The following is a 72089-nucleotide window of genomic DNA, read 5'->3' as shown; positions in this document are numbered from 1 at the left end:
GATTTTATATTGATATACATTTATTTTTAAAATCAGTTTGAATGTGAGTCGAAATTTCGTGATTAAAAACTGTTCGGACCGCACCGAAATATGCAAAATTTCGTATAATTTTTTAACCGTGGCCACAATATGGGTTGTAATGCTAACAAAAAGAATATGGGCTCCAAAAAAGACCTTAAGAATTAGCAAATGGGCTGTAAATTTTTAGAAATAATGGCAGATGGGTTGTATGCTGTTTTCCACAGATTTGAGGCTTTCCTAAAAAAAGGTTGACGCACAAGCACTAACTGTTGGATGTCCATCCAGCGGCCGTCGTGCTTCTTCAATCTCTGCTCTTCCTGCTCCAGCCGCTCAAACAAGCGCCGGCGGGACTGCCTGCTCCCTCCTCCCCGCGGCCGGCTGTGCTGCCGCGCAGGCCTCACCGCCCCACCGTACTCCCATCGCTGGCCTAGCCATCCCTCTACTCACCCACACCTGTTGTTATTCTCCGACGACGGCAGACGAACCAGTAAACCCTCGTAGAGTCGTACTCCACTCCGCGTGGGAAACAACTACCGAGTCTTCCCTGCCTCCGTGTCGTCCCCTTCCTAGGCCTCGCCGTCGTCCACAGCCGTGGTGCTCTCGGCACGGCGTGGTCAATGTGGTCAACGACCGACTTCCATCGGAAGAGTACTGTGCGTGGAGACGCTGACAGCTGGGTCCATGGCCGCAGCAAGGAAGTGCCTCCTTATTACGCGCAAAATAATTATTCCTCCACCTGACAGCGGGGACCCACCGGACAGGCCACCGTATTTCATGAAAAAAACGTTTCCCCCTGACTGCTGGGACCCACCAGCTACACCTTCGCACGCAAGGAAGTGCGTTCGGGCAAAAAAAACAAAACGATTCGCCCCCCTGACTGCTGGGACCCACCAGCTACATCTTCGCATGCAAGGAAGTGCCTAACAGTCGGGACCCACCTGGTCGAAGCGTACATAGCGTTGTCATTCTGGTCACGAACGTGTACGTACATATATACTGGTGGATGTAGAGGCGCGCACGTGTCGTAGTAGAGGCGCGCACGTAGCATGTACACGTACGTACAGCGGCCAGGGCGCAAGAAAGAAAATATGGCCACATATGTGTACATACGGGCGGGGTCTCGAACGCCTACTTGCGCATACGTACGGCGAGGGCTCGTTGACATGGCTGGGTCGGAACGGAGAAACAGCGTCGTCGTCGTGTTCATGGAGAGGCAACGGAATGCGTCATGTTCATGGGGAGGCAACGGAATGCGTCGTGTTCATCGGGAGGCAACGAAACGCGTGGGAGCCAACCGGCTGGATCGGAACGGAATGCGTAGTCGTGTTCATCGGGAGGGCTTGGACGGAACAGGTGATGGAAACGAGGCCTGGCGTACCGCAGAACGGAAGAAACGGCCTTGTGTTCGACCGGCCACGTTCGAAACGGGATCCTGTTCATCGGGAGGGGTCTGGCGTACCGCAAAACGGACGAAGCGGGCCTCCTACGATCGAAACGGGGGTCCTGTTGATCGGGAGGGGTGTGGCGTACCACAAAACGGATGAAACAGACCTCATACGGTCGAAACGGGGGTCCTGTTGATCGGGAGGGGTGTGGCGTACCGCAAAACGGACGAAACGGACCTCCTACGGTCGAAACGGGGGTCCTGTTCATCGGGAGGGGTGTGGCGTACCGCAAAACGGGACTCCACGGGATACGGTTCATCTCCACCGCCGACCTCCTCCAGCCTCCACGGGCTCCTGTTCATCCAGCCTCCACCGCGCGCTACTCCACCGGCTACTGTTCAACCACCCCTCCACGGGCACCCCTCCACCGTCTACTGTTCATCCAGCCCTCCACACCACGGGGTCCTGTTCAACCACCCCTCCATCGTCTAATGTTCATCCAGCCCTCCACACCACGGGGTCCTGTTCATCCAGAGGCAACGCCACCGCTCACTGTTCATCCAACCCCCCCCCCCCCGCAACGCTCACTGTTCATCCCAGAGGCAGCATCGATCGGCTTCAGTTAGCAGCAGTAGCGAAGGAATCGCTCGATCGGGTTCAGTTAACAGCCATCGATCGATCGCTCGGGTTCAGTAACGCGTAGCCTGCAGTGCAATCGCTCCGGTTCAGTTAGAGCCCAACGCCTCGCTCGGGTTCAGTTAGAGCCAACGCCACGCACACACGCGCGTACGTGTACGAGAGAAACGCGCATCGCTCAGCCCCCGACCTCCCATCGTAACCAGGAACTCCCCGAAATTTTCCTCGCCATCGCTTCTACCACGGTTTTTTCCGTCATGGACGGCCCAAAGAATGTCATGCAGCTGCGTCTCCAGCCCGCCCAGGACGAAAAGCCCATTTTCTGTCATGATTTTTTGTCATAGAAGTAGGAGCCCACCACATCTATGATGATACCGGGTTTTGTCACAATTATCGTCATAGAAGTGTCATATGTATGACAGAAAAAAAATCGTTCGGCCCAAAATGTCACGGATGTGTCTTTTTTTTGTAGTGCCTACGCTCGCCTCCCCGCCTCGCCCACCAGATCCCGCCATGGAGGATACCGCCATGGATAATCCCTTAGATCCCAAGATCCTACGGGCTGCGCTCTCGCTGCAGCCCGTAGGATCTTGGGATCTAAGGGATTATCCATGGTGCTCTCGCTGCAGCCCGCGGCACTACCGCCTTTGAGAGAAACCCACATGTGTTTCAGAGGGGATCCATTGCTCTGGAATCACAGATCGGTGGCGCCGGAGGACATGCCAGGGCTGCGTTTCAGGTGGTTAGCAGCAAAGGCAAATTGGATCAAGGAACCGTCGCATCAATTGGAGAAAAGTTCGAAGGAGCTGCGCCTGGTGAAGCACAAGGCGGAGGCGCAAGTCGATCTCAGGGGAGAGATGCTGAGGGATGTCAACATCTGGTAGCGTCGCGTTAATTTCGAGCTAGGGCTAATGGCAGAGATCATATTCACGGAGTCGACTACGGAGGAAAGAATGCGCATGCCTGCGGAATGGCATGAGCAGCCGGTGCAACTGTTCAAATGGGCGGTAGAAGAAGCCAAATCGCGGGACCAGCTGCGGCGACGCCGCTGGGCTTGCATCGTAGGCGAGGTGAGCTGCTGATATTTGCTTGAACTACGTCAGTATTTCCCCAAAGAGGAAGGGATGATGCAGCACAGCAACGGTAGGTATTTCCCTCAGTGATGAGACCAAGGTTATCAAACCAGTAGGAGAACCATGCAACACTACGTGAACGGCACCTGCACACAAATAACGAATACTCGCAACCCGACGTATTAAAGGGGTTGTCAATCCCTTTCAGGCAACGGCGCCAGAAATTGGCAAGTGGACGTGAGAAAGTTTTTTTTGAACAATGAAGTGGACGTGAGAAAGTTGTAATAAATTGATAGATAGATCGCCAAATAAAATAAAGTGCAGCAATGTTTTTTTGTATTTTTGGTTAAATAGATCTGAAAATAAAAGCAAATAAAAATAGATCACGAAGGCAAATAAAATAAAGAAGAGACCCGGGGGTCGTAGATCTCACTAGTTTATCGAACCAGTAGGAGAACCAAGCAACACTACGTAAACAACACTTACACAAATAACAAATACTCGCAACCCAACATGTTAAAGGGGTTGTCAATCCCTTTCGGGTAATGGCGCCATAAATTGGCAAATAGACGTGAGAAAGTTGTAATAATTTGATAGATAGATATCGCGGGAACGCGAGATAAAATAAATTGCAGCAAGGTATTTTTGTATTTTTGGTTTAATAGATCTGAAAATAAAAGCAAATAAAATAGATCGCAAAGGCAAATATAATGAGAAAGAGACCCGGGGGCCGTAGATTTCACTAGTGGCTTCTCTCGAGAAAAATAGCAAACGGTGGGTAAACGAATTACTGTTGGGCAATTGATCGAACTTCAAATAATCATGACGATATCCAGGCAATGATCATTATATACGCATCATATCCAAGATTAGTAGACCGACTCCTGCCTGCATCTACTACTATTACTCCACACATCGACCGCTATCCAGCATGCATCTAGTGTATTAAGTTCATGGAGAAACGGAGTAATGCAATAAGAACGATGACATGATGTAGACAAGATCTATTTATGTAGAAATAGACCCCATCTTGTTATAATTAATGGCAACGATACATATGTGTCGGTTCCCCTTCCGTCACTGGGATCAAGCACCATAAGATCGAACCCATCACCCCTTCCCATTGCAAGATAAATAGATCAAGTTGTCCAAACAAAACCCAAATATCAGAGAAGAAATACGAGGCTATAAGCAATCATGCATATAAGAGATCAAAGAAGACTCAAATAACTTTAATGGATGAAAAGATAGATCTGATCATAAACTCAAAGTTCATCGGATCCCGACAAACACACCGCAAAAAGAGTTACATAATATGGATCTCCAAGAGACCATTGTATTGATAATCAAAAGAGAGAGAGGAAGCCATCTAGCTACTAACTACTGACCCGTAGGTCTACAAAGAACTACTCACGCATCATCAGAGAGGCACCAATGGACATGATGAACCCCTCTGTGATGGTGTCTAGATTGGATCTGGTGGTTCTGGAACTTGTGGCGGCTGGAATTGATCTTCGTCGACTCCTAGGGTTTCTGGAATATTGGGGTATTTATAGAGCAAAGAGGCGGTTCGAGAGGCCACCGAGGTGAGCACAACCCACCAGGGAGCGCCTGGGCCTCCAGGCGCGCCCTGGTGTCTTCTGCTCACCTCGGGCTCCCTCTTCGGTACTTCTTTGGCCCACTGGATGTCTTCTGGTCCAAAAAAATCCACAAAAAGTTCACTGCGTTTGGACTCCGTTTGATATTGATTTCCTGCGATGTAAAAAACATGCAGAAAACAACAACTGGCACTAGGCACTATGTTAATAGGTTAGTACCAAAAACTGATATAAAATGACTACAAAATGATTGTAAAACATCCAAAAATGATAATATAACAGCATGGAACAATCAAAAATTATAGATACGTTGGAGACGTATCAGCATCCCCAAGCTTAATTCATGCTCGTCCTCAAGTAGGTAAATGACAAAAACAGAATTTTTGATGTGGAATGCTGCTTACCATGCTCATCACATATTATTTTCTTTGTAGCATGGACATTTGGACTTTTATATGGTTCAAAGCAATAGTCTAGTTTTGACATGAGACTTAAATACTCAAGCGTATCAACAAGCAACCATGTCTTTCAAAATATCAACACTAAAATAAGTTATCCATAGCCCATTATGCTCAATCATTGATCCATTCATGAAAAGACTCGCATATTAGCTACACCCAATGCTCAAGTACGATCATAGTGCCCCTTAGTTGGTGCTTTATAAGAGAAGATGGAGACTCAAATTAAAAATAAAAATTGCATAAAGTAAAAGAAAGGCCCTTCGCAGAGGGAAATAGGGATTTGTAGAGGTGCCAGAGCTCAAAGCGAAAAACATATTGGGAGGCATGCTTTTCCTGTCAACGAGAACGATCAAGTAGTTCCCAATACTTTCCATGCTAGATATATCATAGGCAGTTCCCAAACAGAAATTAAAGTTTATTCCTTTTTCAACCATACTTTCACTTTCCATGGCTAGCCGTATCCACAGGTGCCTTTCATACCAACACTTTCCAAGGAATTTATTATTTGACAACATAAAGTAAATTCATTTTTCAATTCGGGACTGGGCATCCCTAATACCTTTGCCTTACTCTCGTGCAATCACTACTGCAGAATGGTCCAAACGCGACACTACGATCAGAGACCCTTCGATGAAACTGTGTGCGATGCCATAATCGCAAACGATGGTGTAAAAAACCGTCAAAAAAGATGCAAAACGTTTGCGATGACAAATGCATCAAACACGGTTCGGAATTTAGTTGCGTGTGCGATGCAGGGCATACGGTTCAGCTCAATTAACTGTTTGGGATGAGGAGGCACAAAAGAAACGGGCAGCCAGATGAAGGCGTGTGCGATATACAGCATACGGTTCACTGAGATGAACTGTGTGTGATTAGGCAACACAATGGAAACGGTTCAACTGAACAAGATGTGTGTGATACGCGGCAAACAGGTCCGTAATCTGAAATGTGTGCGAAGACCAATAATAACACAGACGATTGCTGCTAATAAACCGTGTGAATTGCTCTGTCTACAGTAGAATAACATGTATGTATGTGTGTGTGTGTAACTGAAATAAACATCAAATTACATAAGTGACTATACAGATCATTCGCACACACCTCAATAAACAATTGCATGCATTCTAAAGTAGGAGGAACGATCATCTAGTCATCTACTTCTTGTGACGCTCCCGCCACTACTATGTGGCTCGATCCCTTGTCTGGGTCAGGAAGAAGACAGTTCCTCATGTCAATGATCCGCCTGTACATCTCATAGCTTGTGTACGCGTCCATGGCCGTGTACTTGACATGTTCTTCATCCAGTCTCTCATGCCACACACTATGCCAGGTTTTCCTGTCCTTATTGCTCTCTTCCTTCATCTTTGCGTAGTAGGGGTCGATGATGGCCGAGGCGAGGTCAACCAGGGAGTTCAGTTTCTTTTTGTCGCTGCCCCAGACCTTGTAGTGGTGCTGGATGTTGACAAGATTCGGGCATTTCAAGTCCGAAACCTTGAGCGCTTTTACATCATTGACGGTGTCCACCGCAGCGAAACTGTAGCCGGAGGTGCTGATAAACTTGGAGAAACGCTCGCAAGGCCTTGTGGCAAGGTGGTAGTGGTAGACGAGGATGTCATGTCGCACGCACAACTGGGCGACGACAACCTTCTGATCGTGCCCGGCACGACCCATGGTGTACTCGAGGTCAAAGCCGACCACTCGGTACTCGTCCTCGGCAAGGAACTGCTCCATAGTTTGGATGGAGCTCTCCACCGAGACCGGATCGTTCGTGTACACCACCAAGAGGGCCTTCCCCCTCACGTGGGTGTCCACTACGTGATGCATGGTGAACTGCCCACCGTTGTCGTCGGCGGCCGCTGGGAGCGCCATTGGACCCACGGGGAGCGCCATTGGAACCGCTGGATGTCCTCTCTGTATGTGTCCTCGTGGGTGTGCTTATTGTGTCGTGTGAGACGAGAGATGAAGGTAAACGGCCGCAGGAATAAAAGGGGGTCGGGCAGCGTGGATTGTCGGCGCGTGATGACCCACAAGTATAGGGGATCTATCGTAGTCCTTTTGATAAGTAAGAGTGTCGAACCCAACGAGGAGCAGAAGGAAATGATAAACGGTTTTCAGCAAGGTATTCTCCGCAAGCACTGAAATTATTGGTAACAGATAGTTTTGTGATAAGGTAATTTGTTATGGGTAACAAGTAACAAGTGTAAATAAGGTGCAGCAAGATGGCCCAATCCTTTTTGTAGCAAAGGACAAGCCTGGACAAACTCTTATATAGAGAAAAGCGCTCCCGAGGACACATGGGAATTACCGTCAAGCTAGTTTTCATCACGCTCATATGATTCGCGTTCGTTACTTTGATAATTTGGTATGTGGGTGGACCGGTGTTTGGGTGCTGCCCTTACTTGGACAAGCATCCCATTTATGATTAACCCTTATTGCAAGCATCCGCAACTACAAAAGAAGTATTAAGGTAAACCTAACCATAGCATGAAACATATGGATCCAAATCAGCCCCTTACGAAGCAACTCATAAACTAGGGTTTAAGCTTCTGTCACTCTAGCAACCCATCATCTACTTATTACTTCCCAATGCCTTCCTCTAGGCCCAAATAATGGTGAAGTGTCATGTAGTCGACGTTCACATAACACCACTAGAGGAGAGACAACATACATCTCATCAAAATATCGAACGAATACCAAATTCACATGACTACTTATAGCAAGACTTCTCCCATGTCCTCAGGAACAAACGTAACTACTCACAAAACATATTCATGTTCATAATCAGAGGGGTATTAATATGCATAATGGATCTGAACATATGATCTTCCACCAAATAAACCAACTAGCATCAACTACAAGGAGTAATCAACACTACTAGTAACCCACAGGTACCAATCTGAGGCTTTGGGACAAAGATTGGATACAAGAGATGAACTAGGGTTTGAGAGGAGATGGTGCTGGTGAAGATGTTGATGGAGATTGATCCTCCTCCGATGAGAGGATCGTTGGTGATGACGACGGCGATGATTTCCCCCTCCCAGAGGGAAGTTTCCCCGGCAGAACAGCTCTGCCGGAGCCCTAGATTGGTTCCGCCAAGGTTTCGCCTCGTGGCGGCGGAGTTTCTTCCCGAAAGCTTGCTTATGATTTTTTCTCTGACGAAAGACTTCATATAGCAGAAGATGGGCACCGAAGGCCTGCCAGGGGGCCCACGAGGCAGGGGCGCGTCCAGGGGGACAGGGCTCAGAATTCCAGCTGCCGGCATTCTCCCTCTTCATGTAAACCTTGTAAAATAAGAGAGAATAGGCATAAGTATTGTGACATAACGTGTAATAACAGCCCATAATGCAATAAATATCGATATAAAAGCATGATACAAAATGGACGTATCAGCGCGTCTGCATGGCAGTTTTTGCAGCGGGTAACTGCATCGTCGCGCCGCGCCACTCGCAACCGCTTGCACACGAACATGCGTGATCGTGCACCAGCCCCAAACACTGGCAGCGCGCATGGGACACGAGAGCAGAGCGCGCACGGCGGGACGCGAGCAGAGCGCGCTGCGGCCGCCTGAACCGCAAGCAACCACACGCATAGAGCAGTTGAACACGCAGGAAATGGTCGCCTACAAGCCGGCCGACAGTTCCGTCGCTGCGTAGAGAGCGGCCGTGTGGTACCACCTCCGTCTAGTCTATAGTCTCCTTTATATTCCGTGCCATACTTTGCCCTCAAATTTAACCAACAAATGTTAATGCATGTTTTAAAAATTATATAATTGGAAACTATGTTCAAATACAAATCCAACTATATAATCTTTGGCGACATGCATTCGCATTTTATTAGTTAAATCATACTTATAAACCAGGACGGTGGTATAGTAGGTAATTAAATCGCAAACGTTTTTTTATTTAACCGTATGTGTACGTGGACTTTCGTCCTCCTCTCGCACGTCTTGTCACCCCGCTGTCGTAGACGGCTTACAGCGCAAGCTTGCGCAGCGCGCAGGGGCGTTCTTTTTGCCAAACGGTGGCGCCAATGAATCATCGGTGAGCCCGTTCCCGTGCAACCAAGCAGGTTCCCGCGCAAGCTTCCCGCCCGACTCGGTGAAATCCCCCAAAATCCCAATGCTTACCGGCCTGCTATAAAAACCCTCACGGCCGGCGAGTCCTGCGTCGCATTTTCCCCTCCATCCCTGTAGCTTATCTCGTCTGCTTCTCCCACAATCGCCAATAGCACCGGTCCGTCGTCGTCGCTCAACCACTCCGCCGTCATCAGAGGATAGCTCTAGCTGCTACACTGCGGCGGCGGTGTAGTCCCCGGCGTAGTATAGTGCGCGTGGCATCCCTGTTGGGTGTGCGTGGAACACCCACCACACGCTCTGCCGCTGGTGCCCATAGGCAGCTGTTGCCGGCCGCCGTTGCCGCCACACCACCGTCGAAAGCCAGGGCCATCTCCCGTTCCGCCACCGCGGCCCGAAGGCGGGAGGTGGCCGTCGTGGCCGCCACCCCACTGTCGGCCACTGTGGCCATCACCCGCTCCGCCACCGCGGCCCGAAGGCGGGAGGTGGTGGTCGTGGCCGCCAGCTCACCGTCGACCGCCGGGGTCATCACCCGCTCCGCCATCGCCGCCCGAAGGCGGGAGGCGGAGGTGGATGCCCGCATGTGCGTCAGCGATCTTGCGCGCTACACCGAGTTCCTGCGGGAGGAGGAGGAGCGCCTCGTCGAGCATGCAAAGAGCCTTACCGCCGCCGTGGCCGCGGCACACGCCGCCTCAGAGGCGAGGAATCAGGAGATCTACGAGGAGAACCACCGCTTCGAGAGGGGTCGTCTGGAGCGGCAGTGGGCATTCGAGGCGAGCGTCGCTGAAGCTGCATTAGCGGCAGGCACCACATTGCGGGTGCCCAGCTCGTCGGTAGGCTCCTCCTCCTCCGCCTCTTACTGAGCGCGCTCGACAGAAGAGAGGCAGCCGGAAGTAGTACAAAGCTCCTCCGCAGTAGTAGTTGTATTTAGGGGCTATTTTGTTCAGTTCATCTGACTTTAGATGTGGTGGAACAGTACAACGTACTTAAAATTAGCTAGTATATATATAGTTGAACTAGCTATTTCAGTACGTGGTTGGCAACAATTGGGGAAAAGTTTGGTCGGTTCAGCTGTTGAGTTGAACTGTTTGTATAAATTAAGAACGACTACTTAATCTATGAATGAAATCTATGCTTAATTACTGAATTTTAGTTGCAAAAATTAGATACTGCTAGTGATTTTTAGCTTCATATTTTGACAAATCGCAGTGTCACAAGGATTGACAAATCTTACCAAATTGTTTGTACATGGTTGCACACGGGTCATCCAAAACAACCGTTTGCGTTGAAGGGATGCACAAATCCTGCGCTGCTCTCACTTTGCATACGGGTGTTCTATCTAAAACGTTTGCGATCAAGAGCGGCAGAAATCCTGCTCGGCACATTTTCTCTTGGCTTCCTGGGGAAGCTGTCGGTTTGCATACGGGTGTTCTAACTAAAACGTTTGCGATGAGTGTTTTATATTTAAAAGGCGAATTAAACTGCGGCTTGGGCGCCATTAATGGAGAGGATGCGAGCAAGGCGGGCGGCCATGGAAGTCAAAGGGCTCGCTTCCCAGTGAGCCTGCGCAGCGTATAGCTCGCACGCTTCCCGGTGAGCCTGCGCACTCGAGGACAGCTTGCACGCCTCTTGCTAAGCCTGCGCACTTGAGGACAGCTTGCACGCCTCTTGGTCAGCCTACGCACCGGACGGCGCTCGCACGCCTCCCGTTCAGTCAAGGTCAAGCAGCTGTCTGCACGGCACCACCTACAGCCATCAAAACCAAGACACGTGGTGTCACGTGAATGGTTAACAGAATTTTGGATTTACTAGAATTTAAAAACCAGGCATCTCAATGTTTTGCCGGCAATCAATGGTGCCCTGGTGTTTGAAATTCAGTCTCACTTCTTGCATGGGACCTAAGCATGCACCAAAGGACACAGATTTGATTTTCAACCAATTTATATGCACTGGAGCATGTGCATGTAGTTCAAATTTGAATTATGCACATAAATCCATTAAAAACTCAGTTAATGCATAAAAATGTACAAACGAACCCCAAAAAATCACAAAAAATCACACAACACTCCTGCTGTTCTATGTTGACACGAGAAAAAAAATTGAAAGCAATAACAGGCAATGGATATCGTTTCGTCCCCAAAGGTGGGACGTTCCCTACCGAAAACCATCATGCTTGTTGTGAGAACCTCCGGTTTGTGAGAAGCATATACCCAAACCTGCCCCAAATGGGACAAAATTTGCACCATGGCATGTTGATGCCGCTCCATTATAGCATGCCAAGTTTCATCAATTTCAAACGAGTTTTGGATTTACTAGAATTTAAAAACCAGGCATGTCAATGTTTTGCCGGCAATCAACGGTGCCCTGGTGTTTGAAATTCATTCCCATTTCTTGCATGGGACCTAAGCATGCACCAAGGACACATATTTGATTTTTCGACCAATTTATATGCAATGGAGCATGTGCATGTAGTTCAAAATTGAATTATGCACATAAATGCATTAAAAACTCAGTTAATGCATAAAAATGTCCAAACGAACCCCGAAAAATCACAAAAATTCACACAACACTCCTGTTGTTCTAAGTTGACATGAGAAAGAAAATTGAAAGCAATAAGAGGCAATGGATATTGCTTCGTCCCTAAAGGTGGGACGTTCCCTACCGAAAACCATCATGCTTGTTGTGATAAGCTCCGGTTTGTGATAAGCATATACCCAAACCTGCCCCAAATGGGATAAAAAATTTACCATGGCATGTTGATGCCACTCCATGATAGCATGCCAAGTTTTATGAATTTCAGACGAGTTTTTGATTTACTAGAATTTAAAAACCAGGCATCTCAATGTTTTGTCGGCAATCAACAGTGCCCTGGTGTTTGAAATTCATTCCCATTTCTTGCATGGGACCTAAGCATGCACCCAAGGACACATATTTGATTTTTCGACCAATTTATATGCAATGGAGTATGTGCATGTAGTTCAAAATTGAATTATGCACATAAATGCATTGGAAACTCAGTTAATGCATAAAAATGTCCAAACGACCCCGAAAAATCACAAAAAATCACACAACACTCCTATTGTTCTATGTTGGCACAAGAAAAAAATTAAAAGCAATAAGAGGCAATGGATATCGTTTCGTCCCTAAAGGTTGGACGTTGCCTACCGAAAACCATCATGCTTGTTGTGAGAAGCTCTGGTTTGTGAGAAGGATATACCCAAACCTGCCCCAAATGGGACAAAATTAGTGCCACGGCATGTTGATGCCGCTCCATGATAGCATGCCAAGTTTCATGAATTTCAGACGAGTTTTTGATTTACTAGAATTTAAAAACTAGGCATGTCAATGTTTTGCCGGCAATCAACGGTGCCCTGGTGTTTGAAATTCATTCCCATTTCTTGCATGGGACCTAAGCGTGCACGAAGGACACATATTTGATTTTTTGACCAATTGATATGCACTCGAGCATGTGCATGTAGTTCAAATTTGAATTATGCACATAAATGCATTGAAAACTCAGTTAATGCATAAAAATGTCCAAACGAACCCCGAAAAATCACAAAAATTCACACAACACTCCTGTTGTTCTATGTTGACACAAGAAAAAATTTGAAAGCAATAAGAGGCAATGGATATCGTTTCGTCCCCAAAGGTGGGACGTTCCCTGCCGAAACCAATCATGCTTGTTGTGAGAAGCTCCGGTTTGTGAGAAGCATATACCCAAACCTGCCCCAAATGGGCCAAAAAATTTACCACGGCATGTTGATGCCGCTCCATGATAGCATGCCAAGTTTCATGAATTTCGGACGAGTTTTTGATTTACTGGAATTTAAAAACCAGGCATCTCAATGTTTTGCCGGCAATCAACGGTGCCATGGTGTTTGAAATTCATTCCCATTTCTTGCATGGGACCTAAGCATGCACCCAAGGACACAGATTTGATTTTTCGACCAAATTATATGCACTGGAGCATGTGCATGTAGTTCAAATTTGAATTGTTCACCTGAAATGGCTAGAAATCCAATTTAATGTATTAAATGTTCAAACGAACCCTGAATAATTCCAATTCTTTTATGACACACATATAGTTGCATGTTCACTCCAGATAAAAGGTCTAGCAATTCAAACACCGTCCATTGCCGCTGTGACCCCATTATGTAATTCAAATCAAGATGAAAAATCAAGTAGATCGCACACAATTTATTGTCAGCAACCATGTGAGATGCAACACTAAATATCCTGAAGCACCGTCGGTGTATAGTACGCCTATGGCTTACGCGAGAAGGTGCGTCGGCTACAGTCCACAGCCGGCGTCTCAAGCACACTAACTCGCTCCCCAAATATCATTTCACTGTTCAATCGTCATGGGTGAAAGATGGGCACGTGGACCCGCGTCGTGAGGGCAACTTCGGTGGCCCACTCCGGCGAGAGCGCGGCCGCAGCCGCCATGCGCGTGCTAACAAGGTGCATGAGCACGACCGCAATCTGCGACCGGGCGGCAAAGGCAGCCCAAACGGCCGCTGTTGCTTCTCAGGTGGCGGCAGCAACATATGCCTCGGGGATAGCAACTGGCGAGAGTGGTACATCAGCTGTCTGTTCTGCAGCGGCGGCCTTAGCCCTAATGGAGGCCACCCACGACCATGTCGAGGCCGCCCACGCCCAGCTCTTGGCGGTCACCGCACAAATCGAACGAAGCTTCTCCGACAACGGTCGGCGGCCCACGGCCGAAGAGTTGGCAATCGCCGAGAGCGTTCGAGCAGCCGTCCATTCCTCCACCGCGTACCTTGCGATGACGGAGCCCGTCCAAGCCCAGATCACGTCCGCCCACGCCCAGATCGTGGCGGCCTTTTCCAAAGTGATGGCGGACGCGGATGGCGAGATGCTTGCCGAGTATGGTGCGATGGATGCCATGGAGCCCCATCCCAAGGAGACCGTCGGGCGTGAGCTGGACATGGAGGCGGCGGCGGAGATCGACGAGCACCAGCCATAGTAGTACTCTTTGTTTTGTTTAATTAAGAGCGCCGGTCTTTAATTTGTTAGAGTAATGTTTAGGTCAGCTAGCTCTGTTTAATTGCTGAACTTGCTTGATTAAGAAGTGTGGGTGTGTTGTAGTCTCCTTTGTGTACCCAAATTATGCAATGACGTGGATGGCCACTGTAACCATGGAAATTCGAACCAAAACTTTTGACGTTCAAACTCATCACACACGGGTTAAGCTATCTGAATCGTTTGTGATGTCCACATATCGTACACAGTTCCGAATAAGGGACCATGTCTTATGACACTTTGCACGCCAGTTTTTTCGCTGAAGCGATTCCAAATTTTCGGCTTCCGTGGAAATATCTAACTCCCCGCCCCCTCCCCCCTACCAAAAGCCACATTTCTCCTCTTCCCGCCTTCCTTTCCAAGTTGAAACCTTCACTCCTTGCTTGCGGCGCCGCCTCCTAGTCGGCGACCCTCCTTCACGCTGCTCGGCCTCCTCTATCTAGGCAAGTAATCCACACCCGACCCCCATCCTCCTCCTCCTTCAACATCCCACAAGCCCAGACCGCCGGCGCGAGCGCGACACCTTCCACCCAAATCACCGACCCCTCCACCAAATAAGAGCCAGCCTAAGCCATGGTGCACGCAGTATAGCCAGGACCTCAAGGAGCATTTGGTAGCGGAGAAGCAAATCGCAACCGCACGCGCGGATGAGGTCGCGATGGCTGCCATTCGTGCCGACCCCTAGATCTTGAAGGAGCACCTTGCCATTTGCTAGCTACGCTGGTTAAGCATGCTCAGTTTATCCGTTCGTGTGCTGCTCCTGCCTTTCCTTCACAAATTCTAGTGAATTGTGCTATCTAATTTTACCATGCAATCTGTTGCTCTAGTGTATATGTTCTATATGTCGTACGGTGTGGTGCTCACTTATTAACTGTTTTATTAATTAGTTGTCGTCTTCAGTTAACTGTTTGGTTCAATTCTGCAAATGTGATTTTCAATTTTTCAGGCTGGAATTTTGTATTGTCTTCCGTGTGAGAAATAAATTGAATTTATCTTTACAAAATTGTGGGTGCATTCTGTTATTGTATACCATGTGAGGAATAAATTGAATTTGGCTGTAGGAAATACATGAGAAACAAATACAATTGCTACAATTGGCTGTAGTTAACTGTTTGGTTAACTGTCTGGTCTTCCATTAGGAGTATGTTATATTATGCAATGTGGTGCTCAGTTAATGTTTGGTTCATTTATTGTGGTGTTTAGTTAACTGCTTGGTTCAATTCTACAATGCAATGTCCAATTGTCGTGGATAGAATTTTGTATTGTTGTGCATGTGAGGAATAAATCAAATTTGGCTGCACTTAATACACGAGAAACATATACAAGTGCTATATTTCCTAGTTCTTAATCATGCTTGGTTTGGGTAAATGGGTTTTCCGTGTGGCTTGAATTAATCTGATGAATTTGCAATGTGCTTATTTTTCATCAACATATTTTACTGATAGCATGCGAACCTTTACCTAACCTAATGGCTAACTACCTTATATGTGTTGCAGGGAAACAATGAGAAGCACTGAGGTTTACAATCGAGGTTAGCACGTGCATGGTCCGTTGTCTAATAGCACATTATTGTGCAATTGCAGGAACCATTCTAATATTTTGGTTTTTAACAATTTGGTCTTGCACATGTAGGTCCTGCTGTAAGAGGTTTTGACCCACTGTTTGACCCTTTTTGCATATGGGGAAATGAGTTGTCCATGAATATCAATCAAATCAAGAAACTCAGAAAGATTGTTAGGATAAAGAAATTAGCGACAAAAAACAACAAGATCTTTGTCCGCACAATGAAGAATACATCAGTTCACTACAAGATGGTACTAACTATTATACCTTGCCTTTTTTATTCCTTTGCCCCATTTTCAATATAGAGAAGATATTTATGCACATCCTTGTTTTTGGGCCTTTCCAAAGCAGTTCACTGATGATTACCTCTCAAACCACCTCTATGGCCAGGAGGCGAGGAAGGTTTTCATACAACACCCATGGTTCAATATTGAAGTGTTCCTGAAGAGGACGAAGGACGGACGGTCAATCATCCACAGGCACTGGCCTAAAGTTGCAAAGACCTTCAACATAAATGAAGGCTCAATATTCGCCTTCCGCTTCAACAGTTTTCCAGATGAGATGCATCTGATATACCATCTATGATGCTAATTTCGAAAGGTTCTACATGTTGCATGTGGAACTTGTTGCTGGTGCAGTTGTGTAATGGGGTAGCTGAGTGCTGAAGCTATATCATGTTGTACTCTGATGTATTTCAATTATGAAATTTTGCTTCCTTAATATGAAAATGAAATATATTGTGTGCTTAATATGAAATGTCAATTAGATTAATAAATGGATTATGAATAATCAGATAATTAGCCTGCTAATGGCAAATCAGCCTGCTAATTGGGTTTTGCTATTGCAAACGGTTGTTGAAATAATACCGTGGGCGATGACCTCAGGCAACACACACAGTTTCTAGGAATAAACCGTGTTGGATCAATGAACAATCACACACGACTTTCTCTTGAAAACTGTTTGTGTTAGGCCACCTTGCGGAAACGTTTACCACATAAAAACTGTGTGTGATGACAGCCTTTGCCACACAGTTTCTTCTATGGACTATGTGTGATACATTCAATAACGCAAACGATTTAACGGAAAAATTTGTGTGTGATATACCTGTGAACGGAAACGTTTTCCTGACTGTGTGGGATATGCATACGAACGGAAACGTTTAGCGGGGACTGACTATGTGGGATGTACTTGCGACCGGAAACAATTTCGCCGTATAATTATATTTTATCTCTATTGTACGTATTTCCGTATTTGAGCGCTCGCCGGTCGCACACGAACTCATTTTGCCGAACGTGTGTGCCAGGAGGGCATATCCCCAACGGTTTCTGGGTCGTGTGGGAAGGACCCCCCTATCGCCCACACTCACTTGGAGACGGTTCCAAATGTTGTCGCGTAAAGGGATTTTAAACGGTTTGTTTAGGACCGACGCACACCAGTGAATGACAAGTGAATAAACACTCATCTTGAGAATAACATATCTAGCATGGAAATATATTAGCCACCCCCTACCATTTCATGAGCGGTACGAGCACACAAAAAAAAATTATTTTGAAAATTAGAGATGGCACATACAAATTTGCTTAGAACGGTAAAAGAATACCACATATAGGTAGGTATGGTTGACTCATGTGGCAAAACTGGTTTAAAGGATTTTGGATGCCTAAGTAGTGATCATACTTGGTGCAAAATGAAGGCTAGCAAAAGATTGAGAAGCGACCAACCAAGAAACGAAAAACCTCATAAGTGAGTATTAAGCATAATTAACACCGAATATTGCACCACAAGTAGGATGTAATTTCATTGCATAACTATTGACTTTCGTGCTTGCATAGGGAATCACAAACCTTAACACCAGTATTCTTACTAGAGCATAATTACTCATCAACATGACTCACATATCACATCATCATATCTCAAAACTATTACAATGAATCAAGTTTATTTTGTCCAATGATCTTCATGAAAGTTTTTATTATATCCTCCTTGTTCGCCCATCCTTGCCATGGCCGGTGTGCAGAGCTCTAGGTCGAGAACTACTCGTAGCAAGGGAGCGGCGACCAAGGCCACGAAAAAAAGAGGGCTCACCGCCTCACAGAGACCTCGAAAGATCACTCACGGGCAGGCGAGGGCTCGCAGGAGCGCCCTAGCCGCGGAGGCGAACATGCTGAGCTGGCGATGCTGGAGTCGTTATCCCTTGACGACATGCCCGATCAGTTCAATAAGCAGAAGGAGTTCATCGATGGCTTGGTGGAGCTGCTGAAGGAGAGCCTCGAGGACATGCCTGCTGAGCTCAATAAGCGGGAGGAGTTGACCGCCGGCTTGGTGATGCAGCTGAAGGAGAGCATTGCCTCGGGTAAGAAGGTGAACGACGAAATCCTACAACTTCAGGAGGACAAGGCGAAGCTCCGCCACGAGCTCGACCTGCTGAAGGAGGAGAACGCCGGCTGGAAGAAGCTGCATTAGAAGAGTAGTTCCTCGGTGAAGATGCTGCACGCCCTCGTCATGGAACAGAAGGAGGAGTTGGCGAAGCTCCGCATCGAGCACCTGGCTGCTGTCAAGGTACGTAATGCGGCCGTGGAAGAGATGATGAAGGCTCGCGTTGAGAAATCCCGCGTCATAGACAAAATGAAGAAGATGGCGGAGGAGACAAGCAAGGAGATAAAGGTCGTGGAGGCGATGAAGAAGCAGTTAGGACTCCGCGGTCAACTCTTCATGAAGGAGAGAGCAGTGCCCCAAACTTGTGTCTACGTCTTCCTTCTTTCTTTGGGCGGGGGCAATCTTCCTTCTTCTTTTACTCTTGTGTTTCTTCTTTTGCTTCGGGTGTTTCGCCGCATGTGTCGCGTTCTCTGCGAGGCACAAATAAAACAATGCTAACGATGAGCGGCGCTGTGGGATCGCCATATCGCACTGGGCTGCCGTGTTTCGCGCTCCTTCGTCGTACTAGTCCTACTCCAGTGGAAAACTTGAGTATACAACACGTTTCTTTGCTCCTCCTGAGGTCGTCGGCAACATTTATACGAGCAGTCAAATCACAAGGCCCACCTTCCAGTAGTAATGAGCCGTCAAATCACAAAGGCCCTCTCCTCTCGTGAAACCGACCAAGCGAGACTGCCCCGCCCTCTAGCCTTTTAAATGTACTTTTGTACAGTACTTCCTCTTTCTCGGTTTACAGGGCATGCACGTCGTTCTAGTTTGAGAATTTAACTAGCTATATATGTATTGTATGTGATGAAAAATATATGTCTAGAAACTACATGCGCTTAATAATCCAATAATATATTTTTTGTGACATATAACTCATATTTAGTTAGTCAAAGGATGACCTACAACTACGTGCACACCCTATAAACTGAGACGGAGGGAGTAGTACTAGTATCGATGGATTGCGCCATGGAGCAAAACCAGCAAGATGAAATTAATGAAAAATATGGTACATATAGAGAGCCCTGGTCGCCAAATTATGCATATAGTACTATTAAAAAAGCTAGTACGTGCTTAGATGGGGTGCTAAAGTCTATTAAAGAAATTAGCATGCGTATTTAATTCTTTGACAACTAAACTCCTTCATGCTTTGGGTAAACTTCTCTCATTTAAGTTTTTTTAATTAATTATATCATTTTAAGTGTTTTGCGTATGTGCCATGCTTAGAGCGTGGTTATAGTATAGCCAATATGATGTTGGCCATATCATATATAGTATGTATATAATGTGAAGAAACGAGTGATAGTACTACCAACTACAAGATGAATTGTAAGAAATACTAGTAATGTACGTACTGAAAGAGTTAAAGTAACGAGAAGGAGTATAGCATAGTTCCGTTGGAGGCTTAGCACAACACACCCCTCAAGTAAAACTAAGCACCCTGAAATTAAACTAAGCAACTAATCCGGTAGACACTACATTAGAACCACCATGAGCAACGACACTGCCACCTTACTCGGACTCCTCGTCCACGTGCTTGACTTCGTCCTTGTCCCTCTTCCTCTTGGCCGATACTTCTTTGCTTCAACCGTACACTTGGCTCTCGCTCTTCATCCAACCCTTATAGATATTGAAACAAAGGTAGGCATCCACTGCAGCGTACTGGATGTGGTCTCTATCTAGTACATTCCTCATGCAAGATAAAACTTGGGCGGATATTTCGTCAGTTTACCGTATGAAGGATCAACCATGGCTGCTGCCAGAGTTAGCATTGAAGGCTGACGGAAGGACACCAGCCCATTCCTCGGGAGGTCGAAGGCCTGGCCTACAGCGAGGCCTATCCGATCCAGGACTCTTCTGTCGTTTGTAAAGTCTACAGTAACAAATTTGACTTTGCTGCCCGCGAAGAAGTTCTTAAAATCCTCGCACTCAATGTCGGCATGGATATGTGGTAGACCAAGCACAAGTTATGCACGCAAACCTGGATCACGGCGGGCTTCTTCCTCTATTCCTCCTTTAGATTCTTCTCTTTTCCTAGGACTGTGGTGTACTCAACATCTAGCCCTGCAACCCACTCATCACCATTTAACTTTTCAAACATGCGTATGAAGCAAGCAAGACATCCTTTCACCGTCGCGGAAGAACGGGTGTAGATGACGTTTAACTCATCGCCGGTAATGGTTCTAACCTTGTACTCACCGCCGATCATGGAGATTTGGGACACCATGGATTTGCGAGGAGGGTCAGGATTAGTGGAACTGCTGTAATGTGAAAGGACGGAACGACTAGGAGCGAACTGCCGTAACCTGTAATGTTAAATGACGGCCGGGGACGAGTAGGAGTGAACTGCTAGTGGTTTTCTGATTGTAAAAATGCTGAGTGGGGCGTGCGAACGACATGGTAGTGGCTTGCCCGGTGGATAAGTGGATTCATGCACAATACTATGGGGGCCCAATTAGATGTCATGTCTACTAGACGCCTAATTAATGGCTTCATGCATCTGCGTGGTCGCACATCAAGTGTCGGGAAAATTACAGGTGATACGAAGCTTTCCAAACTTTGTGCGTGGGTTTTTCTGGATTTTTTGTCCACCGGTTTGATGTTGGACAGAAAAAAATCGGTGGGGAGGGAAGGAGACGTAGGTGGGGAAGAGGCTTCGATCGATGGGAAACGAAACGAAACGAAACGACTACGTACTCCCCCGGGATAGAGATCTCGGGCTCTTCTAGAAAAAGTAAAAATAATCTGTAGCCCGCCTTTCTAATTCAAAGGCAGACATCCTAGGCCCAGGGTCACCGCTATCCATCCAAGGAAGTGCAACTTTCTATCTCGCCTGGTCCTTGTCGCGCGGCGGCTCCCCTCCGAGCTGCCACAGTTGGGGCAAAATCAAAATACGAAGGCCAGGGTTTGCTCTGAGTCGTTTATCACATCCCACCAGCGTTGGAGTGATTTCAATGAGCGGCCGAATGGGATCGACATGAGCTTATGCTACTTGTCCTTGATGTATTGTCAATATTCTTTGTTGGCCACCGCATCAAGTGACACACTCTCCCAAGCTCTCACCAAATAAAGATCCTCCATCCCCGTGTAATTCCGGGTTCATTTTCCAAATTTTGCTTGGCTAGCATGGAACTCCTCCTCCTCAAACTCTTCTACATCATCATTGCCGTCACTCCCCTTTTCCACCTCGGCTTCGACCTCAGCTCCCATGCCCGAATTGAATGCGTCAAGTGGAGCACTCATATGTTCACATTGTTCTCCTCCAGCAAATCCACATATGATGTATGAACATAACTACAAAATCCAAAGGCCAAAACACTAAGCAAACGAACCGAATTCTGCACGCACTGGTTGAAAGGGAATTTTTTCTTACCTCTCCGGCATTTCCTCGAACATGTTGTGGATGCCGGTGGAGTGGCCGGGATCGCGTGGTACATGGGCCACTGGTTTGGGGGGAGGAGGCGCCCGTCCTCGAGCTGCCACCACCTTCTTCCTCGGGCCATCGGCCTATGATTTTGTCCGTCCACCGGAGGAGGTGGAGGAGGCGCCCGTCCACGAGGGAGTATGGCGGAAGAAGTTGGCGCGACGGCTGAGACGACTCCATGGACGATGTGGTTGCCCTACCGCTTCTGCTTCATGCCGGCGGCGAGAGAAGTTGGCACGACGATGAGGAAGCCGGCCGTGGGAGGCACAGAAGGTCGAGGCAGCAACGATAGGGTACGCGAGGCATGAAAACCGACGGGCGATTACCGTGGGTTCTCCATGCCATCAATTCGGGGCGTGATGATGCGAGAAGGCGCGGGGTCGAGGAGATCGGCGGCGGCGGCGAGGGGAGGGAAGGTGGGAAGCAAGTAGCAGAAATGTCCCTCCCGCTAACTTGCGCGAGAGATGGGGGAATCGGTAAATCCGGGGAAGGACTGAGCATATGCGGTAGGAGGGCTGAAATATACCGCTCTCCTAATTTTTTTCCAAGACCTATGCAGGGCGATTTTTCTCTCCGATCCCGTAAAACGGTGGTTATTATAGCGGTCGGACATTTTGCGGGATCTGCTAGAGATGCTCTTATGGGATTTCCGTTGAAGTTTAATCTCAAGCTCTTTTAGAAAAGGTCAAAATAATATGTACCCCGTCTCTCCAATTCGAAGGCGTCCTATGCCCAGGGTCACCGCTATCTGTCCAAGGAAGCGTAAAACTTTCTATTTCGCCTGGTCCTTGTCGCGCCGCGGCTCCCCTTCCGAGCTGCCACAGTTGGGGCGAAACCGAAATTCGCAGGCTAGGGTTTGCTCCGCGTCGTGTCCACAGTTCGCCACTGACGCCGGGATGCAGAGGTACGGGCTGCAGCTCCGCAAAAAGCCGGCGGCCTCCTCGTCGTCTCGACCGCCACCTCCGGCGCGCCCCCTGGCGGCCTTCGCCGACGACAGCGATGACGATGTGGAGGCCGACATCCTCCGACAGTCATCGAAGAAACGCGCCCTCGAGAAGGTAAGCAGCCATCCGGATCCCATGCCCTCGGTTGCACGAGCCCTTATACTGCTCCCTGCCCCGCCTCACTGCCCCACGCAGCCCCCGCCGGTCGCCGCCGCTGCGCTTTCGCTCCGTCCTCTCTCTCTCTCTGCCGCACCGCCTCGCGGTTGTCTCCCTCTGCTATCCTGCCGTGTTGTGCCATTGCTCCCCGCCTCTGTTGGCTGCCGCGCCGATCCCTCGTCTTCCGGCCAGTCCCTGATTCTAGAGGAACCGAGCCGAGTCTGTTGGTCGAGCTCGCTGCTCCCTGACTCGCGCGGATGCACAGGTGCTGCTCCTGGATTTGCCGCTTGCGTTGGTAGTGCCCGAGCAGGGCATAAGCAAATTTGTATTTTGCTATGCTGCTACGCATCACTTTTTGTTTTTTATGTCTTGAATTAAACAATTAAGTAATTCCCTAAAAAAACAATTAATTAATTGGTGCATTTTGTATCGATGTCAAGTTATATAAGTAGACGATGAAGAGATTTTATCCACCGGTGCCTGTAACCAACCAATCAAGCTTATGCTCAACTCAGTCCGAATAATATTGTCGATGGCGTCGGCTTTAGGAACTCATTGTTTTGGTAGTACCATCTTTTGTATTCTTGTATCACTATTTGTATTTTTGGTCATGTTTTATCTATTTTGTTGGATCTTTAAACTTCGATTTCAATTCTACCGTAGCTGTGCAATTGAGCTATAGTTTTTCATGACATGACAAGGGGTACTTTATGGGTTAGTTATAAGCGCTTAAACTTTGAGCCCGGTATCTGCTCCAACCCTGGCTCCACCACTGGAAATCATGCTGTGCATTCTCCTTTCTCTGTTGTCGGGCCATTAGATGGTTGATTTCTTCTTTGCGTTGTGGTGTGACCGTGCAGGTGGAGGAACTGCAGAAGAAGGCGATGGAGGAGGATCCCTCGGTGTTTGCCTATGATGAGGTGTACGATGATATGAAGGAGAAGGCCGCTCGGCCCAAGATGCAGGCCAAGGTTGTTCGCGAGGTAAATTATCCGTCCTGCACCAATGCAATTTTTTAGGGGCGCCTCGTCTGGTTCATTTACGCTTAATTGGATACACTGGAGATTATATACCACGGCGAGGTGTAACGTTGTTGCTGGTTCGTGTCCAGTTTCTTAGTGTTTGTGGTAGAACCAGGGATCCTACCGGACCTGCTCCGTAGGTTGTAGGGGAAGGATGGAGGAGGGCGAGGCGATGAGCGGGCGCGCCGGCGGCTGGGCGCCGTCGCGTAGGAGGAGGATGGCGGCGGCTAGGGTTAGAGGCGGCTAGGGTTCCGGCTCCTCTGGGAGCCGGGCAATAGGGATAATAATATTCTTATTGCTTAATTCCAAAAAGAGTCTTACAGCCTATATTTATAACCTAGATAACTTGCATAAGAATTAACCTAAGATAACTTGCATAAGAATTAACCTAAGATAACTTGTGGGCTAAGATTGCCCGGTGGGCCTAGCTAAACCGGCCATAACACTTCTCCCCGCCTGCACAAACAGCTCGTCCTCGAGCTGTAAGGTGGGGAAGCGCTTGCGAAACTCCTCGAGGCGATCAACCAGCGTCAAACACCTTCTCGACAGCTGGGGCGGCCAGGTCGGCGGCGACGGCGTCCTCCGGAATGTAGTCTGCAATCTCCAGGTAGAAGAGTTGCGGGCAGGCATGGCCGGGCGTGTAGGGCTCGTCGCAGTTGAAGCACAACCCTTGGCGGCGACGCTCGAGTAGCTCGGCTGAGGTGAGCCGGCGGAACGGGCGCGCCGCGGTCGCGGCGAGGGGTGCCGCAGAAGCCTGCGCAGGCCGACCCTGCGCGGAATCCGGCCCGGGTAGCGACCCAGCGGTCCGGGACGGTGATTCCTGCTGGATGGCCACCGCGCGGCGCTCGAACGCATGGGCGTAGTACATGGCCGACTGGAGATCCTGGGGTCCCCGAAGCTCCACGTCCATGCGGATGTGATCCGGAAGTCCACCGACAAAGAGGTCGGCCCGCTGCTGCGCCGTCACTCCCGACGCATGGCATGCCACGGCCTGGAAACGGTCGGCGAAGTCCTGCACCGTGGAGGTGAAGGGAAGGCGGCCGAGCTCCGCCAGGCAGCTCCCGCGAACCGGAGGCCCAAAGCGAAGGAGGCAGAGCTCGCGGAAGCGCTCCCAAGGGGGCATGCTGCCCTCGTCCTGCTCGAGGGCGTAGTACCAGGTCTGGGCTGCACCGCGGAGGTGGTAGGATGCCAGCCAAGTGCGCTCCGACGCGAGCGTGCGCTGGCCACGGAAAAACTGCTCACACTGGTTGAGCCAGTTAAGCGGGTCCTCCGTGCCGTCATAAGTGGCGAAATCGATCTTGGCGAACCGTGGCGGCGTCTGGGTCGGCGCGCCATGGCCGACCGGCTCGGCGGTGCGGAGCAGTGATGATGACGGCGTCCGGTCAACGGTGGGGAGGCCGTCGTAGGCCCCCGCGGAGCCGGACGAGGCCCCAGACTGCAGCGTGGGTACCGGTGGGTCCCGGGCCTCTTGTGTAAACTGGCGGTGGCGACGTCCCGGTTAGCCAGGCCGGGATCGGGGACGGTGACGGCGGAAACCGGACCTGCTGGATCGGAAGTCCTCCCGGTGTGGACTGGCCCGGTCCGGAGCTGGGCGGCGGCGGTGGGAGCTGGACCGGCGCGGGCGGCACGGTTGGCGCGGCTGGGGCCGGCGCGGGCCAGTGCAGCCACTGCGGCGCTGGGGCGGGCGCGGGAGGCGCGGGTGGCGCCGCGAGAACTGGCGCGGGCCACTGCGGCCAGGACGGCGCTGGGGCGGGCGGCGGCTGGAGCGACGGATGGGCCCCGGCGATCGCCGCGGGTACCGAGTACCAGGGCAGGTGCAGCAGCGGCGGGGGCCCGCCGGTGTAGCCCGCCTGGAACGGCAGCAGGGGCGTCCCGCTCGGGCCCGATGCGTTCTGGATCGGCCAGTGCGTCGCCGGGTGGCTGTAGGCGGGGGGCGCAGCCGGCGGGGTGGTGTGCGGGCCGGCCAAGTACAGGGAGATGCCCTGGACGGCCATCACGAGGTCCCGCAGGGTGCTGGTCATCTCCTCCGGCGTGAAGACGGAGGTTGTCGGCGGCGCGGAAGTGACGGGGGCCGGCGGCGTTGGGGACCCGGCAGTGGTCATCGGGGCGGTGGTGATGATGGGCAACGGCGGTGTGGGTGTTGATGACGACATGATCGAACCCGAGTCTCTGGATACCAAATTGGTAGAACCAGGGATCCTACAGGACCTGCTCCGTAGGTTGTAGGGGAAGGATGGAGGAGGGCGCGGCGATGAGCGGGCGCGCCGGCGGCTGGGCGCCGTCGCGTAGGAGGAGGATGGCGGCGGCGGCTAGGGTTCCGGCTCCTCTGGGAGCCAGGCAATAGGGATAATAATATTCTTATTGCTTAATTCCAAAAAGAGTCTTACAGCCTATATTTATAACCTAGATAACTTGCATAAGAATTAACCTAAGATAACTTGCATAAGAATTAACCTAAGATAACTTGTGGGCTTAGATTGCCCGGTGGGCCTAGCTAAACCGGCCATAACAGTTTGATCCGGGGCACTCAAGTTTTAATTTTGTAAGGAGCAATTTCCAGATAATTGTTTGTCTGTTTGCTGGAAAGAAACATCAGCCTGAGATAGTTATTTGAGAAATGGCGTCTATCTTGGTGATTGGTTCCTGCTAGTTTTGCCAGATAAATGTTTGGAACATGACATTTTTTTAACGTAAAAGGTAGAGATCATCTGCCTTATAATTTTTGAGACATAATTGAAGGCCAAACATGTAGCTTAGGACTAACTGAAATTGTCCTTCATGGTTGGTTTGTATAATGGCCTCGGGTATGTTTATGGTTCTTCGTTGGTGTAGTGAGGTTGTTGGTTTTGTTAAATGTGTAATAGACATCTATGCAGAGACAAGCACAGAATGTAGAATGTGAAATGCAACAAATCTCACTACTAATCTGAATCACATAACGCAAGCTAAAATGGACACATATATTTGGATCTCTTACTGGGGCATCTAACTGTTTAGGTTCCTGGTTCCATGCTTTTGTTTTTGCAGTCAAAGTACATTGAAGCACTTAAGGAGAAAGCAGAACAACGTAAACGAGAACAGGACATAGTGTATGAGAGGAAGCTTCATAAAGAGAGGAGCAAGGAAGATCACCTGTTTGCTGACAAGGACAAGTTTGTAACATCTGCCTACAGGAAGAAACTTGAAGAGGAGAAAAAATGGCTAGAGGAAGAAAGACGACGGCAGCTTCAAGAAGAAAGGGATGATGTAAGTTTTGCTCACTTGTTTATCATTATATACATTGTTCTTAATTTCTTATACATATGCCACTTATCTTCATGCTTAGTTTATATGCTTTTTTAAGTTGCACATTTTGTGCTACTTTGCTCGTATATGATAATGATATGGTACGGCATACCATTCTTAGTTCTGTCAGAAGTATGACCATGTAGCTACTAGTGTTGGTCTGTATATTCAAAGTATGCATGGAAATTTGAAAGAGTCGGATAATCGTGTGTGATGATGATTAAACTCTTAGTCTGAATGTGCCGTTTTGTCTGATCAAGCAAGTGTGCTGTGTGGCTGTGCCATTTGTATAGCCAGAAGAGTTGGAGAACGAAGGGCGTTGGTACAATGGTACCTTTGAATTCTGCGCTGTACCACTTTATAATTTCATTTCCCCTTACGTTCTACCCCCTCCATCTCCCACAATATAAGACGTTTTTGCAAACTATGTTAGCTTCTAAAAATGTCTTATATTATGGGTCAGAGGTAGTATTTTATTCCCCCCTCATTCTTAAGGATTGTCCTCACTTTCTACCTTTTCCCGATCATGCAAAAGTGTGACACGCTGGCTTGTGCTTACACAAACATCCTCCGAGTAATCTGTATTAACTTTGTTCACAAGATTAATAATGCAACAGAAGCTGGTTTGTACATAAGTTTATCTTCCTTGCAAAGGAAACATATTATATCTAATGTTTCACAGTTATCTTGTCTTTTGGCTACCTGATTTGATTTATTTTATCTGTTTTTATGTAGGTAACTAAAAAGAAAGACTTGAGTGATTTTTACTTTGGGCTTGCTAAGAATGTTGCTTTCGGTGCACGTACACATGAGGGTACAGAAACTACAGAACCTGAAAAGTTGGAAAATAAAGTAGAAGATATTCAAGGTAGCAAGTCTGATGCCGAAGGATCCAGTCGTTCTCCTAAGCGCAGGAGGGAATCCAGTGTAGGATCAGAGAAGGCTCATGGAAGTAGCAGCGTGGCAGAACCTGCAACTACTGGATCAAAAGATTCAACAGCTGTTAGATCTACTGAGAAAGAGGCAGATATTTCCACATCTGCTTCACAGGCTCTCCAGAATACTCAACCAGCACCAATCACCGACGAGCACTACAAGAGGAGTAACGATGCACTTGCCGCTGCTAGAGAACGAGCACTGGCTCGTAAGAGAGCGAAGGAGCAGCAAATATGAAGATGCGTATATTATAATCTCAACAAGCAAAAGCTTAGGGCTGTGTAATATTTGACATTTGTTTTCAACTTGCATCATTTTCAGTGGATGATGCACGCACCTCTCTTGCATAAATATATTCCCTAGGTTCCTGTATGATGGTTCCGCTTCTATGGTGAAAATATCTGTATATCCGCATATGACAAGCAAGCATACTTAGACATCAGAATGGCCATTCTGCTATGCATAATCACGAGAGGAGAGGCTAATGTAGCCCATTATATTTACTGAATTTTTGTCCTGCCAAAAAAGGAGAAATACCTTGGTTCAGGCAGGCTGATGGCAATCTGTGCCCTTTTGTGTGTTCCACTGTAATCTGTAACTATGTAATGACTCAAGCTGGTAGTTATTTACTGGTCGGTGTTGAATCAGGGATATTGAGATGGTGTATGCCTCTCTCAAATAAAAAAGATGTATGCAGATTTTTGATTTTCCAAGTTTTCATGATCCCTATTCCATGTCCAGATCTCGTCACTCGTCTATGTCAGCAAACTCTGCTAACCCGGTGCGCGAAAAATGAACTTTTGGTGTATCAATATCATTTTTGCAAGGTGCTTGTGAGAATTAGATCAAAGGTCCAACTTCTCTTTTGAATGCATACGATCAAAGTTCCAAGCGTGGGAATTCCAAGGTGCAGAATGTTGTAATCTCGTCTTTCTTCCAGCGAAAGTGCAGAGTGAAACCCCGCTTGTATTGTACGAGTGGATAGATGTTGCTCTCCCTGCCCTGTTACGTTACTACAGCCTGCATGTTCGCGAACCACCCCTACAGCGAAAGGCGAGAGTGGGGAGGGGCTTTGGTTTCGCCATCCAGTCCGGCCTCTCCGCACGCAAACCCAAAACCCTAGCGCCAGCCAGCCAGAGGCGAGAGCAACAAGGCCTCGTGACCCAGAGACCGGAGTGGAGCTAAGGTCGCCTCCCCCAGCCCGGGATGGAGAGCCTCGTCCTCGCCTCCTCCTGCTCCGCGTCCCCCCGCCTGCCCCTCCTCTCCGCCGCCAGCCGCCCGTCGCGGCCCCTCACGGCGGCGCCGCTCTCCGCTGCCGCCGGGCGGAGGGGGGCCAGGCGGACCAGGCTCGTCGTCTCCGCCGCGTCCCGCGGATCTAGGAACGGTGAGGGACCGCCTTGTTCTGTCGCCTCCGTGTGAATTGTGCTGTGTTTGGATGCGATGCGATGCGACCCCCGATGCGCTCTTTGATTAGGAAGGAGCAAGCGGCCAAAGTTTGCTTGTGGCACTTGACTCCGAGCTGTACTTCTCGTGAGCTAGATCCACGGCTGAGAAGTCGACCTTGTTGCATCGTGCATCCGCAACAAAGTTCTCCTATTTGTATTTGCAGCAAGGGCGCATGATAGCTTGAGATTGGGAATTGTCAGCTTATCCATCCGTGTCTCTGACATACTACTTGTTAAGTAGATAATGCGCACCTCATCCATCCATATTTTTTTTATAGTACTACCTGATAAGTATCGTATGTTAATTTGCTTTGGTTTGCACCCATTTTGATATTCTTGTGAGCATCACTTGGTCTTATTTTTTCATACTGTATGCTGTTTGCTACATCAGTTTCAGTACTACCTGATAAGTATCGTATGTTAATTTGCTTTGGTTTGCACCCATTTTGATATTCTTGTGAGCATCTTCCTTGTTCTTATTTTTACATACTATATGCTGTTTGCTACATTGGTTTCAGATGGATTTAACACAAAGGGACTTGCAAGCATATCGTCTTCAACCAGCACCGAGAATACATCGACGGGAACTGGCACCGTGCCTCCCATGCCGCCTCCTTCATCATATATGTGAGTTCATCTCTTTGTTTTTCCTGCATTTCCTGTTCTCAAATTTACCTTCCCATGATGGCGAGTTCCAAAATCTATGCAGTGGTTCACCTGTTTTCTGGATTGGCGTTGGTGTAGCATTATCTGCGGCATTTTCCATGGTGCGAAATTCTGCTTCTTGTTATGCTTTAGTTTATTTTTGTGCATATCTTCTCTTCGTAAATTAATACTTGGTGGTTGGTTTATCAGGTCTCTTCGATGGTAAAGGTGAGCTCACAGTTATTCTTTGTTTCTGCACTCCAGAAAGAGTATGTATCCTCAATCATTTGCACAGTGTTCCTCAGAATGACCCATTGTGTACCTTTGTATAATAGGGCATGAGTCAGGGAGGTAAAATTGTTGAGCCGTTTTCTGCTTGAACCTGCTTAACCTTGTATTATACCAGTTCACTTTGCTGTTTCAGAGATTTGTTTCTGCCCGATAAGGGTGTCAATGTGCTTTACTTTGATGGCCAGTTATTTTTCTTTTCATGTTAAAGAATTTTTTAAGATTTAATTTTCATTGACATTGAGCACCAAATTTCGTTAAATGATATGATGATAAATCCCTTTCTGCATGGCTTAGTATGTTGCTGCATGGCTTTAAGTAATTCAATATTCTGTTTGTCGCCTTGGTCATATACACTTTGCTGTTGCCTTTACGGTATTTCTCGTATAGCTGCGTGTTAGCATATGTTGCTAGCTTGAGTAGGTGTCTCTAGCCTTGCCGCCCGCGTTTGAGGCTCTACCCGCTGCACAAGTTTCCTCTTCTTTAAACAAAGGCCACGAGGGCTAGTCCTGGTTGATCAACTTAAAGAAAATTGTATTTAGCTGTATATGACCAACATTTACTTGCCTGCCTAGTGCCTATTCCCGTTTTAATGTGTTACTGATTTGTCGCAGAAATATGCAATGGAACAAGCATTCAAGTCGATGATGACCCAGGCACCACCAAACACATTTGGTGCAAACTCGCCATTCCCATTCTCCATGCCACCACAGGCAGGTTCCACGGCACCAAGTAGTTACCCATACTCAGGACCAAGGAAAAATACCCCAAAAGGTGCAACTGTTGATGTTTCAGCTACTGATGTGGCAGCAACTGGATCTTCGGAAGCAGCTGATGTGGCAGAAACATCGAAGCCTTCAAAGAAATTTGGTACGACCTTTCATGTCCGAAATTTTCCCCTCCAACTACAGTTGAGTGGCGAATGGGATCTTCTATGTGCCAAATTGTCTATAACATGCTGAATTTATACCTCTTGATGCACTTAATTTATATTTCTGCGGTCCTATTTCTGGGCTCCTCTTGTAGCACAACATTAGGAAATAAACACGCACCACTAATGAGCGTGAACATGATCTGAATGGGCTTGACTGTGCTGCTTCTTTTCTTAATAGTGCTTAGCATCATATTCTTCAGATATTTGGCATCTGTATTTGATTGTGTTTTTGTTAACAAAATGCGTGCAGCCTTCGTTGATGTTTCTCCCGAAGAGTTGCAAAAACAGAAGGAGCTTCAATCTTCATTGCAGACGGTAGGTGTAAAAAGTGATAGCACTGAAAGTGAAACGAAGGGTGATACTGAACAAGTAAGTTTCCTTCAGAAGCTTGGTAATAGGCTCCCTGTACAATTTGTTGTAATTAATACTTGTCGGATGGTTCTTAAAGATTCCTACAAATGGTGCTGCTTTTAAGCCGAGTGAAGATCCCTCTACCTGGACAACTGAATCCAGTTAGTAATTGCACATTTATCTACTTCTCAAATTTAGGATTTGTATTTTATTCGCTCATCTGTATTTTCGTAAAATGATGTTGTAATATTCTTTTTGTCAGTTGTTTCCATGTGTGTACAAATGAACTAAATTGATTCTGATTATGCTGTACAGGTAAGTCAGGACCTATGCTATCTATTGATACAATTGAGAAAATGATGGAAGACCCAGCTGTGCAGAAGATGGTTTACCCGTAAGTTTGCAACCAAGTTCAACTTTACATCTTGTGCTCACTCTTGTAAAATGTGTCTCTGTTGCCCACCTAGGCACTAGGCCCCACTCCCTATGACTAGCTTGTGACTAGGCTCTAGGCACCACCTGCGTAGCACCTAATGCCTTTAGAACACTCTGTGCCATGTTTTCCCTTAATATTTTCATTCCTTAGTAGATGCATTCACCATTTGGTTGTAAGGCTCAATAAGTCCTGCTGGCTATCTGCACACCCAATCTATCATGTTGCATGTAGCACCTTAGGCGCCAGCTGGGACCCAGCACACCTATGTAAGTGGCTAGGTCCTTTCCTGTTTTGTGTGGCTGCTTGTGGCCCAAATGGGTTTCTGATCTACTCCCTCCGTCCCAAAATAAGTGTCTCAACTTTGTACTAGCTCTAGTATAAAGTTGTACGAAGCTTGAGACACTTATTTTGGGACGGAGGGAGTATATATGAGTCCAGTTGGTTCTATATGGTTTAACGAATCACAACATCTGTGTTCAATATGGCACAAGTGGTACTCCCGTCTGTAGAGGGCTTCTTCGTGTATTCATTTTCTGGATGACAAGGATGATTAAGGATTATTATGCTAAAATAAACATTTTTATTAGCAGATGAAGAATTCATTACCGAATTTAACTAGTTTAGTTGGCATCAATCTATAGGTGGACAACTGCTTGTGTGTAGATTAGTTCCGCATGGATGTAAATCGATAACTTAAAATAAATATGTAATTTGCATTAGTGTTTTTTCAGCGTTGCGATCAAGGCTTAGTGAGGTGGTCGTACTGGCATTGCCTCCCATATAGTGGACAACATATGTGTGTGCCAGTTTCAGTAATATTCTCTCCGTCCCAAAATAAGTGTCTCAACTTTATACTAACTTTAGTACAAAGTTGTACTTAAGTTGACACTTATTTTGGGACGGAGGTAGTATGAAATTATTCTTGTGTGTATGTCATAAAAATATAAAATTAAAGTGTAACTTATATCTCTTCAGTATTTTTAACGATGCTTATTTCTTCACATGTTGCAGTTACTTGCCTGAGGAGATGAGGAACCCAGATTCATTCAAGTGTATGCTCCTGTGAATTTGTTAAAACACTTAAGTATCACATAAATTGGAGTTTATTTTCTGTTTTATATGGTGACGTGAGAATTATTTTGCAGCGATGCTTCAGAATCCGATGTACCGCCAGCAACTGGAGGATATGCTGTAATACAATTATTCTTAGCACTGCTTATCTGTGCATCTGTTTCTGCTTGTATGTTTATGTAACTTATGTTAGCTAAGAATTCATGCCGCTGACCCATGATGTTGCTTACTGTAACAGTCTATTATGCCTCTTGCAGTGTGGGGTTGAACTGTACCAATCTATGAACGTAATAGTGTGCAGATCTTCTCTAACCTTCTTATACCATTGTTGTGGCTATTAACAGAAACAACATGGGCGCATCTCCTGATCAATGGGATAACCGCATGGTTGATCACTTGAAGAACTTTGACCTTAGCAGTCCTGAAGTTAGGCAGCAGTTTGGTGAGTGATTCAACACTTCCACATTTAGTTGGGTGCTGTTTGGAAATTCAAAATCATGAATTCTGCGGGTGATTTCCCATTATCTACCATTCAATACCTTTTTCCCGTCTAAAGTTATGTGAAGAAAATTCTGAATACCAATGGTTTGTCCTAGTCCCATGTGCACAAGCAGTAATAGTAGAGAAGAAAGTGGCAGCGTGCTGTTGTGGCTAGGTCTTGCTGGTGGCGTGTCCTCGTGACTTGTTTTCAACTGGATGCGGAGACGCCGGGTGTGGACGTGGTGATGCTGGCAACAGACATGGGCATGCTGGCAGCAGCCATGGACGCTGAGACGCCGGTTGTGGGCGAGGTGACGTGGTTGTGCCCGAGGCGGACGCTTGAGGTTGGGAGGCAGCGGCCAACCTTTCGTTGAGGTCAACGTTGGCAGAGGGCATGACCACGCCAACCTCGTGTGTGTTGAGGGCATCCAGCCAGTCCCTAGCGCCACCACTGTCAGGTGGCTCCTCCTGCCCGTGGCACCATCATTAGGTGACTCCTCTTCCTGCCTGTGGCGCCGTCATGTGGCTCCTCTTCCCGCCCATGGCGCCATGGCGCCATCCGTCAACTTCTTCCTCCCATCTCCTTGAATTTCCACCGCCGCTGGTCCAATCCCGACGGCCCTGCATGGCCGTCGCCTTCTCAGACGGTGGCACAAGCTTCCAGGAGGCGACGCATCGCGTGCAGGAGGAGGGGTGAACAAAGGAAAGTGAGGAGGGAGAGGAAACCTAGTGCGTCCGTGCGGCGTGGGACTAGAATCGCCAGCGGGTGCTGACACACACTACTCTCTCCTTCCACCTATATAGGGCCTAATGCGTTTTTCAAGACCGCCTTTGACTATTGACAAGATTAATAGTACATGAGATGTATAATGTGAAAATTATATTATCGGAAGCTCCTTTCACATACGAATTTGACCGTATGCGTTGTGTAAGTTGCATGTCGTATATTATTGCTGTAACATTTGGTCAAAGTTAGCCTCAAAAAATGCGTTAGGCCCTATATAGATGGAAGGAGGGAGTAGTCACTACAAAGTGGAATTTTCGTGAAAAAACTATGCGCACTAGATTGGGGAACAGAGGGAGTATTGAACCTTTAGTGTCTAATAGCATTACCATTTTCTTACTAAATGCCTAGCATAGCGTCGATGCATGCTCCCATGTTTTTTTTGCGGGGCCCATGTTTTTAGTTCTTTTTGTACCCTTACTATTTTCTTGTTCTATAAATGCCTATCATAGCTTGCCACGTGCTCCTATTTTTGGGGTTATTACTATACTACTTTGGTAGGTGATGGAAATTGTTGAGGAGATTTGAATTACGAGTTTACGACTTCATTCTTCCCTGAATCAGCTTTTACTTTTGCTATAAGACTCTTAAATTTGATTTCGAGTTGAAATGATTACATGTGAATTCTGAAGCTTTTTAATTCCTTGCACAGCGCAAGTTGGCATGACTCCAGAGGAAGTTGTAGCGAAAATAATGGCGAACCCAGAAGTTGCTGTTGCATTCCAGAATCCAAAAATTCAAACGGCCATCATGGATGTAAGTTCTGTACAAACTTTGTTGGACTGCATAGTTATTTGGAAATTTAGATTTATGCCACTACAAAGTTTGTGTTGCTGAAAAAATGCCACTGGATGTTTTAATGACATGTGGGACCTGGACCCACTTGCCATTCTCAAAGTCAATGGTATTTTCAAATTGCAAGCATTTGGAATGGATATATCCACTTATCCCTAGTCATTTGCTTATTCTGACATGGCATCTTTTTGATGCAGTGCTCGCAGAACCCTCTGAATATTGTAAAATACCAAAATGACCAAGAGGTATTTTTTAATTTAGTTAAGTTGGGTCGTCGGCTCACATGGTAACTTTATGATCAAACTCACCTTGCTTCTCTTTCACTTGGATGTCTCTGATGCTAGGTCATGGATGTTTTTATGAAGATATCACAAATCTTCCCCCAAATTAATGGCTAGTGGATGTGCACCACGGAATTGCAGTTTTTGATTTGCCTTGGCCTGTCATCTCCAGCCTAAGCGGCTGCAGTAGCATCTGTTAACCGGGAACAGAGGAACTTCATGTGTTCGGTCATTATGCGCATAGATGTACCCTTGCCGTCAAGGTTTTTGAGTTGCCAATGTACATCATATGATCCAGCGTTTCGGTTTGGTTGCGACCATGCCTAAAGTCAGAGTAGTGAAGTAGCAAAGTTTGAGATATATATTTACGTCATCGCTCTGTAGAATTGTGTAGTTGGTGCTTTGGCACTGTATGGTTTGCTGTAGCCTGTAGGATGTGAAGGTGCCGATGTAGTTCATATCACCTCAATTTTGATACATTGTGTTATCATGACAATGCATGAAAATGTTGGCTATGTTTTTCAACTTGTTTAGGTCGAATGTAGCCCGAGTTCCATGACGGGTGGAAGTTGCTTTGACTCTGCTTTCGGATCTTTTGTGGTCGGGGGATTAGCTGGTTATTTTTTAAGTGAGAATAAATGAGCATGTTGCATCTCATATTTGTTACTCTAGTTGATTCCCTTCTGTTTTGAAATAACAAGGCCTGCCACTTTTTTTCTATTAGGCATAACTGAAAAACAAAGGGAAATGCTATTCAGCTGACGTCAGTTTTTAGCCTACCATTCTTCTTCTGTTAGGCGTAACCGAGAAACAAAGGGAAATGCTATTCAGCTGACGTCATTTTTAGGTGATTTCCAGCAAACTACGGAACAGTTGCATTTTGGGCATGAATCTTGGCGCGCATTGTCTGCCACTCTTAACTTCGATGTGCGTTCATGGTAGCTGCTCGGCGGCAGTCGCTCAGACTAGCACCTCCGCGTGAAGGAGTTGCCGTCCCCGTCGCGCAACCACGACGTACATATCCCGTGTCACCAGCCTGGTAGCTAGTGGCGGCACGCGGTCCTCCCTGTTGACAAGGAGCACCCGTCCTCCCCGCCATCGTTCAAGCTGCCCCGTGTCTACATTACTACAAGGTCCCGACGCCACATTGTGCAAGTGCAAAGCCTAGGCGGAGGCGCAGCGCAACACATGCATGGCGACATTCACGAAGACATAGGTGGCGCCGACCTGGGTGCTCGCGGACTCGTGGAGGCTTGCTCCATCGACCGGTCCAAGACCATCGTCGAGTCGGATGCCCCTCCGTTGGCGCCGGCTCATCACGCAGCTCCTCCAAGTGGGGCTGGCAGAGTCCGAGCGTGCCCTCTTCGCCCGGCCGCCAAAGGCAAGCGTCTTGAGGCGGCGGAGGATGTGGCAGCATCTGCGTTGTGAGCGCACCGTGGTGGCCGGGCAGGGATGCTGCAACGCCTGGCGTGCCTCCCACCACTAACGCGACAATGAAGGCGGATCGGACGACGGCGGAGGTGCCCGTGGCCTCAGTGGCCATGCCTATGAAGTCACTGCCCGATACATGGCCTAGTTTTAGTTTTGGTTTAGGTTCAACTAGTTAAATATATCATCCGTTTGCATGTGATATCCGGAACTTGCTTCAATTTCATCCATTTAGCTTAAATCTCGTCTGTCTTTGTGTTCAATCCGTTTGAAATGGGCCAGACATTTGGTGATCACGGTTGGATAGCCTCCGCCCCGTGAGATGTCCACAAATGTCCGGACCTGTCGGCAACATTTGATAATGTCCATTTGGTAATCCGTGTTGGAGATGCCTAACATACATAATCTTAGCATTTTTGCGGACTTTACAAGCAAAAGTGATAAAGGGAGTTTTTTCTATTTTTGTTTCTTTGTAACGATTGCTCTACGGCCAGGGCTAAAAAAATTGATAAAGGGAGATTTAGTTGTGACAAGGATAATTGATCTTTTTTTATCTTGCGGAAAAGATAACCGATGTGCTATACTCCAGATAATCATTACTTTAGCTATGGAAACAAGGCTGAACTTTTCTAAAACAAGTCAATATTTTTTTGCGGAGATTAAGATGGCTTAAATTAGACTTGCTTCTTTTTGATTTATCGATAACTTTTTTTGAAAATAGGATTATCTCCGGCCTCTGCATCGAGTAATGCACATAACCATTTTTATTAATTATTCAACAGAGTTCGACAAAGTAGATATATGGATCAACCCAAAGCCATCTTTCTGGCGACATCAATCGCTACACCTACAAGTCTCGTGGAGTGCCCTGGCGCATCCAGCACACCATCTAATCCAGTGGCCACCCCATGTTGCCATGCACACACTGATGACTCCGCCGCCGCCTTCTTCCGCTGACATCTTCAGGAGAGATCAACGCATATGCCTTGTCAGGCCCAACTGACGTCGACGCATCACGACAACAGACAATGCCATCTTCCTGCACGCGTTCATCAACACGCGACCATCAGCTCAAAAGGACCATGGGAGAGCAGAAAAAGGATGTTTACAGCTAAAACTTGCAGGCGTACCAATGTTTGTGTCAGACGAGGTACACCTCTTATTGATGTGCTTGCGACATGAGTTGCATATCTTTATGATGACCTATTTTCCTTGATCTGATTGATGTGCTGCAAATGCAGCTCGACTATGTCACAAATATTATATCAGCTGATACTCACTGTCTATTTCTTATCTTAATGTCTTATGTCTGTTAGTAAACGACCGCATTATGGAAGCAGTTGTCTGGATGATACCTTTTCTCGTTATATTTTTCCACACATGCCAGTGTACAATTTTATACTAAATCAGCGATACTTATTTTGAGATAAATAGAGTATTTTCTGCAGGATGATAACATGTTTCTATCATTATCACTCCTACACACTACAATACACCACGGTACATATCTCCTTGTGATTATGTCTCTTGCAAATTAAACAAAAAGTTATTCCAATTAATTCCTTGGGACTCACTATATATGCCTTGTGGCTTCAAGAAATGGAACATTTCTTAACATCAAATAGGTACTTGAGATTATAGATATGTTCCATAATATTATTTTTGGAAGATAACGAGTGGCTACATCTTTACAACAGAAATTGCCATACAAGACAAATTGCAGTAGATGCAGACTACAAGTTGCTAAAAAGACTATCGAGCTCTTGCATCGCAGGATCGACCATATCAAGGCCAGCATCAAGATGCGCGAGCACACTTTCGTCGGCGAGCAGCTCCGGCGTGAAGAGCTTCTTCCAACCGGTGCACCATGCGGTGGCCTCCCCCAACGAGGGCTTCACGGCTTGCAGCCAGTGTCCCAGCGCGTCTTCTCATTTGGCAAAGAACTGTTCGGATTCTAGGATGGATACCACGTCTTGAGCGCGCAGGAGAGGTGCCCACAACATCACGGTCCGGAACGAAGGGTCGGTTTGCTTCGGCGGCGTGATCCTCATCTCCCGTACTAACTGTGTTAGCATTGGAAGGATGTGATGTTTGCTGAAGGTGTCCCATTGCACCGGGCTAAGGTATTCCTTCCATGGCGAGACGACTTCGTAGTCGCCGTTACTGATCTTGCTCTCCACGGTGCCGTAGAGGCTCTCGGGTAAGTGGCCGATGAGGGGAATTAGCGGGCGTAGCCAGTCGTGACAATCCGGATCCCATGACGGCTTCCACTCTCGCACGTCGACGGCCATCCTCGGCGTGATCACCTGCTCGATTATGTAGCGCGCGGTGGAAGAAGGCAGCCTGGCTTTCCACGTCCCCAGCACGCGCTTCCTATGGAGCCCATTCTTGGACTGGGCCATGGCCTTCAGCGCATCCGCCGTCTCCACGCTGTTGTCCCCTTGAAGCCTCATGCCATTCAGGAGGGCGAGGATCGTCTCGCAGCACTCCGTTTCAAGCCGCATAGCCCATGCAATATCCTCCCACTCACGGCACTCCTCCACGGGCGGCTCCGGCGGCACGTGGAGGCCATTGTCGTATGGTTTCTCACGGTAGCCGAGGCCGGAATTTGGACGCCGCCGCACCCGCACGACGGCTTGTATAGGCGCGACGATCCCTTGCCCCTGCGCGCCGAGACCTGAGCCCTCCCGGTAGTTCCATCGCCGCATCATGTTCGCCACCGCCCGGCTGGGGAGGAAGACGAAGCTGCCGGACATATCGGATGGGTTGGGTGGCTTGTTCTCGCCGGAGTCGTTCCCGTCGAGCAGCGTGGAGACGTCGATGCTTATCGCCATGCAGCCTCGCTAGAAAGGGAACAGACGAAAAGCCTGGTGTATACGCGTCAACCCATATATAATAGTTGTGACGCCCCTAATTCAATCGTACACTAATCGTGATTAAGATCAGGGACTCCCAAAAAGATATCACAACATAACTCTAAAACATAAATAAGTCATACAAGAATCATAATACAAGCCAGGGGCCTCGAGGGCTCGAATACAAGTGCTCGATCATAGACGAGTCAGCGGAAGCAACAATATCTGAGTACAGACATAAGTTAAACAAGTTTGCCTTAAGAAGGCTAGCACAAACTGGGATACAGATCGAAAGAGGCGCAGGCCTCCTGCCTGGGATCCTCCTAACTACTCTTGATCGTCGTCAGCGGGCTGCACGTAGTAGTAGGCACCTCCGGTGTAGTAGGAGTCGTCGTCGACGGTGGCGTCTGGCTCCTGGGCTCCAACATCTGGTTGCGACAACCAGAAAGAAAGAAAAGGGGGGAAAGGGGGAGAAAGCAACCGTGAGTACTCATCCAAAGTACTCGCAAGTAAGGATCTATACTACATATGCATGGGTATATGTGTAAAGAGGCAATATCGGTGGACTGAACTGCAGAATGCCAGAATAAGAGGGGGATAGCTAGTCCTGTCGAAGACTATGCTTCTAGCAGCCTCCATCTTGCAGCATGTAGAAGAGAATAGATGGTAAATTCACCAAGTATCATCGCATAGCATAATCCTACCCGGTGATCCCCTCCTCGTCGCCCTGTGAGAGAGTGATCACCGGGTTGTATTTGGCACTTGAAAGGGTGTGTTTTATTAAATATCCGGTTCTAGTTGTCATAAGGTCAAGGTACAACTCCAGATCGCCTGTTACCGTGGACACGGCTATTCGAATAGATCAACTTCCCTGCAGGGGTGCACCACATTACCCGACACGCTCGATCCCTCTGGCCGGGCAGACTTTCCTGGGTCATGTCCGGCCTCGGGAGATCAACACGTCGCAGCCCCACCTAGGCTCAACAGAGAGGTCAGCACGCCGGTCTAAATCCTATGCGCGCAGGGGTCTGGGCCCATCGCCCATTGCACACCTGCACGTTGCGTACGCGGCCGGAAGCAGACCTAGCCCCCTTAATACAAGTGCGAGCTTACGGTCCAATGCGGCGCGCGCCGCTCAGTCGTTGACGTCAAAAAGAGTTTCGGCTGATACCACGACGCCGGTTGACCATATCTTGTCCCACGTGGCGGTTAGTGCATATAAGGTCAACGACCCAACTCAGATCAAATACCAAGATCTCGTTAAGCGTGTTATTGTGAAGTAACCACAGACGCCGACCAGGGCCAGGCCCACCTCTCTCCTAGGTGGTCTCAACCTGCCCTGTCGCTCCGCCTCAAAGTAACAGTCGGGGGCCGTCAGGAACCCAAGCCCACCACTACCGGGATGGAGCCACCTGTCCTTTCAGCCCCCACATCGGAATCACATGCGGGTACTCAACGAGCCGGCCCAACTTTAGTCACCACCTGTATAGTATGAATGTATATATGTTTATACACGTGATCACCTCCCGAGTGATCACGGCCCGATAGTATAGCATGGCAGACGGACAAGAATGTAGGGCCACTGATGGATACTAGCATCCCATACTAAGCATTTAGGACTGCAGGTAAGGATAACAACTGTAGCAACAATGACAGGCTATGCAGCAGAATAGGATTAACCGAAAGCAGTAACATGCTACACTACTCTAATGCAAGCAGTAGAGAGAAGGAATAGGCGATATCTGGTGATCAAGGGGGGGCTTGCCTGGAAGCTCAGCCGACAAGGAGGGGTCGTCAACACCGTAGTCCTACTGGGTAGCAGCGGCGTCGGTCTCGGAGTCTAGCGAGAGAAGAGGGGAAGAAACAATAAATATAATGCAAACAAATGCATGACGATGCATGGCATGGCAATGAGCGTTGTTAGGGGGTGCCCAATCGCGGTAGTAGGTGGTACCGGCGAAGGGGGGAAACATCTGGGAAAGTATTCCCGGTGTTTCGCGTTTTCGCACATATGAACCGGAGGGGAAAGTTGCGAGTTTGCTATGCTAGGGATGTGTGGCTGACAAACGGATCGCGTATCCGGATTCTTCTCGTCGTTCTAAGCAACTTTCATGTACAAAGTATTTCCATCCGAGCTACGGTTTATTTTATATTAATTTTAAAGGATTTAAATCATTTTTAGGATTTATGTAATTATTTTAAATCACCAGAATAGTGTTTGGTGACGTCATCATGTCGTCAGCATGATGTCAGCAGTCAACAGAACGTTGACTGGGTCAAACTGACGTGTGGGTCCCAGCTGTCATAGACTGTTTAATCTAATTAAGGTTTAACTAATCTAATTACTATTTATTTAATTAACACTAGTTAATTAGGTTAACTAAACATAATTAATTAATTTATTTATTTAATATTTTTTTATTATAATTATTTTTTAAAATCTTTTTTTATTAAACGTTCTGGGTGTGGGGCCCGTTGTCCAGTGGCACAGAGGCCTAGCGGGGTGGGGCGGGGCACTGGGTGCGGGTATCGGGCGCGCGGGCGCCAGCCCGATTGGGCGCTTGCTCAGGCCAACGGTGGGGTAACGCCGGCAGCGGGCGCCAGCACTGGGAGCGGGAGGCCAGAAGGGGTGCAGCCGGTGGCGGGGACGACGGTCACGGCGCCTGTTGGCCTCGGTCACAAGGAGAAGGCCGCGGGCGACGAGCGACGGAGAGCTCCGGTGAGCAGCGCCAGGCGGAGAAGGGGGTGTAGACGCGCGGCTCGGTCGGCGAGCGGAGGCGCGGTTCGGCGGCTCCCGGCAGCAAGCAGCGGCGCGAGCGGAGCGTGGCGGCAGGGCACGGCGAGCGGGGGTGCGGGTGCAATAGGGGGTCGGCGCAGCGGCAACGGCAGCGCAGCGGTGGGGCGTGGGCGCGTGGTGACGGCGACTCTCGCGCACAGAGGAGGAGAGGAAGGAGGAGGGAGGTGGCGGCTCACAGGGCAGCGGTAGGGGCATGGCAGTGGGCTCGGGGGCGATCGATGGGGTAGCGGGACGGCGAGGCAGCAGGGCGATGGTGGTGGTGCTCCGGTGAGGGGCGCCGAGGACGGCGACGTGCGTCGGGGCGATGGGGTCGGGAGCGGCTCCGGGCTCCGGGCGGTCCGGCAGGGAGGAGGGTTGAGGAGGCGGGCGCCGGCGACGGCGGGGCAGAACTAGGCGGCGTCGGGGTTCGGCGACGGAGGTCGGCGGTGGGCGGCGGGGCCGCGCCCCGATCTGGATCGGGGGCAGGGGCCACTAGTAAAAAAAGACACATCCATGACATTTTGGGCCGAACGAATTTTTTTCTGTCATACATATGACACTTCTATGACGATAATTGTGACAAAACCCGGTATCATCATAGATGTGGTGGGCTCCTACTTCTATGACAAAAAATCATGACAGAAAATGGGCTTTTCGTCCTGGGCGGGCCGGAGACGCAGCTGCATGACATTCTTTGGGCCGTCCATGACGGAAAAAACCATGGTAGAAGCGAGGGCGAGGAAAATTTCTGGGAGTTCCCGGTTACGGTGGGAGGTCGGGGGCCGAGCGATGCGCGTTTCTCTCGTACACGTACGCGCGTGTGTGCTAGGCGTTGGCTCTAACTGAACCCAAGCGAGGCGTTGGGCTCTAACTGAACCTGAGCGATTGCACTGCAGGCTACGCGTTACTGAACCCGAGCGATCGATCGATGGCTGTTAACTGAACCCGATCGAGCGATTCCTTCGCTACTGCTGCTAACTGAAGCCGATCGATTGGATGAACAGTGAGCGTTGCGGGGGGTTGGATGAACAGTGAGCGGTGGTGTTGCCTCTGGATGAACAGGACCCCGTGGTGTGGAGGGCTGGATGAACAGTAGACGGTGGAGGGGTGCCCGTGGAGGGGTGGTTGAAACGGACCCCGTGGTGTGGAGGGCTAGATGAACAGTAGACGGTGGAGGGGTGCCCGTGGAGGGGTGGTTGAACAGGACCCCGTGGTGTGGAGGGCTGGATGAACAGTAGACGGTGGAGGGGTGCCCGTGGAGGGGTGGTTGAACAGTAGCCGGTGGAGTAGCGCGCGGTGGAGGCTGGATGAACAGGAGCCCGTGGAGGCTGGAGGAGGTCGACGGTAGCCCGTGGAGGCTGGAGGAGGTCGACGGTGGAGATGAACAGTATCCCGTGGAGTCCCGTTTTGCGGTACGCCACACCCCTCCCGATGAACAGGACCCCCGTTTCGACCGTAGGAGGTCCGTTTCGTCCGTTTTGCGGTACGCCACACCCCTCCCGATCAACAGGACCCCCGTTTCGACCGTAGGAGGTCCGTTTCGTCCGTTTTGCGGTACGCCACACCCCTCCCGATCAACAGGACCTCCGTTTCGACCGTAGGAGGTCCGTTTCCTCCGTTTTGCGGTATGCCACACCCCCCGATCAACAGGACCCCGTTCCGAACGTAGGAGGTCCGTTTCCTCCGTTGTGCGGTACGCCAGGCCTCGTTTACATCGCCTGTTCCGTCCAAACCCTCCCGATGAACACGACCACGCATTCTGTTCCGACCCAGCCGGTTGGCTCCCACACGTTCCGTTGCCTCCCGATGAACACGACGCATTCCGTTGCCTCCCCATGAACACGACACATTCCGTTGCCTCCCCATGAGCACGACGACGACGCTGTTTCTCCGTTCCAACCCAGCCATGTACACGAGCCCTGGCCGTACGTATGCACGAGTAGGCGTTCGAGACCTCGCCCGTATGTACACATACGTGGCCGTATTTTCTTTCTTGCACCCTGGCCGCTGTACGTACGTGTACATGCTACGAGCGTGCTTCTACTACGACACGTACGCGCTTCTACTACGACACGTGCGCGCCTCTACATCCACCAGTATATATGTACGTACACGTTCGCAATCAGAATGACAACGCTACGTACGCTTCGACCAGGTGGGTCCTGACTGTCACGCACTTCCTTGCCTGCGAAGATGTAGCTGGTGGGTCCCAGCAGTCAGGGGGGCGAATCGTTTTTTTTGCCCGGACGCACTTCCTTGCGTGCGAAGATGTAGCTGGTGGGTCCCAGCAGTCAGGGGCAAACGTTTTTTAATGAAATACGGTGGCCCGTCCGGTGGGTCCCCGCTGTCAGGTGGAGGAATAATTATTTTGCACGTAATAAGGAGGCACTTCCTTGCTGCGGCCGTGGACCCAGCTGTCAGCCTCTCCACGTACAGTCCACGTCCGATGGAAGCCGTTCCTTGACCATGTTGACCACGCCACGCCGAGAGCACCAGGGCAGTGGACGACGACGAGGCCTAGGAAGGGGACGACACGGAGCCAGGGAAGACACGGCAGTGGATGCCCACGCGTACAGGAGTACGATGGTTCACTGGTTCGCTGCGGTGTGAGGCTGCCGTCGCCGCAGAATAACAGGGGGTGTGGGTGAGTAGAGGGATGGCCTGGCCAGCGGTGGGAGTAGTAGGGGGCGGTGAGGCCTCCGCCGCATCGCAGCCGTCCATGGGAGGCAGGAGCACGAGGCACGACCGGCGCTGGTTTGGGCGGCTGGAGCAAGAAGACCAGAGGTTGAAGAAGCACTATGGCCGTTGGATGGACATCGTACGGTCACTGGAGCTAGAATCGTGCATATTGACTAAGTTGACAAAGCCCTCCGTCCGCGTCAACTTAGTAGGCCCACAAGTCAGCCTGCCACTATACTGGGTCCCAGCTAACAGGGGGAGTATTCATTTTTTTGTGCGTAATAAGGAGGCACTTCCTTGCGTGCGAAGATATAGCTGGTGGGTCCGAGCTGTCAGCGGCGGTAACTTTTTTTTCGCGAAATACATAGGCCCTTTCGGTGGGTCCCTGATGTCAGGTGGAGGAATCATTATTTTGCGCGTAATAAGGAGGCATTTCCTTGCGTGCGGCCTTGGACCCAGCTGTCGGCCTCTCCACGTACAGTCCACTTCAGATGCATGTCGGTCGTTGACCATGTTGACCAGGCCGCGCCGAGAGCACCAGGGCGGTGGACGACGGCGAGGCCTAGGAAGGAAACGACACGGAGGCAGGGAAGACTCGGCAGTTGTTTCCCACGCGGAGGGGAGTACGACTGTACGAGGGTTTACTGGTTCGTCAGCCGTCGCCGGAGAATAACAGCAGGTGTGGGTGAGTAGAGGGATGGCTAGGCCAATGATGGGAGTACGGTGGGGCGGTGAGGCCTGCGCGGCAGCAGAGCCGGCCGCGGGGAGGAGGGAGCAGGCAGTCCTGCCGGCGCTTGTTTGAACGGCTGGAGCAGGAAGAGCAGAGATTGAAGAAGCACGACGGCCGTTGGATGGACATCCAACAGTCAGTGCTTGTGTGTCAACCTTTTTTTAGGAAAGCCTCAAATCTGTGGAAAGTAGCATCCATCCCATCTGCCATTATTTCTAATAATTTACAGCCCATTTGCTAATTATTAAGGTTTTTTTGAGCCCATATTCTTTTTGTTAGCATTACAGCCCATATTGTGGCCACGGTTAAAAAATTATACAAAATTTTGCATATTTCGGTGCGGTCCGAACTGTTTTTAATCCCAAAATTTCGACTCACATTCAAACTGATTTTAAAAATAAATGTATATCAATATAAAATCCAACAAATTCTCCACGCATAAAAATTAATGTAATTTAAAATCTCGAAAAAAAGATATTTGAAACTAATTGCCGGTTTGATGTGTTTTAAAAATGTACAACCCATTTCTCATTACTGATGGGCCATTTTCTCGGCCAGCCGAATGAAAGCTCTCCTCGTCTTGAAAGATTTGCAGCCCAACAGGCCTGACAAAGCGACTTACTTGGCAAATCACAAAAAAACTGGGCTGTGGCCGTGGACCCAGCTGTCAGCCTCTCCACGTACAGTACTCTTTCGATGGAATGTCGTTGACCACGTTGACCATGCCGCGCCGAGAGCACCAAGGCGGTGGACAACGGCGAGGCCTAGGAAGGGGACGACGCGGAGCCGGGGAAGACGCGACAGTGGATGCCCACACGGAGAGGAGTACGAGGGTTCACTGGTTCGGCTGCGGTGTGAGGCTGCCGTCGCCGCAGGGCCTGGCTAGCGGTGGGAGTAGTAGGGGGCGATGAGGCCTCAACGGCAGCACAGCCGGCCACTGGAGGCAGGAGCAGGCGGTCTCCCCGGCGCTGGTTTGGGCGGCTGGTGCAAGAAGAGCAGCGATTGAAGAAGCAGCAGGACTGTTCGATTCAAAGACAACGGTTACTGCTGCTAGAATTGTTTGTTGACTAAGTTGACAAACCCTGCGCACGCGTCAACTTAGTAGGCCCACAGGTCAGCCTCCCAACCGGTGCGCCCCAGATGTCAGTGGGAGGAATCATTTTTTTTCGAGTAATAAGGAGGCAGTTGATTGCGTGCGGCCAGGCCAACGGGGGGAGTAGGGTGGGCCGGGGAAGCCTGCGCGGCATCACAGCGGGCCACAAGAGGAGGGAGCAGGCAGTCCCGCTGGCGCTAGTTTAGGCGGCTGGAGCAGGAAGATCAGAGATTGAAGAAGCACGTCGGCCGTTGGATGGACATCCAACAGTCATTGCTGCTAGAATCGTGTGTTCACTGACAAAGCCTTGCGTAAACAAGTCAGCCTCGAAATCTGTGGCGTGTACAGCCCATTTGCTATTATTTTTATAATTTTTACTCATTTTCTAATTCATATGGAATTTATTGCAGCCCGTTTTCCATTTTTAGAATTGCTGGCCATTTTCTAGTCAGTACCAGGGTCAAAAAATTAACTAAATATGTGGGAAATTTTGAAAATTCGCAAATTTTTGCTGGGGAACGAAATATTCTTAATCCAAAAATTAATAGCCATACTAAAACAAATTTAAAAATAAATTATTACTATGTCATGTTAAATCCAATGAAATACGTATAAGATATCAGTGAAGAACAAAAACAAAAAAAAAACTTATATCCCATTTGCTATTTTTTTTTGGAATTTTCAACCCCTTTTGATATCACTATTAACAGACATTGACCATACTCTTAAGCCAGGCCGGAATGCATCCCTCCTCGTCTTGAAAGATTTGTAGCCCAGTAATTCGGAGAAAACAAATAGGCCTAGCTTGGGTATTCTTCAAAAAGAAATACTGGGCTACCTATTTTCCCAAAGAACTGGTGCATGAGCATTTAGCTTTATTTATCTATTTATTTATTTACTTATTTATGTTTAGGGGACCATGAGCATGTACCTGGGCCGGATTCATGTGAGAGCCTCCCTTCCAGTTAATTATGGGCTTCTCTATTGGGCCTTCATCAGTGGGCTGCATGTTATCAATAAGTGGAAAATGTGTTCCGTACGAAAAATAGTATGCGCTATGTACGGTACGGGGCACTAAAGGATCGAACCGTGCAACGACTTCCAAAACATTGTGTTTGTCGTTCTAACAACACATTTATTCAACCAACAGACGAAATATACTACTGATTATACATTGAAAACAGCAGCAGCAGCAACCAGGGCTGGGGGTGCAACAGAAGCAGTAAGCAGGCCAGAAGAGTGAAGACGCAGCTCTCTCTTCCAAACCAAACATCAGCCATCATTACAAAAGGGCTACCAAAAAAGAACAAGTGTATGCATCAAACTAAATAAAGATCCTACTACACCAAGTGTACGCATCTAACTAACTGGCTCAGTTAGACGTTACTATTTATTAAGCTGTGGAGATTGGCTGACGGCTTGAACCAGATGGGTGCCTGACAGGGGAAACTCCAGCCAGCAGGTCGAAGTCTGATACTTGCGACCCTCTCTCCTACTTTGGGCTGCAGAGCGTGGCGGCACATATCAGGGTATGGTGCATGCAGAGACGCATGGTACGCTGTGTACACACATTTTTGCCTGATGAACGAAACCGCACTGCCATCATGATCCTTGCCGTCGGTTATCTCCTGGTTAATCGGATAATTCAGTCTGACAAACAGAGAGCGTGTACTAAGGCTACTTACCAGCCTCCAGTCAAAAATTCCTGAAGGCCCAGAGAAGCTGGGATCCTGCTCAAAGACCTTGCAGTGACCGTGATTGTATTCCGCGAAACAACACGTCCCGTACGTGCGAACGATCATCAATCTTTCGTCGTCGTCTGATCGAGCCAGGAACCACCTGCAACTGCCATGCCGTTTTTCTTTGAAAGGTTCTAGGATTAGGAAGGGTAGGGACACCAGGCGGCCTACAACATCATATCAAGTTGGAGACAAATAAAAAAGGGCTCTTGATTTAGTCAGCTTAAGAACAACATGTTATGAGCATGAATATTTTTTCAGCAAATGTTGAAAGTAATATAAGCAAGCCATCATGATATCATAGGAAAGTAACATACTGCTGTAACAGCCGTTTGTAGCGATGACTGGAGTAGGCCAGCAATACGTCCAGCCATAGAAGGAGTCGACAACGTAAATGAAGCCCTTGTGTTCAATGGCATCAGAGAACCATGGAGGATGTATGATCCTGCGATGGACGTGCAGATTTATCCACTTACCGCAGTGACCTGTCAGATAGGCGAGACCGCGGTTGAAGAATGCAATTAGCCTGAAGTCTTTATAATTCGCAGATCTTGTGGGCACTTGGCAGATTACAACCTTGAGCAAATCAAACTTGGTATCATGTTGGCTACTGTAAGATTCCGAGTATTCTGGGCAGCGGTGCCAAAGCAGTGCAGTGTTAATCGAAGGAGGGGGGATCAATCACCGGGTGTATACCTCCACGAGCATCCAGCTGCCGCGACCGTCGACGAGCACCATCCAAGACGTGTTCATGCCGACCCAGTACATACCGTTAATGTAGTTGAGGCTGACGGGGATCGGATCGCAGTCAAGGGGGTTGATGCTCGCCACCCTACGATCGTTATGCTGCGTGACACGCCGTTTCTGAAGATCAGGCGGCATCAGCAAGCAAGGAGCTGGCTTAAAAAGCTCCGGCCTGAGGGCTTTGAGTAAACGGTACAGCCCCGACGAGCACACGGCGAGCGGCATGGTACTGAGATTGTCCACACGCGAAACAATGAGCTTGATTACCTCTGTGGGGAGCGAATTCCAGCCACTCTTTCGGCGGACGCTGCTCGGTTCTGCCATTGTTAGTGCTTGGGTTTCGGATGAGGGGGAGGCGCCTTAGCGGGGATGGAAGATTGGATGAGATTATGTGCGGACAAAGATGGAGAAGCAAATATGTGCTGCGGGAAGTGGACAGGTGATGATGACTGCAGCACGCTGCTTGACTTACGGGACACATACCAGTAGCGTAGGGTCATGTCGATGCCAGACAACTTTCTTGAGTGATCACAGTACTGGTACTCCCTACAGTGCTATGCCCTAACTTGCTTGAGTAGAGTAGTAGAGTAGGACTCTGCTCTACTACTAGCACCGGAGGAGTAGTATATTCTAATATAAAATAGTTACAAACTTCAATGCCCGAGCGTGGAACGACTACGAACCGTGCTCAAAGACCGTGTCTACGTGGTGTTTGGACATGGGCGACAACCTCAACGCCAACGGTGCTGCTCCCGTTGCACTGTATGTGTTTCTGTCCTTCCTGTTCGAAATCGTGGTAGAATTCATGTTTCTACTCTGTATCCTACTACTATGCTAGTCCACATGATTAGTTTCATCTCTGTTATAGCCGTCATGATTTATTTTGTGCTTATTCGGATTAAATCTCGTAGTAACTTGCTCATATATTCAACTGGCGCAACGTCCCCTACAGCCACTCCCGTTTCATGGACGGCCTAGTCGATGCCTCCAAGGAGCCCTTCGTCCACTGCTATGAGTGCCCGATGCCGTTTTATGGCTCGCCGGCGGACATGGTGCATCACCTCACGGATGCGTGCAGCGGTCACTGCTGGCCCTTGGCGGAGAACATCAAGTACGAGACGTGCTACCCGTTCATCATGCCGGAGTCACTGGAGGATCACCGCCGCCTGCTAGTCTCGGAGGAGGACGGCAGCGTCTTCCTCTTGATCGTGGGCAGGAGTAATCCCATGCGTAAAAACTAATGATATCTTGAGAATTTTATCGGAAAATAGTATGTCGACCATTTCATCGAAAAAATGATATGTCGAGAAAGATGATAGAGGTGAGGAGGAGTGGGGCGTGGTGGTGACTGGTGGTCGGACTGGGCGGAGGCATGGGGATGGACGGTGCCGGCAGCGGCCACCATGCCAGATTGTTCCAGAAACTTCCTTTTGTAATTGCTCAGCAATGAGGTTGTGGGAGATAAGGATGAACGCGGCAAGGCCTTATCTGGAAATGTGGAGAGAGGAGCGGGTATCTTTTGTAATTTTGTCATAGTTTGCTTTCTATCCGTCAGATATAGATCGGACAATCTATATTATAAGATGGCAGGTGCACCATCATCACCAACTCGGTTTTTTCTCTACTCCTACTCCTATAAAAGACTCAGTTGGTGATGATGGTGTGTCTGCCATCCGCCATTTCTGACCATTAGATCTGCATGTAACGGCTGTGATGTAAGTTGTGGGCTTTTGCAACAATTCCCACTTCTCTGCTCTAGTTTACACAAAACCCCTTAGTATCTTGAAACCAACCACATTCCTCCCTTACTTCATCAAAACAGCCCAAAGAATATATTTGGAGTGAAACATAAGATTTTTTTAGTGATATGTATATCAAAAGTAAACTGTTTTCTTTCAAATATGTGAATATGTATTATTCTACTTTGGATCTGTTGCAACGGACGGGCTCATAGTTATAAAGGTTTATCTCTTGCATTCTCCGCAACCAACACCTAGTGTACTGGTCCGGGCCGGATGCTCGGAGCCCGATGACCTGAGTTCGAATTCTGTCCTAAACTTTAGCTTTTTATATTTTTAATATATACTACTTCTTTTGCTACTGTACTGGCAGTGGAACCCACAGAGTACTTAGAATACAAGATTAAGGATGGATTTGTTTCTTTTTAACTTTCTGTACGAATCTATAGCCAGCCTGCATGTCATGTACACTGTACTGACAGTGGAACCCACAGAGTACTTAGAATACAAGATTAAGGATGCAATTAACTTTTTATAGAGGGAGAATCATACACGCAATTAACTCAAATGGATTGGACGTGACTATTATTCTCCAACTGCAACCGACAAATTTCCTCCCGCGGGCCAGAGTAGGTTTCTCGGTTTGCATGCGGGTTTAACGGAGGGGTTTGATGGAGGCGAGGAGGCGTGTTCAGCCGGGTGTACAGTGAACGGCGCAGTACTATTCGATTTGACAACTACAACTAGTATATTATAAAAAACAAAGAAGAGTAGTAGAGATAGAGATAAGAATAGAGACTAGGGAGGAGCACCATCTACTGCTTCGTGGGCTACTCCTGCGCTCCATTCGGCGGCCGCAACGTCCCCTACAGCCACTCCCTCCTGCGCTCCATTCGGCGGGCACTGTTGAAATTTGGGGAGCGCACTCTCGCGACTGCTAGCAGCGACGACTTCACCGACGACGACTTCTTCCCCGACCTCGGCAACCTCTTCCTCAACGACATGGGCGACAACCTCAACGCCAATGGTGCTGCTCCCGTTGCACAGTATGTGTTTCTGTCCTTCCTGTTTGTAATCATGGTAGAATTCATGTTTCTAGTCTGTGTCCTAGATTCGATCTGTTCATCTACTATGCTAGTCCGCATGATTAATTTAATCTCTGTTATAGCCGTCATGATTTATTTTGTGCTTATTCGTACTAAATCTCGTAGTAACTTGCTCATATATTCAACTGGCGGAAAGTCCCCTACAGCCACTCCCGTTTCATGGACGGCCTGGTCGATGCCTCCAAGGAGCCCTTTGTCTACTGCTATGAGTGCGTTTTGGGGCTCGCCTGCGGACATCGTGCATCACCTGACGCAGGCGTGCGACGATCACTACTGGCCCTTGGCGAAGAACATCAAGTACAAGACGTGCTACCCGTTCACCGTGCCGGAGTCGCTGGAGGATCACCGCCGCCTGCTAGTCTCGAAGGAGGACGCCAACGTCTTCCTCTTGATCGTGGGCACCGGCGAGGCCCGCGCAGGCCGCCGCCCCGTCTCTGTAGTGTGCGTCAGGGGCGCTGACGCTGATACTGACACGAGGCCGATGTACGGGTGCGTGCTCACTATTACTACCCCTCGGAGGTACATGGGCGGCGACACTGGCTACGTCAAGCTGACTTGGACTCTGCCGAGCTGGGACCTTCCTGCCGATGTGGACATGGAAGACGCATGGTATTATTTGACCCGCAACAATGTGCACAGGGACTCCAAGGAGGTTCACCTGGACATCTGCATTATCAAGTTAAATGTTGATCATTAGTCTTCGCTCAATGTAATCCGTTGTCTAAGCATGTGGAGACTTCCATGCATGATCTTGCTCTATTGGAGTATCGCGCATGAATAAAAGTGTATCCATTTATGGTTTAGTCTAGAACCTTCCATGTATGAATTTTTACTACAGTACTGGTGAAAGACTTATGATGAACCATTTCTTACATATCCTCTGCCCCCTTCCAAGTCATCCTGATTTAATCCCTCTGTCTAGGTGTATAAGGGCATGGTTAATACTTAAATAGTATAGCCAACTGTTGACTATAAGAAAGTGCCATGTCATCTATAGCCAACATGTATAACAATGGATACTCAAAAATAATTCTTGAAGATCATTTCTTGCAAAGCACAATAAGAGTTATTTCTTCACAAGTTTTGGATGCAGGTTGAACAGTTGAACGCTTTTGTTTGCAAAAGATACCTTTTATCTATTTAACTCGGATGTTTGTGAGCTCTAGATATGAAATAATATCCGAACAAACCTATCGATACCCGTTACACATGAGATGACCCCCACATCCTTTGTCAAAATAAACAACTCCCCGATCAATGCATTTCACTCTTCCGTGCAACACACGGGCACCTTACTATAGATTAGTACGACCAAAAATTGAACTAACATTATATATAGTACGATAAATGATGATGCATGTCACCTAAAATTATATCATTGAAAACTATGTTCAAATACGAATCCAACGATATTGTTTTTGTTGACATGCACTAACATTTTGTCAGTCAAATCTTCACTCAAATTCAATGGGGGATAAACCACGACCGATGTAGTACTAGTGTAGAGGGCGGCGCTGCACGGGAGTCTCGCCCCGCTCGTGGCGCGGCAGTAAAGCCGTCATATCACAAAACCCAACCACTCCCAGTAATAAGTGGCCTGGTAAAATAAACGGACAAGCAACCATCACATCCCTCCGTCTTTTTTGCATTTCATCTCTCTACATTTACTTTCTCCGGTTCATCTCGCACACTCGATCCCTAGCTACTACTCCTAGTATCCCTAGCTACTACTCCTAGGGCCGGTTCTTTTGGCGGCTTCCCCAGCTTTTCCCATAAGACTAGTCACAGTGGAGAGTAACATTAAGGCGCCTCACTCATTTATTTGGGCTTCTAAACTACTACTAGTAGTACCTCCATCCTGGTTTATTCCTCACCATTGTAATTTGTGCTAAATTTTGACCAAAGATTTAATTGATAAAATATTAGTGCATGTGAGATGCACTAACATTTCATTAGTTAAATTTATGATCAAAATTTGACACAGATTACAATGGGGACCAATAAACCAGGACGGAGGTAGTAGTTATGGGATTACTAATCTAGAAGCCTAAAAGAACTGGCCCCTGGTACTCCTATAGTAGTAGTACTCAAGTTGGAATTCGAATTGCACGACACAACTTGTTAGGCAAAAAATTCGATACAGGGTGTAGGAAGCGGTTTGGGAATTTGCATGCCTTTCCAACCAGTGAGATACTCCATACAAAGTACGACAGAGAAATAACCACAGAGAAGGAAGCTAAAAGTAAACAATCAAACGAGCATTTTTGCATTTGTTTTGCATTGAATCGTTTCACAAGCTTGACTAGTGCTGTTTTTCTACTTTTACAAAAACCGCATCGTAATGTTAAAACGTGCATTTGCACGTACATAAGTAATAGTAGTACTCCCTCCGTCTAGGTGTATAAGTCTTCCCTCCTTCTTGGTCACGGTGCACAACCAAAGATGACTTATTGACCTGGACGGAGGGAGTAGCACAGTCTGCAAGCATATATCGAGAGAGACGTGTAGTGCGATAGTATATAGTAAAGTTTGTGCTATATGCACGTACTTGCAAAATGCGTACGAATACACAAGGTTTCCAAACTTTCCCTTTTACATACTTAATTAAGGACGCTAAAAATTCCTGAACGTTCGGGATTTATCATTTGCGTCCCAAAACTAATGAGATCGCCTTACGAAACAAAAATTATACTCCTCCTAAAAGCCACGGCGCTCGCAGGAGCGCTTGCGGCGCGCCACGAGTGCCCTGGTGCGCGGCCGTTTCCCAGCGCGCCGACACAACGCCTCTTCCTCAGCCTCGCAACTCGCGAGGTGCTGATTGGCGGCTTGCCGGCAGGCGAGCGCGATCTCACCGGTGTGGTGATCCGGCGCCAATAGGTACTCCTCCTCGCTGGAAGCGTGCACCCGGTCCACGTACCGCCAAGCGTAGATGAGGCGCTTGGGCCCGACTGCACTCAGGGCGTCGGCACGGGCGTCCTCCGCCACCCTCATGGCCCTAGCACGAGCCTTCTGCCAAAGAGCCAATTGCCTGACTCTCTCGGACGCGACATAGGCCTCCCAGGCAGCTTGTTCCGCGGTGCGCTTCTCTTCCTCGGCCTTCTTCTCCGCCTCTATTTTGGCACGCTCTGCTGGAGGCAAAGCCTCCCACAAGGCGACATCCATTTCTTTCCAAAGCTCCTCTAGGCTGGGGGGCTCGGCGGGCGGCGCGGCGTTCTCCTCGTAGCGGGGAGCCGACGCGTCCTCCGGCGCGCGTGCTGGCGAGATTGGGAACGCCGACGCGTCCACCTCAACGCGTCACGGTGAGGAGCGGAACGCCGACGCGTCCTCCTTGACTAGTGGCGGCGAGGAACGGAACGGCGACGCGTCACGTCGCGGCAAGGAGCGGAACGCCGACGCGTCCTCCTCGACTAGTGGCGGCGAGGAACGGAACGGCGACGCGTCGCGTAGCGGCGAGGAGCGGAACACCAACGCGTCCTCCTCGACTAGTGGCGGCGAGGAATGGAACGGCGATGCGTGACCGTCCGCGCGGTGCAGCGAGGGGCTCCTAGGGCTTGGGAGGGGCGATGCCATGGTGATCGACGTGAGAGGGAGGGGGAGGAGATAGCGATGAATGTGAACGTGAGGGGGAGGAGATAGCGATGTCGTAGGAGGCGCAGTATTTATAGCGAGCAATGGCACACCTACGTAAGATATGGACTGAGCTGCACTGACTTAACTGCAGGTCCAGTTGCGTCACTGACATGTGGGCCAGACCCCTGTTGGGCCCATATGTCAGTGACCCAATGCACCTGCAGTTAAGTAACAGCTACGTGGGCATATTTGTTGGAGTAAATTACGGGGGAGCGAAGGGGTGGAAATATTGCTGGTCACAACGGATTGGACAAGCGTGGGGGGAGGAGAGTCATGCATGCAGATTTTTTCACACGGGGTGGAGTGGTGGGACCGCCGGAGGGAGAAGGAGAGTTTGTCAGGCATATTGTTTCCACACATGGAGAGGATAAGATTTGGAGACGAACGGGCTTCCTGCAGGTATGGGGAACGGTGCATAATAAGTCATCTTGCATGCCGGGCTAGGTATAGCGTGGAGGAAGCGGAGCTTAGGGCTTGCATTGCCGGTCTCTACATAGGTATTTCTCTTCATAATCCTGTAATTTTAGAGACTGATTGCGCTTTTGTGGTAGCGTCTCTTGCATCGGGGGACTATGACAGGTCTGCTATGCGTGACCTGAAGATGAAAGCATTGAGCATCTCGAAGTTGATCAACAATCTTCAATTGTCAAAGATTAGCCGTTCGGCCAATAAGGTGGCACACTTAATCGCTAAGTATAGCTTTGACAATAGATTAGATGGTATTCTTGTAAATAACGTACCGCCCTGTGTGGTGAATATTGTATCGAATGAGTGTACTGGTGTGGCTGGTTAATTAATATAAGGTGGTGTTAAAAAAAGTATAAATTTGGTCAAACACTTTGCAAACGGTTGATGGGAGTAAAAAGGACCAGAGGGAGTATCATGCATGCGGAGTAGGCAAAAAAATTGCTTGTCTAAAAAAAGGCAAAAAAAATTGCTCATTTATAGCCGGTCGAAGTCTCAAAGGGCACGACCACCGCTCTGTGCCTTGCCACCGCTCTCTCCCCGCTTTGTGCCTCGCCACCACTCTCTCCCCGCTCTTTTTCGCCTCGCCGCCGCCGCGCCACCATGCCGCCGCGTCGCCGGGAAACTTGGGGATACCGCGGCGTCTGTGCGCGCCCCTCCGGCGGCTTCTCCGCCGAGATCCGGTTCCGCGGGATGCGCCTCGGCCTCGGCAATTTTGACACCGCCAATGAGGCCACCCGCGCGTACGAAGCGGCGGTGTGGCGCCTCCGGTGGCCTCACAGAACATTGAACTTCCCCAACGTGCCGACGCGGGAGCAGGCGCAGGAGCTCGCGCCTCTGCCGCGGCTTAGCACCGACGAGGATCGTCGCGACAACCGGAGGCGGGAGCACTGTCTCGGCATCGCCGAGATGGACGAGGAAGCCATGGCGCTGTGGCGCCAACACTTCCCGCAGGACATCATCAAAGAGCGCGAGTTCTACGCGCAAAGGAGGGCGGAGAGGGATAAGAGGAGGGCAGAGCGAGCCGCCTATCGCGAGGACAAGCGTAGGCGAAAAGCGGACGCTCAATTCAACATGAGGCTGGGAGCAGCGTCACCCTGGGAATCCGACGACGATCGGTATCTTCACGCCTACAGTCAGACGTCGGAGGAGGACATCACCGAGGAGGAGTCGGACGACGAGGAGTAGTTGAATTATCTTTTTTTTATCTATCTATGCTGAGAACTATTCTCTACTCTCTAGTATCTACTTCTCGATCTCAGCACTGTAAATGCTTTTTTAAAGCACCGCGCGTTGCGATTCTGTTGGAGATGCTCTAACATGGCAGACGAGTGCTTTAATGTTGCCCACAAGATGCGCGAGTATTACTAGTAGTATATTTTTCTTGCCATGTTGAGATTTTAAAACCACGAGTGCGAACATGCAGAGGAGCAATGAAGACCAAACACGGGATATTCGGGACATCTTCAAGGAGCGTGGCAAGTTAAAGAGGAGCTGCACCGAACCTGTAAAACAAGCTTTGGTAAGTAACACCCTTTCAATTACTTTTGTGTATCCTCGTGTTCTTCGATGTGTATATGTTGTAGTTTCTGTTTCTCTTAAGCGTGGTGTTCTTCGATGTGTAATAAGAAGAGTCTTAATCGTCCTAATGCTTTCGTTTTTAGCTTGATGTAGGAAGTGGGTGTTCTCACCTTGTAGTCTGTTTTTATTTTTATTTCCTTTTGAATTCACTTTTTCGAGTTCTGTTTATCTGGCTTCTACTAAATGGATCTAGGTTGCTCTGAGTATTGATCTAAAAAAGAAGTAACTTCATGTCAGGATGCAGTTCCTGCGAGGAGGGAAGTATGGTCAACCTCGAGATCTTGTTTCCAAAATGAGGCTGGATTACACACAAGGTGCCAGTTCCCTAATGATGCTAGATTAGACACAAGGTGCAAATTCCCAGATGATGCTGGATTACACACAAGCCAGGTGGAGTCGTCAGCTGCTCGTGTCCTCGTGGCATTAGTAAAGGCTGAAAGAAAGCGTGCAGCAACCCTTGAGAATGTAGCTGAGTTCCTGAAGAAGCGAAAAGAGCAATCAGATGCTCTCTTCACCCAAGCCAAAGAAGAGATGGAAGAAGCCAGAAATAAGCTAGTAGAGGCAGAGCAGGCTAGGCGTCTCCTGCTATCTAAAAATGTTGTCAATACAAAATTTCCTTCATAGTAGCTAGGTTCAAATGTTTATCCAGTCAGCACGCCTGTTGTGATGTCCGTGCATCTACTGATGTGGCACAAAATGTTTTTTTGGGTCATGTAATAACAGCAATTACTTTCCAAACAATAACAGATGAAGCATTGGACATGGTATAGTTCACGCGCAAGCCCGACATTCCAAGTTCAACTTCCACATCAAACTCATGTTCACAGATATCTGCACATTCATACATAATGTCCACACCCATGATTCACTTCAAAGCCAAAAAAATGTGAGGAGAGTTATAAATAAAGAAAATCCTCTACTAGTTCCTGCTACCAGTGCGAGCACAACAAGTCAAGACCATGCGTAAATTAATTATATTTTAGTCATTTTTTGTGTTCTAAAATGCCTGCCGGCTCGTGGAAGGATGTGTTGCCGGCACACGCACGGATTCAATGAAGGCAGGCGGGGCAGTCTTAAGCTGGTTGCACGCGGCGAGGAGGCGTGCTCAGCCAGGCCTGCAGCGAGTGCGGCCCTCTTGGCCGGCGCGCTGTTTCAATGCGTGCGCTATGAGAGGTCGCGTCCGTGTCAGAGCAATCACTCCCTCTAGTCCTTTTTTGTTTGGGTATAACAAAATCTCGTTTTCCATTCACATTTTACAAGTAAAATTCATGGACAAACTTGGACCCAAAGTACGATGGGGACTAGTAAACCAGAATGGAGGTAGTAGTTTTTTTAATCAAAGAAGGATTTCCCCTTCCGATTTTCATTACTGAAAACCAGCATCTAAATCTAAACCATAGTATTTGCCCTAGAACTACCAGGTTCAACATCTCGCAACATAAACCCGTACAACCTCCATCGCAAAAAAAAACCATACAACCATACGCCAAGGAGGTACGTAGTACTATGAATTCCATTTTCGCTCCATACCAATCGTTTTAAAAACTATTTACTACTTATAGCGCGCCATTGAAAATCGGAACTCTTAACCCCGCTAAAAAAACGATATTTTAAACGTGGCTACTCGATCTGTGGCAACTGGCGAGCCACCGCGCTCCAAGTCGTTCACCTGTGGTCCCGACCATCAACTCCTACGGATCAAATTATCACGCGAGCTGACTATTCCTACAAAGGTGCTCCACCATGTACCGGTACCCGCGAATGCAGCAATCGTGCACCTAGGGTTTTAGGGTTTATTTGTTAACGTCGCCTTTACGTAACACTCATGTGTGCGAGACAGCGAGAGGCCGCCTCCGTGCATGCGCCTCTTCTCTTCGTATATGCACTCCACTGTTTGTCTGGTGTCCAAAAAATTATAATAACTACTAGCAATGTGCCAATGTGTTGCCACACGATCAAAGTAGATTAATACATATTCACCGATTTGATAGAAAAAAGTCTAGTTTTGAAATACGTATATCACTAAAAATATGTTATGTTTCACTCAAAATATATTCCTTTGGCGGTTTTGATGAGATAAGGGAGGAATGTTGTTGGTTTCAAGATTCGAGAAGTGGTATATGTCTAATTTCTACTCTTACTAGCAAGATGCCCGTGCGTTGCACGGAACATCAAGATCTTGTGGGAGAAAAGGATGAACGAGGGAAGGCCTTATCTGCAAATGTGGTGAAGAGTGCGGGTAAATTGCCATATTTTCCTTCCTATCCGTCAGATATAAATCGGACGACCTACATTGCAGGATGGCAGGCCCACCATCATCACCAACTCTATTTTTCATCCCTACTCTTATAAAAAGCATTGTCGGTGATGATCGTGTGCCTGCCATCCTGCAATATAGGCCGTCCGATCTATATCTGACGGATAGGAAGGAAACTATGACAATTTTGCAAAAAGATACCCACACCCCTCTCCACATTTGCAAATAAGGCCTTCCCTTGTTCATCCTTTTCCCCCACAAGATAAACTACTCATACAAATGCATCTTGATGTTCCGTGCAACGCATGGGCATCTTGCTAGTTGTTGCAAAAAGCCCATGTGTGTGTGAGAGAGAGGGAGAGTGGAGGAGGACGGAGTGCATGTGTGACAAAGACACAAGGAGTGTGTGTGCGATAGGTATCAGCTTAAAATGAGGCGATAGTGTGTGTGTGCACGATCGAGAGGGCGTGTCTCAAGAAGGGAAGAAAAATCTACATAGATACAAGGAGCGGGAGAGAGACATGTATGCGATGGTGGAAGCACGAGTGTGCGGGTGTATAAACCTATCTAGAGGCTAGCTAGTCGATAAATGTTTATGAGAGAAATACGAGTCGGGGTGGGAAAGCGAGAGTTTTGTGTGTGAGAGAGAGACGGTAGTCGGGAAGGGGAGTGGAAGCAGGAGTTGTGTGTGTGTGTCTGTGAGAGAGAGAGAGAGAGAGAGAGGAGATGGTAGTCGGGGTTGTCTGATCGGTAAACAAATGAATAATGTCAGTCTGGGATGGAGACGAAAAGGAGACCGCAACAAATGTTGTGTCTACAGGAGAGAGAGAGAGTAATTTTAGTGGTATGAGTCATATGTAGAGACATATAGGGTGTGTGAGAGAATCCCATAGAGAGAAAGACAAAGTGAAAGATGAGTGGAGACTGTGTGTGTGGCGGTGAAAAAGAAAGCTTAGGTACCGAGTGATACCAGAGAACAGTAGAGACGTGAGAGATAATGAAAACCGTGTAATGTATAATGATAGGGAGAGTGTGACACTTCTCAAGGGAGACGTCGAGAGACCATGTTTGCGAGGATAGGAGAAACATGAAGTGAGCGTGCGGGTGAGCTGGAGAAAAGAGAGTGATAGCTACCTGAAGGAGCATGCATGCGAGAGAGATGGGCGTGAAAGGAGTGAACAAAAAAGGGATTCAAATATTTGAATTCGAGATGATGATACATGTAATCCATACTCGAACCAAAATTGATCTATCAAACATGCATACTCATATGAATTCACGCACATCTATGTTATTTAATATGTAGATATTACTGATCCATACATTTTAGTAGAACATAATTTGGTTAATTTTTTTCGAATTCAACCTTAAGATTTCGAGATCGTTGTATTTGTAAATCATATTATACATATAAAGGAGCAGAATTCTTTGTTGTGCTTTTGAAAGTATATATAAAAAAATGATGTATATAGAATGTAATTCCAATTGAAAATGGATCCCGCCCGAAAAAAATAGAATACAAATGGGATTCGAATTGAGTTGGCACGGTAAACGTGCACTCTGCAAAATTTGAACGAAGCGGGAAAAGTCGCAGTAACCGCCCGAAACCAAAATCCGCGAGATGGAAATCACTACTTCCTATCCCTGCCACGCGAAGCCTATCTGCTGGATTTCTATAGGTTTCGATAGGGGTAGGTTTGTAATTTCACCCAAACGTGACGTAACCGCCTCTCACCCGGATTCATACACGGTGGGCGCCAAAACACAGTGTGTCCTCGGCCGAAATCGACTCCCTCCCCGATTCATATTCATACACGGTGGGCGCCAAAAACAAACTCTCGTCGACAAATATTCGGTGTATGCGAGATTACCGTCCTATCCCCAACCGACTAATGTTGCTGTGATGTAGTAGAAATTTGAAACGGGGGCTAAGTTTGTAAATTTCCTCGCATTTGAGACAAGCGCGCCCTGAATACATGGTTCCCCCCTTCCTCTCTACCTCCCTTTTCCCCATTCGTACTCCGTGGGCGCCAAAACACCCTCTCCACCCCACCCTCCTTCGTCCGCCACCCCATCCACCGCCGTCCTCCTCCACCATGCCGGAGCTGATACCCCGACGCCGCCGTCCATTACAAGAGATCGACCTCTCTCATCCACGGCTTCGGACCGGGATCCTTGCATCCCGTCCTCTCGCTTCATCCCCGCTGTCGTCCACCTTGCCGGCGCCGCTCCTACGACCGTCTCGTCCACCGCGCCCCGCCGCCACCGTCTACCCTCCTAGATCTGCTTCCACGCCGCCGACAGCCATCGCTACCGCATCACCGTCAAATTATCAGCAAATGCGTACACGGCGCCGCACCAGAGGCGGTACTCTTTTGTATCTGCTCAACTTATTTATCGCAGCAAGAAAATAGATCGCCACTGCTTTACTCTGATTTCTTGTCTTGGTTGCGAAGTTGCCTTTGTCCGGTTTACACCTTCAGATCCGCCATGGCACGCTCAACACTATACTCCCAATGCTTATGGTTTTCCCCTTTTATATTCCACACTAGTTAAATCACAGTAGACTAAATTTCAAAATTGGGGCAGTCGATTTTTCATAGCTCGCCGGAGTTCGCCGGTGCGATCGAAGGGGCTTGGGTGGTTGTGGGGCCTCGCCGAACAAATAAAACTCGACGCGGGTGGGGGTTGGGGCGGGGGTGGGGGGTGGGGGTGGTGGAGGAACACAGGAGGTGGGGGCCGGTGGTCCGGCCGGCGGCCCGTGCGGTGTTCTGTATGGGAAGAATCAGAGACGAGGAAGAAGAAGGGTTAGGAGACGTAGGATCTTCATCCAACCGCCTGAAATGGTCGAGAGACAACTGGGAGTTGCATTCTTAATGCGCTCTGGTTCATCATGTGTGGGCACTGCGCAACCAACATTTTATTATCCAAAATCTGCTTGCTCTTCTTTACCATGTTCGTCTTCCGTTCTTCTTAAATATGTACTCTCTCCGTTCCTAAATACAAGTCTTTGTATAGATTCCACCATGGACTACATATGGAGCAAAATGAGTGAATCTACACTCTAAAATGTATCTGGATACATCTGTATGTGATCCATAGTGGAAATCTCTACCAAGACTTATATTTTGGAACGGAGGGAGTATGATAGTAGTACAGTATGTTCCTTGACTGAAGATGAGCAGGGACATTTGCAGTGTAGAGGTCTATACGGTCGGTTGTGATGGACACTTTGAGCCTCTTTGATTCGTAGGATCTTGTAAACATAGGAATAGGATTTGTAGTGGCCTGCCCACTTGAATCCTATAAGAATAGCAAGGAAATGCGGGGAGCTGTGTCGCCTTTGAGAGTTACACTTATATTAACAGTACCACACCTTCACTTGAAGAGAGCTGGTATTCGAAGCCTTTCTAGCCGTACGAGCAATACTAGCACATATATTCCAGCAAGTTCCACTTTGCTGATTTTACTCTGATGCTTAAGGTTTTCCCGTTATATCTACACTATGATCTGTGTAGCTGCTTTGTGTCGCACTAGCAGCAGTCCACTCTTGAAGCTAAACACTGCAATGACTTACAAAATTGGCACCAAGGCATTGAGTGCCATTCTGGATGCAATGAAACTCATACGCTCCCCACCTGTTGATTCTTGTTCAGAATATGATCCTAATGACTATTCTAACCTCGAGGAGTCAAAGGCAGATGGCCTGTCCTGTTCACCCATCAAGGTGCCTATTCTAATTTGGCAATGTTTTATTGATTGCGGGTATCTTGCATATGTTGTCTTGCATTTCTTTTACTTTGTTGCACCGCCATCTGCTTAGTTTACTCATCATATATGTCGAGATGCCATGCCCATCCATTATCAATACATATTCCATCTATCATCATACCATGTTTTTCCACTCAAATGTTGTTCTTGTGCATCAGACATCAAAAAGGAAGAGGGTGATTGCCGAACCTGAAGGAGCACCAGCAAAGTCCTTGAAAAACGTGGTGGTGCCGGAGAAATCAGACAGCACCCCACTTATATTGGCTGTACAACCAGTGACACAAAACGTAGGACCGACTCCAGCAGATTGTACCCATACTTCACTGGCCACACCACTAGCCCCACCACATAGGACCTGCACTCCAGCAAAAGGTATACCGATTTCATTTGCCATAGCACCAGCTGTACCATAGAAAAATCCCACTCCAGCAAAAAGTACAACAAGTCCACCGGCCGAAGACCTATCCCAACTACAGAGACGGCCAATTCCTGCAGATTGGAACCCCATTCCATTTATTCCCAGTTTAAAAGACAATGCTTTCAATGTTGTTAGGGACTACGTGCATATATTCCCATCATGGGAAGATTATTGTGAAGACAAACACCATTTTCACATCTTCCTGTCCAACTTACGTGTAAGTGCTATTATTCATGGTTATTATTTTCCTGTTTTCTGCTGATTGAACACATCAATGATTTACATTACATTGTTGTAACTAGGCGAGGGTCAATCTGGATAGTCATGACGAGCAAAGCTTGCTTGTGATTTTCAAGGAAGCATTGCAGCAGTATCGGTGTTACCTGAGGAAATCACACTTTGATGGCAAGTCTATAAACGAATTTCTGGTGAAGTCTCCTGTGCTAAATTTAGAAGACATTGAATGGAAAAACCTTGTTATGCACTGGTCTCGTTCCCAGGATGAGGTACTGTCTATGAAATCACATGACAATTTGAACTTCTACTTTTCCGCATGTGCCTTACGGATCTTTTTTGCAGGAAATCTGCTCGAAGAAGAATTCCGGTTTGACAAGAACGACAGGATATCGCAAATATGCTGCCCGCTGCTTTGCTCTTGTTAGTACCTGTTGTCCTATATCACTGTACTTGCATACATACCTGGTTCATTATGTGACAACAGTATGCATGATAGCTTGCTTATCAATTGTTCGCTCCAAATTATCTGATCTCTATGAATGGTTACATTAGTGTAGAATATATCCAATGCCAATGTTTTTTTAGCTCTGCATTGTTCTTGTAAGTACATGCTGTCCTTTATCTGTGTACTTATAATGACAGGTAGTTGTTCATGTACCATCACTCTGCAGCTTATTTTCCTTTGCCCTCCATTTTCTACACATCAGATCTATATTTACTCTTACCATAAGGTTGGTACTGAAGAAGTTTAGCTGTGCATTGCTCTTGGCTGTACCTTTTGCCTGTATCGCTGCACTTACATTTATAGCTACTTGGTTATGTAGCATCACTCTTCATCTTATCTTAAATATTCTCCATTTTTTCGTATATTATCACATCTATATTTACTCTTAACAAAATGTAGAATAAAGGCAATGCTTTTGAAGAAGATTCTATGGTAAACTTCTTGAATTGCCCCCCCCCATCAGCATGGACAAGGCCTTTATAGAGCCTGTCTTCACCAATAATGTAAGTTTGTCCATCTCAAGCCTTCAAACTTTGTTGTATATATTTGGTTAGGCATGACTGCAACAGCTGTTTATTTTTGGTGTTTGCATCAAATTGCTTGTTTAAAGTTTATTATGTAGTTCATAAACAAAAGTTTGTCCTTTCTCAATTTAAGTTTTCAGTTGTACAACCAAGTTCCTTCTTCATACCATGTAAATTAAACTATACAGAGCAAGTGATCTTCTTTTGCACTGCATGTATGCTTATGTTCTTCATCCGTAATCCAGTGGTGTGGTGAACCTACCCACTACATCAAAATGTCATATTCTGCAATGTCTTAACTATGAACAATGTCATATCATTCTACTATTATTTAAACCGTCTCTTTATTTGCCAATCTGAAATGGTATAAATTGACAGCACACTAACCATTGATACTTATGAGTTCTTTATCTGTAATCCAGTGGTGTCGTGAAGCTGCCAACTCCTTCACAATGTCATTTCCTGCCATGTCTTGACCTGAACAATATCATATTGTGTTAATGCAATTTTAAACCGTGTCACTTTATTCGTCAGTAAGAAATGTGATGAATTGTCAGCACTGATACTTTTATGTGCAAAACCTGTCATCTGTCTGCTTGTTTATCTTTCAGAGTGAGGAAGATATAAGTGTTGAACAAGCACAGTCTCATCATCTGCTCAGCTGCTTGCGTTGCAGCTCCCCAGCAGGGCTAACCTTTCTTGAACTCTATTGAAGTGCTGTCGGTTTTGTATATTATTTTGTCGGCGTGTTTATTTGCACTGGTGGCGATCTTTGATGCCCAGTGTATGTAATCTGCTATCTGCTTGTGCTTTATTATCATAGTGGCGAACTTTGATGCTCAGTGGATGTAATATGCCGTAATTTCTTTATTGTATAGTCTAGGTTTTTTCTTATTCACGATGCTGCAGTTATTTTACTGTATATATATCCTGTCTTCGCAGTAAACCGGCCAAACCGTAAAATTACGGTACATAATCGGGCCGTCATGCAATCACGATGTAGGTTGGGCCTGAAACGTGCCGAACAGCTCACGAGCCGGCAGCAGCCCGAAATGAACCCCGGCCCATGATTGTGCGAATCAAATCACGGGCTTTTAATAGGCCAAAATTGTCTCGGTCCTTGTTTGGCCCAATCAGATATCGGCTGCGAGCAGGCCGGATGCAAACCGGGCCGTAGTTAGGCCCAACTATATGACGGGCTTTTAACAGGCCGAAATTAATATAGGGCCGAAATGTTAAACGGGCCCTTAACAAGCCAAAACTAATATCAGGCCAAATTACTAAGTGGGCCTTTAGCAAGTGGGCCCAAAAGCATAGTGTCCAGTTGACGGGCCGAATCTGATATGGGCCATAATTGAGCCCAAAGCCTCTTAAAGGGCCGGACCTGATCTGGGCCGTAATTTGGCCCAGAACATGGTAGGCTTTTAACGGGCCGGATCTCATATGGGCCACCATTAGGCCCGGAGCGTGGCAGGCCATTAATGGACTGGATCATATATGGGCCGACATTTTGCCCAAAACATGGCAGCTAGTTAATGGGCCGGCCTACTAGGGTCCTCAAAATCTTGTGGGCCTAGAGCTGGGCCGGCCCATTATGATCCGCAAGAATCTTGTGGGCCTTTACTTGGGCCGGCCCATTATGATCCGCAAGAATCTTGTGGGCCTTTACTTGGGCCGGCCCATTATGGCACACAAAAATCTTGTGGGCCTTTACCTGGGCCGGCCCATTATGGCCCGCAAAATCTTGTGGGCCTTTAGCTGGGCCAGCCCATTATGGTCCGCAAAATCTCGTGGGCCTTTAGCTGGGCCGGCCCATTATGGTCCGCAAAATATTGTGGGCCTTCAGTTGAGCTGGCCCATTTAAACTTGATGGGCCGGTCCACGTGTCAACATATCATAGGCGCGTCTCGCCCATTGGATGAGTGACACCTGTGCCAACGCGGACCTGGCACGTGTCTCCTCCAGCCAATGATGATTTTACACGTGGAAAATCCCCATTGGTCGGGGCTGTTAACGGGTTATCGGATCCAAAACCCGACCCGATAGCTTAACGGCGTTCCGTTACGGTGGATGCCACGTGTCGGTCACCCTTGACGAAAGCACTTCTGTGACGCGCGATTTATCGTCATGGAAGTGGACACTTCCGTGATGATAATTTTGGTAATATCATGGAACACTTCTACGACAGCACAGGTATGACTATCTTGATTCTGTCATAAATTTGTCATGGATGTACATGCATGACAAAAAACGCGACCTACTGTGACAAACACGTATCATCACGGAAGTGTCTTTTTTTGTAGTGGGCAGAGGCGAGGGGGAGGAAATCGTGGGGAGGGAGTGGGTGAGTGGGGGGTTCGATCTAGGTTTTCCACCGACAGGGGAATATGGGGGAGTGGGGTGAGCCAGCTGGGCCGGCCTGGCTAGCCCAGTGGTCAGCTGGGCCGGTTGGCCCCGGGGGAGGGTTTGTTTTTTTAGTTTTTTTGTTATTTTTATTTTCTGTTTTATTTTAGTTTAAATATTTAGGAATTTACTAAAAAAATGTTTTCTCCACAATAATTACCAGTGCAATATTTGGCACCAATCGAACATTTTTGTTTCAATGTTTGAAAACTTTTGTTGTTTGTTTGATTTTTAATTTGAACTCGAATCGGTTTCGAACTAACGCGAGATTAGCAACAGTAATCGATGTGACATGGCATCATTAGCAGAGGTTCACTGTAGCTTAAGTACCGGGGCGTCACAATTCTCCTCCACTACAAGAAATCTCTTCCCGAGATTTAAGAGGTGGAACAAAGGGGAAAGGACCTGGTTACGAAATTCTAACGAATCTTCTCGTTCTTGGTTGTTCTTCTCGAAGAGGTCGATCCATTACATTGATATCTTCATTTCTCTGCTTCATGTCATCATGATGAAGTCATCATCCTTTCTTCAGAAATTTCATTGTACTTACGAAAAGGATAAGGGGTAGCTTCGGAAGAACATAACTCTACAAGGTGGCTATCTGGTTTATAACTCAGGGAATGTGGTAGAAAGTAACTCTCAAGTTGAAACTTAAGAAAATATCGAGAGCAAACTAAGAAGGTACAATAAGAAGTTTCAAGCGGGTAGGCAATCGTTCGATGCCTGAAACAGGGCGAGAAAGGGGCTCAAAGCAATGGAAATAAGTATTGTGCGTGATACCAGAATTGATGATCTCTCGGAAGGTGGCTCGTGAATTACATACAAGGCCACGCGCGAGGAATATCTTTGACAACAGGGTGTACAGGAGAGTCAGGTTTCGATCCTGTGGAACTGTGGGTTATGGGCCCACCATCTGAGTTAACGGTAGGAAGGGCGGTGGTATTTTGCACAGTCATGATAACAAGGCATGTCAGAGGGTAGCCTGTCAGTTATGTCGGCAACAACATCGGTACCAAGGGCGAGGGACGAAGAGAACCCTTTTCCTGCTCGTTGAACGAGGCAGACCATTAGGCAAAGTTCTCGTCCATTGGTGGATACCGGAATGTCATCAACAATAGTAACAGGTTCTTACTGACAGAGTTGTACACCGAGGTGCTTACAAAAGCAGTGACTTATTACTACTTAGACATATAAACCTTAAGAAGGTTAAACAAAACAATGGAAAGGAAGATGTGATTATCAGATTGAACAGAACAATGGAACAGAAAAATGTGTTTAAACACATAATTCAGGGGTATATCCTTCCCAAGGACAAACAGAGCATGATATCCACGACAGGATATAATTGTAGAAAACCCTTTAGGAAAGAAGAGAGAAATTTCATGACATTACCCATACAACGGTGTTTGGATAATTGATAAAGAGAATTTAGCATTGTGCTTCAATGTTCTTGTTGATGAACGGAGTACCACAGACATGCTTCGAGATAGCATTGACATGGTCTTCAAGCAAAGGTCGGACTTTGGATACTCAAAGGATTCACCAGGAACAACTTATAGAATAAGTCTTACAATTTCCTCAGGAAAGAATGGGTAACGTTGCTAAAGAGGATACTATAACAGTAGGTCCTCTGGTCAAGTGTGCTAGGCATGACATCACCTTACCGGGTCATATAAAGACCAATGTTATAACTCTTGGAAACATGTTCCAACCATCATATCCGACCGAGATTCAGATCTGATTGGGGCCAGGATACCTCAGACTCAGGATGTCTGAGAAGAAAAGGTGTAACACAAATTGACGGGATGACATTGTAAGATCTTCGGGAAATGAACTATGGAAGCGAGTTCTGAAACAAGAGTTCATCATTAAACCAAGGAGAGGCCGAGGAGGTGGCTGATGGACTCAGCGACAATTCGTCGAGGTTAACAAAATATGGATTTCCACAATTATGTGAACAAGGAGATAACATTTGTCAGATCAAATGGTATAATGATGTATGCTCGAGGAAAACATACACCATTGACCATTGGTTGAAAGATGCACCCATAATATGGGCTTAGGTAGCATGATCAATGTTTAGAATGGTGATTCAATAACCAATACACAAAGAATGAAACTATCGTTCATTATCTTACAAGCAATAAGGTTGCTAGTAATTTTGAATTTTACACATCATAGTTCATGTTGGGGAACGTAGTAATTTCAAAAAAATTCCTACGCACACTCAGGATCATGGTGATGCATAGCAACGAGAGGGCAGAGTGTTGTCCACGTACCCTCGTAGACCAAAAGCGGAAGCGTTAACACAACGCGGTTGATGTAGTCGTACGTCTTCACGATCCGACCGATCAAGTACCGAACGCACGGCACCTCCGAGTTCAGCACACGTTCAGCTCGATGACGTCCCTCGAACTCCGATCCAGTCGAGTGTTGAGGGAGAGTTTCGTCAGCACGACGACGTGGTGACAATGATGATGTTCTATCGACGCAGGGCTTCGCCTAAGCACCGCTACGATATTATCGAGGTGTAATATGGTGGAGGGGGGCACCGCACACGGCTAAGAGATCAATGATCAATTGTCTAGAGGTGCCCCCTGCCCTCGTATATAAAGGAGCAAGGGGGGTTCGGCCGGCCAAAGGGGAGAGGCGCGCCAGGAGGAGTCCTACTCCTACCGGGAGTAGGACTCCCCCCTTTTCCATGTTGGACTAGGAGAGAGAGGGGGAAGAGGTGGAGGGGAGGAAGGAAAGGGGGGGCGCTGCCCCCCTCTCCTTGTCCTATTCAGACTGGGGGGGGGGAGGGGCGTGCGGCCCTGCCCTGGCCTCCTCTCCTCTCTTCCACCTAGGCCCACTAAGGCCCATTAAGTTACCGGGGGGTTCCGGTAACCTCCCGGTACTCCGGAAAAATCCCGATTTCACCCGGAACACTTCCGATATCCAAACATAGGCTTCCAATATATCAATCTTTATGTCTCGACCATTTCGAGACTCCTCGTTATGTCCGTGATCACATCCGGGACTCCGAACAACCTTCCGTACATCAAAACATATAAACTCATAATATAACTGTCATCGTAACGTTAAGCGTGCGGACCCTACGGGTTCGAGAACTATGTAGACATGACCGAGACACCTCTCCGGTCAATAACCAATAGCGGAACCTGGATGCTCATATTGGCTCCCACATATTCTACGAAGATCTTTATCGGTCAGACTGCATAACAACATACGTTGTTCCCTTTGTCATCGGTATGTTACTTGCCCGAGATTCGATCGTCAGTATCTCGATACCTAGTTCAATATCGTTACCGGCAAGTCTCTTTACTCGTTCCGTAATACATCATCCCACAACTAACTCATTAGTTACAATGCTTGCTAGGCTTATAGTGATGTGTATTACTGAGTGGGCCCAGAGATACCTCTCCGACAATCGGAGTGACAAATCCTAATCTCGAAATACGCCAACCCAACAAGTACCTTTGGAGACACCTGTAGAGCACCTTTATAATCACCCAGTTACGTTGTGGCGTTTGGTAGCACACAAAGTGTTCCTCTGGTAAACGTGAGTTGCATAATCTCATAGGCATAGGAACATGTATAAGTCATGAAGAAAGCAATAGCAACATACTAAACGATCGAGTGCTAAGCTAACGGAATGGGTCAAGTCAATCACCTCATTCTCCTAATGATGTGATCCCGTTAATCAAATGAAAACTCATGTCTATGGCTAGGAAACATAACCATCTTTGATCAACAAGCTAGTCAAGTAGAGGCATACTAGTGACACTCTGTTTGTCTATGTATTCACGCAAGTATTATGTTTTCGGTTAATACAATTCTAGCATGAATAATAAAC

General features: G+C 47.9%; 3 protein-coding genes across 3 annotated transcripts; 2 read left to right on the top strand and 1 right to left on the bottom strand.

Moving 5' to 3' along the window:
- Positions 1-22425: 22425 nt before the first annotated feature.
- Positions 22426-28756, top strand: LOC109751638 (uncharacterized). The gene is made up of 4 exons (XM_020310518.4): positions 22426-22758; positions 23661-23783; positions 26850-27068; positions 27843-28756. Exons 1-4 carry the CDS (start codon positions 22429-22431, stop codon positions 28278-28280), a joined length of 1110 nt encoding a protein of 369 aa, XP_020166107.2. The 5' UTR covers positions 22426-22428; the 3' UTR covers positions 28281-28756.
- A 249-nt stretch (positions 28757-29005) lies between these two features.
- LOC109751636 (protein TIC 40, chloroplastic) lies at positions 29006-36078 on the top strand. Its single transcript, XM_020310516.4, has 14 exons — positions 29006-29427; positions 30007-30115; positions 30198-30255; positions 30344-30361; positions 31036-31291; positions 31606-31724; positions 31804-31867; positions 32022-32100; positions 33154-33194; positions 33288-33333; positions 33558-33655; positions 35130-35233; positions 35470-35517; positions 35617-36078. The coding sequence occupies exons 1-14, from the start codon at positions 29250-29252 to the stop codon at positions 35668-35670; spliced, it is 1272 nt and encodes a 423-aa protein (XP_020166105.1). The 5' UTR covers positions 29006-29249; the 3' UTR covers positions 35671-36078.
- A 2831-nt stretch (positions 36079-38909) lies between these two features.
- LOC109751640 (septin and tuftelin-interacting protein 1 homolog 1-like) lies at positions 38910-39815 on the bottom strand. The gene has a single exon (XM_073509575.1). The coding sequence runs from the start codon at positions 39813-39815 to the stop codon at positions 38910-38912; it is 906 nt and encodes a 301-aa protein (XP_073365676.1).
- Between the last annotated feature and the right edge of the window lie 32274 nt (positions 39816-72089).

Source organism: Aegilops tauschii, chromosome 2 (assembly GCF_002575655.3).
Source record: "Aegilops tauschii subsp. strangulata cultivar AL8/78 chromosome 2, Aet v6.0, whole genome shotgun sequence".
NCBI lineage: Eukaryota > Viridiplantae > Streptophyta > Magnoliopsida > Poales > Poaceae > Aegilops > Aegilops tauschii.
Note: the sequence above shows the minus strand (reverse complement) of the source record. Positions and strands in the feature narration are given on the sequence as shown.

Coding starts and splice junctions, on each gene's coding strand:
- LOC109751640 (XM_073509575.1), bottom strand. CDS start 39,815: ATGGCGATAAGCATCGACGTCTCCACGCTGCTCGACGGGAACGACTCC.
- LOC109751638 (XM_020310518.4), top strand. CDS start 22,429: ATGCCCAGGGTCACCGCTATCTGTCCAAGGAAGCGTAAAACTTTCTAT. Junction 23,784..26,849: donor AGGCCAAGGTTGTTCGCGAG/GTAAATTATCCG, acceptor TTGTTTTTGCAG/TCAAAGTACATTGAAGCACT. Junction 27,069..27,842: donor TTCAAGAAGAAAGGGATGAT/GTAAGTTTTGCT, acceptor GTTTTTATGTAG/GTAACTAAAAAGAAAGACTT.
- LOC109751636 (XM_020310516.4), top strand. CDS start 29,250: ATGGAGAGCCTCGTCCTCGCCTCCTCCTGCTCCGCGTCCCCCCGCCTG. Junction 32,101..33,153: donor GTGCAGAAGATGGTTTACCC/GTAAGTTTGCAA, acceptor CACATGTTGCAG/TTACTTGCCTGAGGAGATGA. Junction 33,656..35,129: donor TGAAGTTAGGCAGCAGTTTG/GTGAGTGATTCA, acceptor TTCCTTGCACAG/CGCAAGTTGGCATGACTCCA.